Genomic DNA, 72,089 nt, shown 5'->3' with positions numbered 1-72,089 from the left:
CAGTTCTTTAGAGACTTCTTGAACTACATGGGTTTTGTTTAGAGCTGAGTGAACCTGGAGCATGCTCGAGTCGATCCGAACCCGAACGTTCATTATTTGATTAGCGGTGGCTGCTGAACTTGGATAAAGCTCTAAGGCTATGTGGAAAACATGGATATAGTCATTGGCTGTATCCATGTTTTCCAGACAACCTTAGAGCTTTTTCCAAGTTCAGCAGCCACCGCTAATCAAATACTGAACGTTCGGGTTCGGATCGACTCGAACCCGGTTCGCTAATCTCTAGTTTTGTTACATCCTGAATATTGGACATGTTTAAGTGGTTTTTGGACTGAAGAGCTATTCACAGGGTAGCTTATCAGCAGATAGCTCATCAGGCCATTTTACTCAGAAAACACCTTTAAATGCATGCACGAGTTCAAAAGGTTAGCTATGTTGTGTATTCCATTGAAAACAATAGGATTCATAATATACATAGCTTTCACACATAGGGTGGGTTCACATTGAGGAATTCTCGCAGATAAACTCCCTGGAATTTCGCCGCCTGTACGCGCTCACGGACGTGCCTTTCCGCCGGCTCCATAGACACCATTCTTTGGGCTGGCTGATTCCGCATTCCGCAATCAGCCGACCCATAGAATGGTGTCTATGGAGCCAGCGTAAAGGCGCGCGTCCGTGAGCGCGTACAGCCGACGGAATTCTGCGGTGTTTATCTGCGAATTCCTCAGTGTAAACCCACCCATGTTCAGAAATACACTTGAAAAATACACTGTGTGAACCTCAACTAAGGCTGATTGCACACAGGAGTAAGATGGCTGCAGCCCAACCCCAGTTCTGATTACCCAAACTAACAGCTGTCAGGTCAGGGCTGGTGGTCATGACACAGATGCAAAAATTAAGCCTTTATACTCCTGTGTGACTATATATTTATTTCCTTTTTTTTTTCTGATCAGGGCCAGGTACTGTAACATGTTTCTCCTTTTTAGTCTGTTTCTATTCTCTGCTTGTAATTTTTTAAAATTATATTTGTACATTATTATGGGGGCTTCCATTTTGCCTGAGCTGTTTAACAGCATTGAGCGAGATCCTTTACAACAAGCCCCATGAACCATTGGCAACAATAGACAGGCGGAAAATTTCACAAAAGAGGACAATTCCGAGACTTTTTACTGGAGTGTTTGAGTTTTGACGGAAATTTCTTTAAAGGGCACTTCCCTCAGTCATGATGCATTCATACAGTAAGACGCATGTGATCTGCAAGCCACGTGGATCAGCAGTAATTGCCTGTCTTTCTAGTTACAGGACATAAACTAGCCCCAGGTATGATAATCTGGCTTCAAACAAACCTTCATTTAGACTTGCAAATTGTTGAGATTTTCTTTCATATTCAGATGCAGCCCCATTCATTCATCATATTACAGTATAATTAAACATTTACATGGCATAGCCCACTTACATAAATTCATGGTATAAAAATGCATCTTTCAGGCTCCCATTTATACATTTTCTTTTATGTCGGATTCATCCCAAATCCGTCTTATGATAAACTAACAAGATATCCAGCGAGTGGAAATTTTAATTATATGCAACTCAATCAGTCAGCAGAATCAGATGGTGTCACACAGCTGCACTCTGAAAGGCAGATTCATTAGATCCACTGTTGACACATTAAGAAAATGCTCGTAGTCATTGGCGAGGCTGGAACACAATGGCCTCTATTTTTGTCCCTCATCCAGCTGTGTAAATCTGTTAAATATGGTGCCGGCATTTTTATTGGCTTTGGCACAAATAATTTAGCAGATGAAAAAAAAAACATGGCGGAGGTCCAAATATAGATCGGCTTTTATTTTTGAAAGTTTACTTTTCTTGAAAATGGGCCAGCATCTAAAAATGTAAGCGTATGCTGAAACGTTAACAGTTAGGATAATAGTTAGGATAAAGCATCAATATAGGATTGTAGGGGGACAACCTATGGCACCCCACTGATCAGCTTTTTGAAAGGGTGAGCTGCCTGTCCAATTTACCTAAATAGAACAAAGATGTAGTAAACTGCGATAACGGGAAGGCATCTATAGTAGTGTTGAGCAAGCATGCCCAGGTAAAGGCGGCCATACACCTTGAAAAACTGACGGCCGAAAGATTGTTCGGCCGTCAGTTATATCTCTCGCTCGCTGCAGTAAACTATTGCATTTTTTTGCTCTAATTTTTGTATATTTTATCCTTTGAAGTGATGTTTAACCCCTTCATGACAAAGCCCAATATGCCCTTTATTTTTGCATTTTAATTTTTTCCTCCTCGCCTTCTTAGAGCCATAACTCTTTTATTTCTCCATTTACAGGGCCATGTAATGGCTTGTTTTTCTTTTTTTCAGGAATAAGTGTACTATGTAATGGTGTCTTTCAATCTGCAATAAAATGTATAACGGAACCCCCAAAATATTCTTTATAGGGTGATATTGGAAAAAATGCAGCTTTCTAACTTTTGGGGGGTTCCGGTGTCTACGTAATGCACTTTACGGTAAAACTGAGATCATATATTTATTCTATAGGTTATTCTGAATATGATAGTCATGTTTTCATAGCTTTTCTAATGTTTTGCAATTTTTTCTAAAGTAAAACTTTTTTTTTTTTGCAAATAATTAAAATTGCCCTACAGTTATTTTTTTCACCTATGGTGCTGTATAGGGTGTCATTTTTTTGCACTATGATCATTTTTCTTATGTCCTATTTCTGTAGTTTGGATGTTTTGGTCACTTTTTATAATTTAACAAAAAAATCAGCAATACTGGCATTTTTTTCCCTCTATTTTTTTACGCTGTTCACTGTGCGGGAACAATACTTTAATAGATTGGACAATTGCGCACACTACAATATATAATATGTTTATTTATTTATTTTTATTTGTTTTATTTGTATAATGGTAAAGCAGGGTGACTTCAACTTTTATTGTGGGAGGGGCTGGGTCAAATTTTAAAAAAAAACTTTTTGTTTTATACTTTTTAAGTCCTACTATTACATGCAATCATTGGATTGCATATACTGTTCATTGCTATGCCATTGCATAGCATTGAACAGTATTATCGGCGCTCTTTTCATAGAGCCTGCTTAAGGCAGACTCTATCAGAGGATCAACGATTGGACTGGGTGGAGCTAAGTGTTACTCCTCCAGTGGTCAGGCAAAACGTCCAGGACCCCCACAATCTTACTGTGGGGGTCCCAATCAGTAAGTGACAGGAGCTGCTCCTGTCACTTACACTTGAACACTGCGATCATGTTTAAGGGTTTAATGACAGGCAGTTAGATCGCTTGAGATCGTCTGTCATTAATGGTGAGGGCCCGGCGGCTGACCAGACGGTCCTCACCGCTATGAGCTCTCTGTATAGCTTCCTAGCACATAATGGCATATGGGTACGGCATGGGTCACACACACATAGGTCATCTAAGGGTAAAACAAAATTTTCAAAAATTAGACTGGAAAAAATGCAATAGATTAATCAGGCACCTTCTGCACTGCTGAGCAGGGGGAACCTTGCTAAAGGCTCACGTCCTCCATTAATTTCAAGGATGTTTGTTACTCTAATAATGAGCACTCAAGCATTTTAGTGTTCCTTCAACACTAATCAGTTAATGGTCCTTTTACACAGAGTGAATATTGTTTGAATTTTCACAATAACGATCTCATTTGAGCGATAATCGGCTTGTGTAAACACAGCAAACGATCAAGCAAAGAGCAAGAAATCGTTCATCTTGATCTTTCAACATGTTCTCAAATCATCTTTGGTCGTTCGCTGAAAATTCTCAGATCGCTTTGTGTAAACAGTCTTTCACAGATTCACCCTATGTGTGAGATGGACTTAAGCGATCTTAAAACGATAGCAATAACAATTTCAAAAAGTATGCCGGCCTTATATTAAGCCCCTTTTTGCGGCTTACGCCTCTTAGTGAATCCGGCCAGCCGGGCGCCCGAATCTGCACACGGCGTAGCAAATCTACACCTGCTTCCTGCAGGTGTAGATTTGCGTCATGATCACGATTTGCGTCATGATCACGCCCCCACAAGCTGCGGCCAGCCTGCCATCGGGCAAGCCGGGCAAACGGGAGGCGTACGCCAGGGAGAAGGGGCGAATCTGCACCTTCTCCCTGGCGTACGCCTCTGGCGTATCCTTTGTAAATTCACCCCCTTTGTGTTTTTGGGACAACTTCTGCTTTTAGGCTTCTATCTCCCGAAATATGGCACCAAAATTGTCTACATGAGCATGGCTTTATATTGAAGTCTGGTTAAAATGGTCTGAAATGTACAAGCTCTCAGCTTACAGGAGTAAAGTAACAACCACCACAGACAGTCAAACTATAAAAATTGTAACTTCTTAACCATCAGCCCTGCACTCTGATCTCTATATACTATATACAGCTTGTGGTGCCATTTACACAATGTTAAATAACAATTGTTAAGAAAGTTGTTTTTAAACCTTTTTTAAATTCTTCAAAATTTATCTCCCTCTCAGACTTGAAATCCCAGCTTAACCTCCCCACTATGCTCTTCTTTTAATATTTGCAAGTGCGACAAGTGGTGTGGGCTGAACTTGGTTCCTCCCCAATTACGGTTTCTTCTTCTTCCCTTGAAACCTTGTTTCATACTGAGGACCTAGATAAACCTCTCACTAATACTTATGCCCTCCTTTAGTTGGCCTCTCAGAGTGCCTTTGACAAAGCTCAAACCAAGTGGCTGACTGACACCCCTGAATTGTCATCAGATGATTGGGATTGGATTATTTCTTCTCAACAGTAGTTAGTGCATGTGATCTACTCATTTAATACAAATTCCTCCCTAGGGTATATTTTACCCCCACCTGTTTGAGGGTGTCATACGGATGAGGGCACCTTCTTACACGCGGTCTTCTCCTGCTGTAAGGTCTTGCCCTTTTGGTCTTAAGTCCTCCTCTTCCTAAATCAATACTTTGACTTTCCCAGAGTACTGTCCCCTCAGGTGTGCCTCTTGGGGATCATTGGCACCTTGGTCTTTGGCACATATAGAAGGCTCTTTTTCCGCATCTTTTGTGCCAGGAAAATGCTAATAATGGCATGGAAATCCACTGAGGTGACCTCACTCTCAAAGTAAAAAATCTAGTTAATAGTTATATCCTTGCCTATAAAGCCCTATATTTGCAAAGAAATTGCCCAAAAAATTTGATAAGCCTGCTTCAGCTTCTGCAGGGACTAATTGAGTACAGCATATCTCATGTCTCCGGGAGAGAGGCCTGGGGTCTGTAAGTAAATGGATGTTCGGCCAGAAGATTTTGCTATTAAACTTTTTATGATTTTGTGTAGGTTGGTTGCCAGAGTTGTCCCCTTTGCTATGTAATATCCACAGTACGATTGTACCTGTATCATGCCTCCAGATCAATAATGCCCTTTTTTTTTGTCTTTTCTTTTTTTGCCTTGTTATTACTTTGACGCTCTATGTTTGAGCTATGGCCTTATTGTGTATTGTTTAAATGTTTTTGTAAAATAATAAAAACAACCTTTAAAAAAAAAACTATAATGCTTTCCTTCTGCTTCTGGTGTAAACTGCCGGCCTTGTTGCCTTTATTTCCAGACTTCCTTTCTATTAGTATACATCCTGTAATGGACTTCCTGTTCCGGCTGTACACTCTAGCTAGGAATCTAACTCCATCTTCTTCCCTTTATACCTTTTTGCATATAACCCCAACCACTGCAGCCACAAGGGCCTCCTACAAAAAACTTTTAATTTTCATTTTCTTAGACACTGGAAAATACTTTTATCGATAGATGTCAATATAATTTTGCTATAGTAAATAATAAAAGTTGTGTGTATATGCCTAAAAGATGACTAAATAAATAGCATATGCTAAGACTTTGCTGGATGCTTTCTACGTGTTCATTCATATGTACGGCACGTATATTCCTTTCAACAGCATCCACTTTCAAATAAAGACATCAATAATTTGACTTGATTACAGTATAATTATTCAAATGGCTTTAATTGTACGCTCTGAACTCATTTCCATACTTGTTGTTATCATTAAAAGAAATTGTTACAGATAATGTACCCAAAAAAAACAATCCTTAATTGAAAAATGCAATTCTCCAACAATAACAGATAACGTAATAACAATAACCCAGTATAAAGGCTGTGTTCATGGCATGACTATAATTATCTTGTGTCTCCAACACATGAGCTAGAAGCGGCAGCTGTCATTAAAGCTGGAGGAGCGGGACGTCCACACTGATAAGTCTTATAGTTCTAAATTATAGGATTTTATGTTTTGACCATATTTCTTATTTATGGATGGTAAAAAGTGTATGTTCATTTATGATTATCATGTTACAGCTTATATAATATTATTATGCTATTATATACTACTATTAATAAATAAAAATGTATTAGTTACATCAGGTGAAAGCTTGAAGGGCTTATCCAGCGTTAAAAAAACACGGCCGCTTTTTTCCAGAGACAACAGGACTCTTGTCTCCAGTTCAGGTGTGGTGTGCAATTAAGCTCCATTCACTTCAATGGAACCGAGTTGCAAAACCTGCACCCAAACTGGAGACATGTGGTGTTATCTCTGAAAGAAAGTGCCCATTGGCTGGATAACCCCTTTAAAGGGCTATTTTCTCTCTGACTTGTTTATGGCTGACAGAGGTGGATGAAAATAGATGTAGTTTGATTCATTTTCCTTAAAGGGGTTGGCCACTTTATAGTAAAATTGCTCAGTGTACAGTATTAGTAAGTGTACTCACTGCACTTACTGACAGTAGTTCCCCATGTACCTCATAGAGCTAAAATTACACTCCCCTCCTCCAGGCTGTGCTGCCCTGCTCTATGGTGTTTTGGTCCATAAGATTGCTAACATGGAGGAGCATGTGACCATGCCCCGCCCCCCAGTGTCCACCACTGAGCCTGTATATGTCTATGGAGAACACAGTGGACAGGGCCTGGTCACATGCTCCTCCATGTCAGCCATTTTGTGGACAGAAACAAAACAGAGCAGGGCACCACAGCCTGGTGAAGGGGAGTCTGATTTTGGCGCTATGAGGTACAGAGCGAGCTGCTGTCAGTATATACAGTGAGTACACTTACTAATACTTTGTACTGACCTATTTTACTATAAAATAGCCAACCCCTTTAAATTTAAAAGGGTTATCCAGGATTAGAAAAACATGGCTGCTCTTGTGTGTAGTAGTACACCTTGGCTCCAACCACTTCAATGAAGTCAAGCTGCAATACCACACACAAACTGAGGACTTGAGTGGTTCTGTTTCTGGAAGTCAGCAGCCATGTTTTTCTGGTTCTAGAGAATCTCTTTAATGGGAGTTGTGTATGTAGTGTATCACTATGAGATATATTATTTACTTAGCTAAGCACATAGCATAGCTTGGGGTGCTACACTGTGTATGCAGCTCCCACTGGAGTCAACGGGAGTTATGTAAACTTCATAAAACAGCTTCCTACCACCTCCGACTGCAGCAAACTGGACAGAGGGGGCAAGGAAAATGTCTCAATGAGATGGGAACACCCCTTTAAGAGATGAAATCTCCTGGCTGATAACTTGTTAGATTAATGTTTCTGTAGAGCGTGTGAACTACGGTAAGGCCACAGGGGCCCCTGTGAGAAGGGCCCCCACTTCTCGTTTAAATAAATAATGTTTAAGTCTATAATGTGGTATGGCACATGGTATTATATAGGTACTATTATATAGGTATTATTAGAGCACTATAAGGCTATGTTCACACATTGTAAGTTTCGCAGTAATCACAGCCGTTGCCGCATGCTCCATTGTGTGCAGTGGAGAGTTCTGATGCGGGCGCGCACAGATGTGCCCGCATCAGAAGTCAGCGGCGCTAAGTACTGCAGTAACGGCCAGGATAATCTTTTCTGAGACTGGCCATTCTGTGACCCCGCCAGGCCACAGAACGGACGGTCTCTTACAAGGTATGAACATAGCCTAAGGTTGTATTAGTTAAAGGAGAAGTCCGTTGGGGGACTTCTCCTTTAAGAACTCTGTTGGCAGGACCATTAAATATTATGGAAAGAATAGCTTAGCCTCTCTATCTGGAAAGACCAACACAATGGGTCCTATTATCAGTCAGTGGGGTCACCTGAGCACTGTTGGTGTCCAGGTATTACAGATACGGCACTGCCATCATGGTGTGAACCCAGCCTTTGGGTATTAGCTGTGAACGGCTTGAAATCTTCCAGTGAAATTTCATATTTGAAATAGTTACAAGTCTATTTTAGAACCAGCACTTAACAGATGACATGGTCCGATTTAGTGGAAACAGTGGTGAAGCAGATTTTCAATTATTCGCTCATCTCTAATCACTATAATTATTTACTTATGTCAACGGGAAGCCTGCAGACTTTTTAAACTTGCTTCACTGTTATGTTTTTTTCTTTTTTCTTTTTTTTTTTTAAATATGAATTCTGTGCAGATAAAACTGCAAACAAAGTATTGTGCTCATCACTGCCTAAATGTGGAGAAAAAAATGTGAGTGCCTTTGCATTTTTATATTTGGTGGCTTTCTATTTATTCCCACTTGTCTTGTATAATTGCTTGCTCTGGGGGTTTAGGTCAGCTGAAGGTTTGCTTAATCCCCTTCTTTTGATTTTAGCTTGACTGCGATTTCTTAGTCCTCATTTGTGGTTTGTTAGTATGCAAACACATGCACTCTTATACAGTTCAGAGGAGCGCGGGGAAGCTCGACTCTGTGCTGGAATGGCATTCACTATCCTTTTACAATGAAGCCGTCACATTTTTGGAGTTATTTTCTGATAACTGGATAGGATCTGGTCTTGAAAGGCATTAGTATGGCTGAATGGCTGAGGCTGTTCATCGATGATGTCATAGGTGCACTCTATTTGTGGTAGGCAAGGTAGGGAAATTCCAATCTACATCTGGGATGTGCACATCCATACAGCACTATATTTAGGATATAGGATAGACCCTGACTCCCAAAATAAAAAAGAAAGTACAAAAACATAAAAGAACATATGCATTTATATAACTATTAAATGTTATGACACCGGCCGTTCTATGACACGGGCGTGTCACAGAATGGCTGGTGCCAGTTAAGTTCATCCAGTACTGGCGGGATGAACCTTATTTCATTTTAATTGGGATTCAGGCCCATTCGGATGTGCCCGCGTTCCAATTTACCATAGCTGACAATGTAAAGTGCGGCCGGAGCAGCACTTTACATTGTGTGCTTTGTCAGTCTTGTGCGGCCACTATTCAATGAATAGCGGTCACACAAAACTGACATGTCAGTTTTCAGTGCGTCCGCAAGGAATCCGGGCAGGAGTGTATACAGAGTGTATACACTCCAGTCGGAATTCCAAGTAAATGCAATGTATTTATTCAATTAATAATGGGCGTTTTTTTCAATCTGTCTTCCTCCCCGGGTCCCGCACGCTCTAGCTTCAGAGTGGCCTGTCAGCTGACTGAGCGCTCAGCCAATCACAGGCCGGGACTGCCGCGGCCTGTGATTAACTGAGTGGCTTGTCAGCTGACAGGCCATTCTGAAGCTAGAGAGCGCGGGACCCGGGGGTGGAAGACAGAGCGGAGGAGAAGCCCTGCAGGTAATGTATGCTGCAAGGGCTGCAAGGACATCGGTAACGATGTCCCTGCAGCCCTCGCTCAACGATCATCGGGCCGTGGAATAGGCCCAGTAAACGAGCGTCGATCTAGCAGATCGGCGCTCGTTTACATCGTTGATCGGGCCCTGATCGGCCCGTGGAATAGGGCCCTAAACCACTGCCAATCATAATGATATGGGGTATCCCCATGATATGCCATAACATGCTGCTTGCTTTCTAGCCAGTACACCTAATAACATGAATACTGAAGATCCCTACAATAAAAGGAAACTTGTCACTACCTTTTGGGAAGTAGTCATGCACAATGAAGCTGAGGACCAGGGTCGGCTACAGGTTTTTGCAGGTGACAGAGCATCAGTGGGCCCTTTATCCATCCACTATGCAGAATCACTTAAGACACCACTAACACTTGCCTGAGTAAGCCCTGTGCTGACGCCTGCCCTGCTGAGAACATTAATACCCACCTAACCAATCATGTGCAATAAAGCAGAGGACAGTAATACTCCACCACACCAATCATTTAAAGAATACAGGAATACTGTCCTTCATTGGTAAAACGACTCAAGCCATTGCAGGTAAGTCCTGGATCCATTTTCAGTAAAGTTAATGAGGCCAAGGTAAGGCTATAGCAAACGCAGAGTTAATGTAGACAATGAGATAATAAACTCACAGCTGCAGAAAGACATGCTGGTGGTTTACTGCCCGGAGACCTGTTCTGAGTAAGTTAATTATATCTATCACTACATCCTTCAGGTTATACTGGTTTCACACCACAATTTGCCGACACATTGCACATATAGGTTGACATCCTATCAAAATGTGATACGAATGTATAAGTGCACAGACACGTACAGGCCTCATTGACTTCAATAGCCTGAATGTAGTCAGCTAGTAATTTTTTGAGTATAGATGCATTACTGTTCGGATACTAAAGTTTAGCGAACCATGCTATAGAGTCATGTATGTGTTCAGAAAATGATCCAAACGTAGTCACTAGCTGACTACTTTCAGGCCATTGAATTCAATAGGGCCCATGCATGTATATGTCAGTATCCCATGTTGACAGCATGCCGACATGTATATGCAACGTAACGACGAATTGTGTTGCAAAAACAGCCATACCAATTGCAAAGCTCACCCTTTAACCCCCATACAGTTCAATAGCCTATGTTGTTCAAGCCTTTATATCTTTCACAATCCAATGCAGTGCATGCAAAAAGGACACAAAGAAGAACATACAAAGAAGCCACTACTTGAACAGTGCAGCCTAGGAAGGTACATCCAGATTCAGCCCAATCTGTACAGCACATAAAGTAAAGTATCTATGAAGGATGAGCATGAGTCAGACCATACAACCCAATATTTGAATTGATCCAAACCATTACAGTAAAAAACTGATTTTTCTAGACGGACATTATTTTGAAGCTTTTTTGGGTGTTATCCAGTCATTTAGTCTTTTTTTTTTCCTGATGAGCTCAGCATACTTTATTTGAATTGTGTCCTGCTGGACCCTGCCAGAACGAATATTTCACATGAGAGCAGAGCAGAGTCAGCATTATAGCAAGATAAATGGGGTCTGTGGAGTAAGCGTGCTTCTTATTTAGCTGGAATTAATTTTAAGGGTTTTTTTTACAAGGGAGTTAATTGTGTTATGTAATATGCATTTTTAAATTACACCATGAGCAGGAAATGATGTCTCTTATATTTGCATTAAAGACCAAGCCACCCTTTAAGAAAAGTTAAGCTGTCACCCACACTGTGATACTAATATCTTTCCTTTGTCCAACCTGCACTGGTAAAAAAAAATTACCTCCATTGTCTTTAACAATTAACTCTGCAGCGTTAATTGCCGAGCTGTATTTTTCAAATACGTTTTATGTGCTAATAACTTTGTTAAACTTAAAGGGGATATCCAGTTAGGTAAAATATACTCATCCCCCCTCCTGGAGACTAATAATTCATTCCATACATGTCATTACCTTTTGGTCTCCCTACCGCAATTTTGAACCTGCTTTCTGCTGAAGACATAGAAAACTGTATCTGAGTTGTTCAGTCACCCCTGCTCTTAACCCCCTCCTTTCCCCTCCCTTCTGAGACGGCTGTAAACAAGTCCCTATCTGCAACTTAGTAATGCCGGAGGGATAATCCCATTTCATCAGCAACTTGACCTCAGATTAACTATCCCAGCAATACAAAGAAGCTACAAAGTTGGAGATAGAGACTTATTTACATGAGCTGTCTTGGAAAGGAGGGAGGAGGAGGAGGAGAACTGAGTGGATGAGACTGAAAATATATTGACATGTATGGCATGAATTGTTAGTCTCCAGGGTAGATGATTCAAAAAGTAACATAGTAACATAGTAAATAAGGTTGAAAGAAGACAAGAGTCCATCAGGTTCAACCTAGGGAAACCCTACTGTGTTGATCCATGGAAGGCAAAAACCCCTGTGAGGCAGACGACAATTGCCCCATCAGAGGGAGAAAACTCCTCCCCGACTCCAATGGCAACCAGAACAATCCCTGGATCAACGTATCACCGGAAATCTAATGCCCATAACTTGTAGTATTATATTGTTCAAGAAAAGCATCCAGGCCTCCCTTAAACTTATTTAATGAATCGGCCATGACAACCTTATGTGGCAAAGAGTTCCACAGTCTTACCGCTCGTACAGTAAAGAACCCGCGTCGATGCTGATGGTGAAATCTTCTTTCCTCTAGACGTAGAGGATGCCTCCTTGTCATCGTTACAGACCTAGGAGTAAAAAGACCACTTCAAAGATCTCTGTACTGTCCATTCATATATTTGTACATTGTGATCAGATCGCCCCTAAGACGTCTTTTTTCTAGCTTGATAACCTGTTTTGGTACTGTACCCCACCCATTCCCTTAATGACCTTTGTTGCCCTCCTCTGCACCCGCTCCAGTTCACCTATGTCCTTCTTATATACCGGTGCCCAAAACTGTACACAGTATTCCCTGTGTGGTCTGATCAGTGATTTATAAAGAGGCAAAACTATGTTCTCATCTTTAGCATCTATACCTCTTTTGATGCATCCCATTATTTTATTAGCCTTGGCAGCTGCTGCCTGGCACTGATCACTAAAGTTGAGTTTACTGTCCACCAATACCCCCAGGCCCTTTTCGGAAGTAGTGTTACCCAGTGTTTTATTATTTAGCACATAACTGTATTTATTATTTCTATGGCCCAAGTGCATAACCTTACATTTATCCACATTAAACTTCATTTGCCAAACTTCATTTGCCAAGTATTTTCCCTGACCGTATAACTCCTTTAAACTGATCCAAGTGATTTTCCAAATCTCATGTACAGTAACAGCGCAACAACTGGGTACAGTAACAGGAGCAATGATCACATACACTAACAGCAGCAACAGTCATGTTCCCTAACAGGTGCAATGATTAGGTACAGCAACAAGGGACAGGGTAGAATATCAGGAACAGCAAACGGGGAGACTATTAGGTACAGCAACAGGGGAGACTATTAGGTACAGCAACAGGGGTCAGGGGTGACTATTAGATACAGCAACAGTGGACAAGGCAATCATCAGGGTAGGAGGGAGTTAATGTGTGTCATACATTACTGCATTATATCAGCTCTACTGCTATCTCTTTTCTCTGAACTCGTTCCTGTCTGAAGCTGGCCCATATGTAAAGACGAACCAATCCCAGCTCTCCCGGCCGAGACGAGTGATGTTAGGTCCCTGGTTGGATGCTGGGACCTTTCACCATTCAAAATTAAACTGTGACTGCACAATTTTGTGCAACAACCCCAGACATACATGTATGTAAAAATGTATTATAGAGATGTATGAACCTGGAAAATGGTACAAAAACATTGCTAAAACCCTGGATGATAAACCTGTGGTTAGAAAATTGTCAACAAATGGAGAAAATTCAGGACTTCTGCAACTCACCCTAGGACTGAGTGTTTTGCTAAAGCGGTATTCCAGTATCTGAAAACTATAATAAAACTGTGCACACGTAGACAAGAAGCGACAATCACCATCTTGCTGATATAAAAATACTTGCTTTATTCCATGCAAAGTGGGGCATAGACACTGGCAAGTCAAGGCTACAGCCGTTCCGCGCGCTAGCGCAGCATGCTTCCTCTGGCCCTCAGACAGGCTGAAAACGCCAACAATCAGCCTTTTAACAATCTGCTGTTGTCGCACCCTGTAAGAGGAGCAGAGGCAGCAGACCGCCACTATCTCCTATAGGCTGCCCGGACGATCTGACGATCGCCCCTGCGCAACCCCTGGCTCTTACCCACTCCTCCTCGCACATGTAATAACGCTGGCAGTAGACGGGGGACCAAAGAGCAAGCAAGTGCTGACCTGAAAGGTGGGCGCTCGCTTGCTCTCCATATCGCCCCATGTAATAGGGGCTTTACTGTAGTTCTTTACTTCCTCCCTGCTGACAGAATTAGCTAAAATAACTTGAATGTCCTACACAACCATACACAGCCTAAAATTGTCCCATAAGAAGACCCTTACAAGCATTGGGAAGGGGAGGCACTACAGAAGTCTAATAATAGTAAAGGAGTAGAAAATAAAATATTAGCTAACAGGCTTATAAAGACTAAGTATACTGACACTGTAACGGAATCTATCATTTGGCAGAAAATGAGGAAAACTTCACAAAAGGTGCAGAACAGCGGATCAGAGATCACTATGGCTCACATTAATCTTCTCTTTTCCGTAAATAATTTAGCATTTTGACTTCACTGAGATCTCTTCTAACCTCTAATTAAAACGATTGAACCTTCTGTCATCAGGAAATTATCAGACTTGGCATCTTTAGTGATTTTATTTTATTATTTGTAGTTTTTCTTAAAATTAAAATAATAATCAGATAATCAAAACTGTCTGCACCAAAATTTGTGCCAAAAATACAAGCGTACATTCCTTGCACCACATTTTCAATGTGTTCTTGACACGTATGCACCTTGCTCGACGAGGAAGCATAGCTTAGGGAAATATGGGGGTGACTTAGTTAAAGGGGTGTGGCTTAAAGGGGCTATCCAGCGATAGAAAAACATGGCAACATTCTTACAGAGACAATAACATGACTCCAGTTCAGGTGTGGTTTGCAATTGAGCTCCATTGACTTCAATGGAACTGAGAAGCAAAACCTACACACAAACTGGAGACAAGGGTGGTGCTGTCTCTGGAAGAAAGTGTCCATGTTTTTCTAATGCTGGAAAACCCCTTTAAACACATCACATAAGGTTCTACCTTTTGGTGCCCAATTTTTGGATAAAACTAAACCAATTCATAGGGTAAACATGGACTAGACAGTATAATGTCAGATACCAAGAGTCACTGCAAAAGTCATGAAGCCGATTTATTGGCTGAAGGAGAGTTCCCAATAATTGACCTGTGCATTGACTATGTTCACACATTGCTGTTTCTGTGGAGTACTGTTGTAGCACTGCATCAGTTCAATGAAAATGATGCAGTACCATGGCAGTACTGCAATGAAGCTGCAATGTTTGTGAACACAGCCAAAGGATCCAGCGATCACCTCGTAGTAGAGATAACACTCATTTGTCGCTGGTCCCATCTCTTGAGCTCCTATTTAAAGGGGTACTTCAGCAAAAAATGTTCTTTCAAATCAACTGGTTCCAGAAAGTGCCAGAGATTTGTAACTTACTTCTATTAAAACAATCTCAAATCTTCTAGTACTTATCAGTTGCTGTATGTCCTGCAGGAAGTGGTGTATGGATTTTCTATGGGTACTGGCTACTGCTCTGGACAGTTCCTGTCATGGACAGAGGTGGCAGCAAAGAGCACTGTGTCAGATTGGAAAGAATACGCCACTTTCTTACACCAGTTGATTTGAAAGAATTTTTTTGTTGATGTTGGAGTACCCCTTTAAATCATGGTTTTGGCCCTGTACAAAACGGGAGATGTACACATAACAATAATGAAATTAAAGGGCTGCACAAACCATCCAGAAACCACTTGTACAGCCCGGCCTTCAATTGATTAAGCTGTGTAAAAGCTCATTAAACAATCTCATTGATTGGCGTTCATCCCCGCGCAGCCCTCGGCCCACGTAAAAGGACCTTGAGTTTGCACTAAGAATTACCCAGTTCTTTATTACCTCCAGCAATGTCCTTTACGTTATCAATGTTCAGCCCATTCCAGCTACACGAGCCATAGAAACACTTGGTCTAACCTCTGATTTATAGACTTGTGTTCCTTGCTATCTCACTATATAAAGACTATTGAACCTGCACTAAATGAATATAATCTTTACTCCATTCTCTTAATCTATATAATAAAGAATAAAGTGACATCATTGTTTTAAATCAAAGAAATAAAAATGGACAAGTTATCAGGTTATTGATCCCGGTAACATGTCACCATGTCATGTGGCCTAGAATGATACCCATAGGTCTTACAATGGAATTTAGCCGGAATAAACAACTTCTTATTGTATTTCATCTGAAAATCTCATTACTGATGTTGGGAAGTATGTACAGCATACATATTATTGTGCTGGGAAGATAATGACTTCCACTTCTCTTTGGATTGTCCTCCCCCCCCCCCCCATCTATATAACCCCTAGTGCAAACCATTGGATCAGTCCTGACAGGGGCTTCTGAATGTAACGCTGGGGCAGCCCAGGTATTCCTGCTATGGTAGACTTTCAAAGCCGCTCTTTTTTTCCATAGTGACTTTATGATGTTAGAAGCTGACAGTATTGTTTATTTCATCTGCTATGCTAGAAATACAATTTGTCAAGAAAATTGTGGAGACAAAATGATGTCTTTATTACTTACGACATCTTGCCTTTTGAAGTTCCATTTTCTCGACAAATGTATCACCTACAGTTTGTCAGATTTTGTTCTCAGGCTGAGGTAGCAACCTTATATGCTGTCTGGAAAACATTCAGGAGATGCTGCATTCGGTACGTCAGGAGAATCTTCACACAGTCAGCAGTGATAAACAACCCGCTGCATGCTCATTTGTAAATCAGAGAATTAAAATTACTCAATTTATTCTGCTTAGCACTTAAAAGAGAAACTGTCGGCTGTATTTGCTGCATACAACAATGGATAGCTATTAAGGGAAGAAAAAACTAAACAGTACCTCTTGTGGAGAAATCCTGCCTGGGACTTTCTTAATGTTGATAGGGTGGGGAGGAGGGACGGAGGGGCAGTGCAAGCCTAGGGCACAGACACTCTAGGCCAGTGATTTTCAACCTTTTTTGAGCTGCGGCACACTTTTTATACTTAAAAAATATCGGGGCACGCCACCAACCAAAATGGCACAAAATGACACTAAAACAGTACATATTATACATATAGTTAATAATATAGATTCTAAATGTATTTATACTCAGTGTGAAACCTGGGCCTGTTTTCTTCTCCCCCCTGTGCTTCTCTCCTGTGCTTCTCTCCACCATACTTCTCCCCCCTACTTCTCTCCTGTGCTTCTCTCCACCATACTTCTCCCCCCTGCTTCTCTCCACCATACTTCTCCCCCCTGCTTCTCTCCTGTGCTTCTCTCCCCCCTGCTTCTCTCCTGTGCTTCTCTCCCCCATGCTTCTCTCCTGTGCTTCTCTCCACCATACTTCTCTCCCCCCTGCTTCTCTCCACCATACTTCTCCCCCCTGCTTCTCTCCACCATACTTCCCCCCCCCTGCTTCTCTCCTGTGCTTCTCTCCCCCATGCTTCTCTCCTGTGCTTCTCTCCACCATACTTCTCTCCCCCCTGCTTCTCTCCACCATACTTCTCCCCCCTGCTTCTCTCCACCATACTTCCCCCCCCTGCTTCTCTCCTGTGCTTCTCTCCCCCATGCTTCTCTCCTGTGCTTCTCTCCACCATACTTCTCTCCCCCCTGCTTCTCTCCACCATACTTCTCCCCCCTGCTTCTCTCCACCATACTTCTCCCCCCTGCCTCTCTCCTGTGCTTCTCTTCACCATACTTCTCTCCCCCCTGCTTCTCTCCACCAAACTTCTCTCCCCCCTGCTTCTCTCTGCTGTTTCTCTCCCCATCCCCATGTTTCTCTCCCCCCTGCTTCTCTCCCCTGTTTCTCCCCCATCCCCAGGTTTCCCCATTGTTTTCTCCTGTTTTACAGGGGCACCATAGTTTGGGGAACTTTCCCCGCGGCACACCCGACCATGTGTCGCGGCACTCTAGTGTGTCGCGGCACTCTAGTGTGCCACGGCACACTGGTTGAAAATCACTGCTCTAGGCCACAACAATTTGGCACAGGGCTGCAAGTTTAAAACTGTTTTTTAGGACAATAACTGCATCACCTGCCGAACGGACCGCAGGACAGATCTTGGATTAAAAGCAGCTATCTGAAGGTACAAGCAGTTGGGGAGGGAGGCAGATTGTGGGTACAGAGTCGCTTTACGGAAGTCTTAGGCCGCATTCACATGTTCTAAGTTCTACGCAGAACACAGACTTGGAATGCCTGTAACGAACTCCCCCTCCGCTGCTGCCCGGGCAGAGGGGGAGTCTGTTACATGCATTCCACATCCGTGTGAATACGGCCTTACAGAGATCCTGACAGCAAAATAATGATAGAAGGTGAGAGAGAAGAGCAATTGCTCTAATTGGCAATATTACAGATGTAATAGTTTCATACATTGCATTCACATGGAAAAAACAATTGGGCCTCATTTACTAACAATGTGTAAATTTTAGGCCGTAATGCTGTCAATTATGTCTGTTTTGTGTGTGCCAAATTCATTAAGCGACTCTGTACCCACAATCTGACCCCCCCAAACAACTTGTACCAACGGATAGCTGCTTTTAATACAAGATCTGTCCTGGGGTCCGTTCAGCAGGTGATGCAGTTATTGTCCTAAAAAATTACTTTTAAACTTGCAGCCCCGTGCCCAACGGCCGGGGCTTGGAGTATATGTGCCCTAACTTTGCACCACCCCTCCGCCCCTCCTCCCCACCCTCTTCATGATTAGGAATGCCCCTAGAACATTTTCTCCTGTCTGAACATTGCACAGGTGCCTTGACGATCCAGCCCATGTTCAGTATTCACACAGCTGAGGAATAGGAGTTAATCTGCCTGGAGCATTCCTAATGATGAGGAGGGTGGCGAGGAGGGACAGAGAGGTTGTGCCAGCCTAATGCATACACAATCTAAGCCCCAGCCATTGGTCACAGGGCTGCCAGTTTAAAAGTTGTTTTTTAGGACAATAACTGTATCGCCTGCTGAACGGACCCCAGGACAGATCTTGGATTAAAAGCAGCTATCCAAAGGTACAAGCGATTTGGGGCGGTCAGATTGTGGGTACAGAGTCACTTATTATATAGTAAAAATAGTTATACATAAAAAAAGCTGGAAGGTTTTTTTTACAGGTCAAAACTAAAACCTGACCATCCCGCCGCACTAGAAATGGCTGTGTTTTTTTTAGAGTAGAAAACCTGTCAAAAAACGACTGTTTGCTTAGTAGATCTGTCAGTTGTGGCGGATGTTAGAGGACACACACACTTTGAACAAAAATGAAGGGTTTGTCGGGTTTTTAGTAAATGTGTTGGAACGCTAAACTGATAGGGAAAATTGACAAAAAACTGACAATTTTGCTGCTGGTAAGTAAATCAGCCCCAATAGGTTTACACTTAAATCCTTAATGACCCATGAAGTTTATTTTCAGCATGGGGCCATTAATTGTCTATGGACAAGGCTTAGGAGCCGAGCCCACCCCATGCCCAGAGGGTGCCAGTTGCTTTCAGCAGTGTCTTTCTGTCTAGTCCAGGATAAAATACTCATAAACACATTAAAAGCATAAACCATACAAATACATAAGCCCCGGGGCCATTATAGTACAATAGATGAACACAGATACACTTGCTATACTGTGAATTATTTATTATACCATATAGCCATCCTCTGTCAGTGTGACCCCGGAGAAGAGGCAGATCCTGTATGGGTGAGCGGTGCACATGCACCAAACTATGTGAATGTGTATAAATCCTCCCCTATGACAACAAACAGTGATAGAGCCAGAGAGATCCAGTGCTTGCAGTACATCACAGACAGAACACCAGGGATCAGTGATATCTATTATACTGGTCTAATAACTATACACTCCACACAAGGAGTTCATTTACTTTGGATCGTAATCTACAAACAAACTGACTTTTGAATTTTAACAACAAAGTGGGATCAGTCCAGTGAGCCAGGACTACTACCCCCATCTGCCTGCTTTCACTGTGTGATTCTACTGCAAGTCAGTGAGAGGATGATGGGAGTCCCCCTCTTGGTCTGAACCAAAAGACCAGTTCTACCACTTTTTGTGCTGATTATATATTTGAAGCATTGCAGTACAACGACTATATGGCTATTTATATACGTTTCTAGTTGTTTTATACACTTTTACACCTTTATGTTTTGTTGTGTTTTCTTTTTTCTTCCATTTGTTTTCATATGCTTTTGTACCGCATTCCCTAACCCTCCAGCTGTTGCAAAACTACAATTCCCATCATGCATGAACAGCCAAAGAGCCAATGCTAAAGTTTTAGCTGTCTATGCATGATAGCAATTGTAGTTTTGCAACAGCTGAAGGGCCGTGAGTTTGACCCCTTGGCCTTAGATGCAATTGCTAATCACCTTCAACCAATAGCTTTAATAAACAAAGGCACATGAAAGCTGAATATTAAAAATTATCTAAACAGATGATTGACAGGTAAAGCCTACGTGATACGACAATGAAAGATAAGGGCCCATACATAACAATAAAATGAGTAACAATACAGAAAAGTTCTTGCATCGCCGCAGGCCGATGCACCAACTTTTCAAAACGATCGGAAAAGATTAACATGGATTCGCATTGTTAAAATTAGCATAATCATCGCTGCGCCTTTTGTCTAACACGCGCAAGTCGTAGACAATTGGATCATAATTTTATATTCTTTACAACTGGTCTGACAAATGGAATTTTTGCCTATTGTCTGCTCCTGAAGGTGCGGCTCTATTTCAAATGCTGCAATTAGCTTTTGTTTCACTGTCTCTAAAAGTTCTCTTCTGTTTTAATAGATTTAATTCATGAATCACAGTATATATTTTACCAACTTTTATAATGTTATTCAAATTGCCGAAATGAAAAAGTTACAAAAAAAAAAAGTGTTCTTTAAAAGCTCCTGTGAGAACAACAAGTAAAATGGTTAGAGAGAAAATTAGAGGTAAAATATAGGCTACGCTAATGTAAAAGCACATTTTGTAATGTTCGCAAATATATATAAAGGTTGGCATAGCGTGATCCGCTGTAAAGTTTTTAATCTGCATGGGGCTGGTCGCAGGGTGGCTATTTTGTAGTGCTTTTCTTCTACGACCTGCTGGGGTTTCTATTACTACAGCTGCATAACTACAGGGTGTAAATGGGTCCAGTTACTAAAGGCATTGATTGCCAAGGCTTTTGTCCGCAATTTTTGTGTGTGTGTTTTTTGTGTATTAAACACTTGAAAGGCACTTTTCCAATGCTTTTTTTTTTTTTTATATATTTGCCTTTTTTCAGCGTTTTTCCTATATCTGTCTTGAAGAGGCAAAAAGCTATGAGGTCATAAAAATGGTCAATGATTGTTTCTGCCATACATTGGAACACAATAGATTCCCTTAGTCCTAATAGTAGCACAATGAAGGGTGGTAATTCTGTCTCTGTGAACAAAGGGGACAGATGGAATTTTAGATTAAAGGGAATCTGTCACCATGAAAACGCTTCCTAAGCTATCTCCATCATGTTATAGAGCAGAAGGAGCTGATCGGATTGATATATATCTTTATGGGAAAAGATTCAGTATAACTTGTAATTTATTGATTGAAATCTGAGTCTCAAAACACAGGACTAGCCAGATATCCCTCTGAAAAGGACCCAGCCAAGGGGTGGCTCCTGTAAGGAAACCACCATATTAAGTGGCCCTATAAGTCAATGTAATGACAAGGGAAAAAACCAAGGCCAGGTAACCTTCCACATACAGCTGTTTCAGGGTGTTGCCCCTCATCAGTGTGGAGCAGGATTCTGGATAGGTGGGAGCAAAGAGGAACACATCGCTGATCTCAGGGAGACCAGCCAAACGGCAGCACAGCCGGCTGCTAATAAAAGCGCTCAAAGCAGTGAAGTCCTAGGTGCATTGCCCCCTGGGAAACATGAATGTGCAAAAGAGGAGCCCGTGGAGCCTCATCAAAGGGTCTCAAAACATAGGACTAGCCAGATAATCCTCCGGCATATCTTTGATGAGGCTCCACGGGCTCCTCTTTTGCATATTCATGTTTCCTAGGGGGCAATCCACCTAGGACTTCACTGCTTTGAGTGATTTCACTAGCAGCCGGCGGTGTTGTCGTTTGGCTGAGCTCCCTGAGATAACCTGTGTCAGGTTAAAGAGGATGTACCTGGTGGTACATCCTCTTTAATATGGTGGTTTCCTTACAGGAGCCACCCCTTGGCTGGGTCCTTCTCGGAGGGATATCTGGCTAGTCCTATGTTTTGAGACTCTTTGATGAGGCTCCACAGGCTCCTCTTTTGCATATTCATGTTTCCCAGGGGGCAATGCACCTAGGACTTCACCGTTTTGAGCGCTTTAACTAGCAGCCGGCGGTGTTGTCGTTTGGCTGGTCTCCCTGAGATTATCGATGTGTTTCTTTTATGGCTCTACTAGGCATTGCTCCCACCTAGCCAGAAACCTGCTCAACACTGATGAGGGGCAACACCCCAAAACAGCTGTATGTGGATGGTTACCTGGCCTTGGTTTTTCCCTTGTCATTACATTGACTTATAGGGCCACTTAATACAGTGATTTTGGTTGGTTTCCTTACAGGAGCCACCCCTTGGCTTGGTCCTTCCAGAAAGGACATCTGGCTAGTCCTGTGTTTTGAGACTCTTTGATGAGGCTCCACGGGCTCCTCTTTTGCACATTCATGTTTCCTCAGGGGCACTGCACCTAAGACTTCACTGCTTTGAGCACTTTCACTAGCAGCCGGCAGTGTTGTCGTTTGGCTGGTCTCCCTGAGATCAGCGACGTGTTTCTCTTACAGTCCATTGAGAGACACCGCCCACTGGACTCTGTATCACAGAATGAGCAGGGATTTCAATCAACATGTTACAAGTTATACTGAATCCTTTTCCATAAAGATATATATAAATTTGCTCATTTTTTCCTGCTCTATAACATGATAGCAATAGATTAGATAGCATTGTCTTGCTGACAGATTCCCTTTAAATTAGCTTCATCCTTCCCCTGTTCTCCCTATACAGAGAAACATTTGGCATGGCTGAGCGTTCCTTTGTTTTTTTTATGGGGAGGGTTAAGCCTCAGCCAGACTGCTCTGGCTGCGGCTGATCTCTTCAAGAACCAAAGGGTTCAGGGAGTGAAATTCCATCACACCTGACCCCCATCTCCATTGATGTCATCAGTCAGTGGACGGTCCATACACCTTATACTGCAAGCGGCAGGTACAGATCAATAACCACAGGCCACCCAGCTGTATAGCGTAGACTTGTTCACTCCAGTGGTATCAGCTAGACGTCTAAGAGCATCATTGAAGAGAGGAAACAACACCAAATCAGCAGAGCCCCCCCTTCTTTCTCTAGATTGGAGGAGGTCTCAGAGGTCAGATACCCACTAATCATACAGCCATAGGTGGTAGCATCACCTAGCATCATCAGGTGGTAGCTAGCAATATGCCATCATTTTATAAAATAGGATTACCAGAGAAATGCTAACGCGATAATGTTGTCATGCTTTATATGTGAGTGTCTAATAAGAGCTGCTTCACCCTATTAGTAATGTAAGAAATATACACTCACCGGCCACTTTATTAGGTACACCTGTCCAACTGCACGTTATCACTTAATTTCTAATCAGCCAATCACATGGCGGCAACTCAGTGCATTTAGGCATGTAGACATGGTCAAGACAATCTCCTGCAGTTCAAACCGAGCATCAGTATGGGGAAGAAAGGTGATTTGAGTGCCTTTGAACGTGGCATGGTTGTTGGTGCCAGAAGGGCTGGTCTGAGTATTTCAGAAACTGCTGATCTGCTGGGATTTTCACGCACAACCATCTCTAGGGTTTACAGAGAATAGTCCGAAAAAGAAAAAACATCCAGTGAGCGGCAGTTCTGTGGGCGGAAATGCCTTGTTGATGCCAGAGGTCAGAGGAGAATGGGCAGACTGGTTCAAGCTGATAGAAAGGCAACAGTGACTCAAATAGCCAACCGTTACAACCAAGGTAGGCAGAAGAGCATCTCTGAACGCACAGTACGTCCAACTTTGAGGCAGATGGGCTACAGCAGCAGAAGACCACCCGTTACTAGCATGGTGTACCTAATAAAGTGGCCGGTGAGTGTATATGTATTTTACATTTAGATGCATTGAATGGCTGTATATAGATCTAAATAGATTTTCTCTCATGTCCCTATTTCTAGGAGTTTTTTCTTACGTCAAGTGAAAATTGACACAGACAACGACATGAGATAATTCTTCTGGTATCATTAATAATAGGCTGCCAGAGTCAAGAGGTGTTAATTGCGGTGCTAGCGGATGAGTATGTGTCAGTAACATGCTGACATCCTGGGCACCGCTTGAAGTATAGGTGAAAAATATACCTTCACCCCTCCAGGCAGAATATGGTGACAAGCAGCAATGAGAAATCTAAAAAAGGATTTCTGAAGGATGCAAAGAGGATACAGCCCGGCAATATGATGGACTCATCTAACTAAATGTACAAATCACAGTGAAGAGCACTTTATATCCAATAACAGATGTATTCTGAAACAAGATCAAGCTGGTGCATAGTGCTGGTGATTTCCGTGGCACAGGGAGGCCTGAAATGGTCCGCCAGTCTGACATTGGCTTCTGCCTATTAAGCCTTGCCAGAGGTATATCCTAATAGGCTGCCAGTCTATCTATGTATTCCGAAGAATAAAAAAAAAAAAAAAAAAAAAAAAAATATATATATATATATATATATACACACATATACACTGTATATATATATATATATATATATATATATATATATATATATAAAATCACGTTTTATATTTTATTTAATTAAAAATGGACAGAAAAAAATTCTATTTTATTAAAGCCTTATCACAATATAGATAGATAAATAGATAGATAGATATACACATGTTTTGGTTCAGACTCAACATAGTGCATCATGTTAAAGAAAAATTACACTGCCCCCCCCACCCTACACACACACACAAATTAGCCAATGAACTATTCTAGAAGCAAATGCCACAGTGTGATTAAACAGTGGCATCTAGGGTTCAGTAAATTTACAGTAATGGCAAAGGTAAGCGCTTCATTAGCTCGGCAGTCAGCTTAACAGCCTGCTGCCTTTGAAGTCCATAGTGCTATGTGCCTCTCCTCCCCTCGAAATATGGAGAAGTTTCCCAGGACTGGATCCAGCTTTTCTAGAACAACCAAGGCTAAAGCTTTGACTGCCCAGGCATGTTGGGAATTGCAGTTTTGGAACAGTTGGGGGGCCTGAGTTTAACACTACTATAGTAATACATGGTCACACTACATCCTCCAAAGTGAGAGCTGCAGAGTCTAGCTAATAGAGGGAGAGAAGACCGTATGCCCCAAATACTGTGCCTACAGTGCTGGTTAAAAACACAAATACTTTGGATATAATAGTGTATGAGAACAGAGATAAACATCACAGCAGTGGCAAAACTATAAAGTAATGAGCTCCAGATCACACCTCTAAATTAATTCAGATTCCAGATCAGAGACTGTCACACATGGCTCCTTCTCTGACCCAGACTTCTGCCTATGGCCCCCTGTCTCCCACAGACTGTTGGTCGTAGCCCCCTCTCTCATACAGACTGCTGCCCGTAGTCCCTTCTTTCATACAGACTGCTGCTCATGGCCACCTCTCTCAAACAGACTGCTACTCATTGCCCCCTCTCTCACACAGACTGCTGCTCATGGCCCCCTCTCTCACACAGACTTTTGCTCAAGACCCCCCCTCTCACACAGACTTCTGCTCATGGCCCCCTCTCTCACAGTTTTCTGCTCATGGCCCCCTCTCTCACACAGACTGCTGCTCATGCTCCCCTCTCTCACACAGACTGCTGCTCATGGCCCCCTCTCTCACACAGACTTCTGCTCATGCCCCCCTCTCTCACACAGACTGCTGCTTATGGCCCCCTCTCTCACACAGACTGCTGCCTATGCCCCCCTCTCTCACACAGACTGCTGCTCATGGCCCCCTCTCTCACAGACTGCTGCCTATGCCCCCCTCTCTCACACAGACTGATGCTCATGGCACCCTCTCTCAAACAGACTGTTGCTCACAGCCCCTCTCTCACATATTCTTCTGTTCTTTCCTGCTTTCTAACAGAGACTGATGCTCAGCCTCTCTTAGATGTACCACACGCCCCCTTTCTCACAAACTCCCTATGTTACCCTCATTACTTCCTCCTCTTCAGTGGTGCTGTAGCTAGAGGGATCTATGATAACATCATCAATGGTCCTTGAAGAAATCACAGAAATGTACAAATAGATATTTCACTCATTTCTGGCCTAAGTCTGGGGGCATACTGTATAGCTTCCTTGTCCCCCCCGCAGATCTTAGGCAGCCACTTTGCCTATATGTTAGTAGTTCCACTCTACCTCCATGTGGCAGTCCTCTCAGCCACCAAGCTATGCCTGACTATTCATGTCCTATTCAGAACCCTTTAGACAGATTGTATGACGCATATCAGTAGAAAACAAAACTGTAGAAGCAAGCTCACATTCGCCCTTTAGTATATGTGAAGCCTTGTGTTGAGTCCCTGAGAACTGGAATTACATTATAGTTCTGCGTTAACTCAATGTTCCCGGCTCATCAACGTTCTTTCTTAGTTTAATGTTATAACCATTTAATTAAGTCTAGTGCAGCAAATAAATGTGATCTTCAGGATGACATGACGAATACGCGAGAACACTCCGCAAATACGGGACATAAAACAAGTATACACATAGCGCTATTGTAATAACTGCAGAATTGTCCAATGCAATTTATTGGTATTCTTCAAAGGAAGATCTGATTAAAAAAGGGAGAATTGAAATGGCTTCATGTGCAATCCAACGGACTGGAGATTTTTTGTTTTTGAGAGCTTATTTATGCAAGACTATCCGCTATTTCCACTCATATAAATATGCGTCTAATAGACTTGTCATGAAAAGTATCATCAGCCACATAAACAACAGGCCAGAAACTAATACAATGAGAACAAATGTGCTTAGTATTCCATACATTTCCTTAATAAGTCCTTTCCTGAGAGACAGTTTGTTAAGTGCTTGGCTGTTAAACAAAATGGTGTTTTATTTGAGAATATTCTAGAAATAAAGCGGATTTGTTTCTGGCAAACATCCCAGGGAACATTTATGCACAAATCTGCTTCTTTCAAGACTCATTGCTCATAGTATCTATAAAACACTCGGCTTAAAATGAAAATAAAGTTCTAAGGCTTAAACAAAATGATTGGTAATACAAAGGCCGCATTTTACATGTATCGGGAAAAACTTTTATGAAATCATAAATTATAGCTAAGTGGATACCACTTGACTGTTTAGATTTGGTGTGTGGATGATCCTATTAATGCTAGTTGTATGGAAGCTCTGAGAATAGAGTGTGCAGGACTGACAAAAGCTCCAAGTCATTGGCCATTAATGTGATCACATCTAGATATAATAAGGTTTTAAGTGGATTGGCCGTTGTGGCCCAGTGGAATGGCCGCCAAGGTCTCCAGATCTCACTACCTTGGACTTCTATCTCTGGGGCCATTTAAAGGCTATGGTGTATTCTGTGAAGATCCAGGATGTGGGGCACCTGAAACAACAGATACAACGGATTTTCTTGGCTCGTTTTCGTGATCATTTGGGGTCTGAAAATCTCTACATTATAGAAAAAGTCTTTTGTCATGATAGTGTCAAAATTGGAAGTTGGATATGGATAGTGTGAGTAGCCCAATACTAATCAATGGGTCCTAAATGTGTCCGTATTTGCAGACCTGTGTAAATAAGGCCTATGTCCTGCACAGAATAGTCATCTCTCCTGGATGTCACACATCTCTAATGACATGTGCTATTCATGGACTCTCATAGACACAAGGCAGGAATCTTGCAGAAATATATCAATTCCCCAACCACTATTCCTGTCTCATACTGTGTATTTAATAAGAACAATCAGGGACAAAAACTGCTTAACATGTAGTTTATTAGTCAAGATATCATAAATTACATCAACTCATTGAATCATATTGTAACAATAGTAAAACAAAGAAAATACATGATGTAACACCTCTATCGAGCCTCACTCCTTCAGCTGAATCACCCAATACATTTATTCTTTAGGTATGGAGAATATGAATGTTTAGCTTTGATCATTTATTATAATGATTTAGCTGCTACATTTTGCAACCTGTGTTACCCAAGTGTGCAAAGTTACTCCTGAGTGCCTTCATGTTGACATGATTGTAGGCTTTGCAATGCATATAATTTTATGGTATAAGTGCATTAAAAAGAATGGAATCGGTTCAAAAAGCTGAAATGTTTTTAACCTTCAGTTCCCTCTGTGTAATGAGGGGTGGGGGGGGCAGGTAAGGACACTCCTAGTGCTATAGAATACTTACATGGAAACTCTTTCTCCTAAAATAAAATAAAATAAAATAAAATAAAAAAATACAAGATACAGGGCATAGATTTAAAAAAAAAAGAGAGAGAGAAAAGATAGATACTGGGCGTATAAGACGACCCCAACTTTCAAGAAGATTTTCAGGGGTTCAAATGTTGTTTTATAGGCCAGAAAATGTTAACCCCGCATAAGACGACATGCGGTAAACACATAAATAATGTAAGTGTATACAGCAGATAGCACTTACAGTAAGTTCAAGTATGCTCCAACCTGAAATTTCAGCATTTGGCTCACGGTGGCTGGAGAAGATGGATGAAGCCTTAGGATTTCCTGTGAAAAATGGACACAGCCATAGTCTGTATCCATGTTTTACAAGCAGCCCTCTGGCTGCATTCATCTTCTCCAGGCTGCAGGAGTCAATTGCTGATAGTACATGTTCGAGTGAACCCGACTTAATGTAAGTTTGCAGGCTAATGGTGATGTAGGCTGTAGAGGTTGGTCAGAGGTGGTGACATCACTCACTGATTGGGGCTAAAGCTCAGAGACAAAATCCAGCAAATTCTCATGAGACAGTACAAGATGATGTGTTGTCTTAGGATGGAGGACGGGTCCAGGGAGCTGGAGACAATACTGATAAAGCAGTGATAAACAGAAAGGCCAAACTGGCTTCCAGGACTCGTTCGGAGAACAGTTCTGACTCTCTCCGCTCAACATCAGTAATAAACCAAGCGAAAAATATTTTGAGAATTTTAAATTATATTTTTCATTTCAAAACTTTTTTCTAACAAAATAGCTCTTTAACCATGACTTGAATTCATCTTTGCCCAGCTGTAGATGGAGAAGAAGAGAGTTTTCTTTTTAAAACTAACGTGGTTTTGTACTTCATACATGATTTAGGCATTATCCCTAAATTAAAGCTTTTTTTCATGAATGCCAGCCTTGTTCTATCATCCGCCTCCTAATGATCCTTTACATAAATGTGCCGCACTTGACATTTGTTGCAATATTTCATCCCTAACACAAAATTTCGGAATTTATATCTGCAGCGCTCTTGCACTTTGGGCACTGACTTATGCTTCTTTGACCTGCCGTCCCCCTTGGGAACCCTCTGAGCGTTAGGTCCAGATTCTCTTCCAAAATCTAAAAAAAAATGATTTAATGGCGGAGGTTTTGATGTTCCGTTCTAGAAAATCTGGCATTCAAAGTTCACTTTCTCCTGAGTGACAAGATAAAACGCTGTACCTTGGGATATGTCATTTCTTAATCTGAAAAAGATTTGCAATTATCAAAAGACTTCAACAGGCTCAAATAAAATGTGAACATGAATTTATGAATAACATAGACCTAACCTTGTGAACAGAATTTTAAAGAGCTATAGAGCTAAGCCCTCTCCCTATTTGCAAAGAGGGAGAAGAAGCTAGATTGCCATTGCCTACTATTTACAGACAAGGCCTATATAATGAGAGGCTCAACGTAATGGGCAAAATTTTTGTGATCTTTCTAAAATTCCTGCTGGTAACATTCATATATCTTGTCCCCTCATAAATAAAAATGGCCCTGTGTTTCCAGTCACAATTCAATTACTGTGGAAGACAATATGCAGCCTTAGATCAATAGACTATTACACTAGAAATGTGCAGGGTAATTTCAATTTAGGCCCATTCTCTGAAATATGTGATTGGATTTGTTGGCCTGACAAAATTATTTGAGCTACAATATAAAAGCGTGTACATCACCATTCCATTCGAAGAGCTTGTTTTTATAGTTACTGATTTACTTAGTGTTTCATCGGGCACATGGGAGTATCGACTAATAAAAACAAACTTTGGAAACCACTGTTTTTATATGTAGTATTAAAAAGAATCTATGTTCCCATTACGCTACTCTGTAACAAGTTAAAATGTAGCCAGGTAAAGATGATTTTTATTTTTTTGTAGCACCAATTCAATAAAGAATGTACAACTTCATATCAAAAGTGCTGACAAGTCATTATTTAAGGATAAAGAGGATTTGCAGTCAGAGAGCAAAAGTTCATCTATACAATTCAATCAGAAAGAATGAAAAACTTATGATTTAGTGTTTCACATGAAGATGAAGTAGAAATATTGGATAACTAGTTACACTGTGCCTCTGGATCTCTTTCAATTTACGGAATTACCATGAGGTGTTTTTCTAGGTCAGTGATGGGGAACCTTCGGCCCTCCAGCTCTTGAAGTGGCCCACTCCTGCAATACACTGGCCCCCCTGGGCTGTCATCATTTGCAGCATCCGGTGGCCAAGTGGGCCTCCTGGGTGCTGCAAAAACTGCAGGCACTCCTGATGAGCACTTGCCATTATGAAGTTAAGATTACACTTGACGGTTTAGTGGTCAGTTGGGGAGGGGCAATCAAAAGCTTGCTTTGGGGTCCGGACATTTCTAGTTATGCCCCTAATGTCCAGGCATAATGGTAATTGTAGTCGTGCAACAGCTGGAGGGCCAAAGGTTCCCTATCCCTGCTCTAGGTGTTGTTCAATAGTCAAAAGCTCCCCTATGACCTTGAGTCCTATAAGGATGCCTTGAGGTTGGAGTAACCTTGAAGCAATTCTGTACCCACAATCTGCACCCCCTTGTTTTTAATCCAAGATCTGTCCTGGGGTACAATTTTTAAACTTGCAGGCCGGTGTCAAATTGGCGTCTTTATGCCCTAGGCCTTTTTTCAGACAAGTGATGAACAGGAGAAATCCTAATGATGAAGACGGCAGGCAGGAGGCACGGAGAGGCGGTGAAAGCCTAGGGCACAGACACTCCAGCGCACGCCAATTTGACACAGGGCTGCAAGTTTAAAAGTTGTTTTGAAGGACAATAACTGCATCAACTGCTGAACGGACCCCAGGACAGATCTTGGATTAAAAGCAGCTATCCAAAGGTACAAGCGGTTTGGTGGGGAGGCAGATTGTGGGTACAGAGTCACTTTAACTTGGAAGCCACCATAAGTACACATGTAGTGCTAATGTAAAAGTATACTCATCCATGAGCAAAGCTCTGTGGTTAATCTTTGGTTAGTTGATTTAAATTAAACATAAGATCACTGACAAATCATTGACGGTGCAAAAGGTTTAGGCAGGTGCCGCAGAGGAAGATTTCAACTCTGTCATTAAAGTGTCTGATTGGCACCAAAATTTTAATCTGCAGCAGGTCAGTGACCTCAAACATCCAGCCAATGTCATTAAAAACTATCTTCAGCATTAAGGTTTGGTTCACATTCCAATGCTGCTATCTGACTCACTGTATCCGTTTTTGAATGTTTCATTTAAACGTGCACGTCAAATGACCATTCGTTTTTTTCTTCATAAAACAGAAACATTAAACAGAAAGCAAAATCATGATGTGAACTAGGTCTAGGAAGAAAGTGATGATATGGCCCACCCAGAGCCCTGATCTTAGCATGGTCCAGTCTGTCTGGGATTACAAGAAAATAAAGTTCTGAGCAGCGTTGTCAACAGGAGATTCAGGCTTAGTTCTCCAAGATGTTTAGAACAACCTCCTTGCCCAGTTCCTTCAATGACTGTGTGTAAGGCAAATGGCGGCCACAACAAATATTGATGTGATTTAGATTTCTTATCTGTTCATTCACTTTGCATTATGTTAATTGGCTATTATCACAATTATTGAAAATTTTGCTTTGCAGCATCTTCCCATACCTGGCAAGAATATCTGCACAGGATTGTATATTCAGTATTTAAACTTATTTACAAAGCACATATATTTGTCATAGAAACATCCCCCTTAGTTCACACTTAAGTTAAAAAAAGAAGGCGTCTGCTTTTTCTTTTTAAAATGATGCCCGTTATTCATTACTGCATTTTAACTGACCTCAATGGAATGCATTGAAGTCAACAAAATGATGGCCGTCCAATGCACACAGTTTATTAAATAATGGACGTTGTTAGAACGGATGTCAAAATAATGATAATGACAATTATCTGCGGACATCTTTTGCAAACAGCGGACATTATTTTTTAGTTTACACACAGTTTTTCTTTTTTAACCATCCTTTCCAATAAATTCAATGGACTTTTCATGTAAAGACACACCCAAAGGGCAATCAGTCCACCTGAACTAGAATAATTTATCAGCCGTTGTTGTAATGACAGTATCCAAAAGGCAAAATGACAAATGAAAAGGAAAGATCATCATGTGAGCAAAGCTCTAGTATGTACTATGTTAATACCGTGTTTCCCTGAAAATAAGGGGATGTCTTATTTTTCCTTGAAGAAGAATTCACACCTATTGTTGAACAAGAAAAAATTAACATTTATTATATTCGGATATTTATACAATATTTTCCGGCATATAAGACGACTTTTTGACCTAGAAAAATCCTCTTAGAAGTCGGGGGTCGTCTTATATGCCAGGTATGGTCACCCCATACTGTGGGGGAGCTCAAAAATGGCCGCATTCCTACTGTATGGGGCGACCAGTATAAAAAAAAAAAAAACAATTCTACTCACCTGTGCCCTGTTCTCGGCAGCTGCGCATTTCCTGTCCTGGTTCCAGCGCAGGCAGTGTGACGTACACTGCCTGCAACGGAGATCCCTGAAGCTCTCCTGGGCAGCCGAGCGTCAGATCGGAGAAGCTCAGAGACGCTCGGCTGCCCGGAGATCTTTGGGAGAATGACAGAGGCTCCGGAAGTCCCCGAAGCGGCTGCCAGGAACGGGTCACAGGTGAGTTGATGGGATGCAAAATATAAAGGGAGAACTTCCCTTTCCTGTTGGATTCCCTTTTGGTTTTGGCAGTGGCAGATTTCTAAAAAATTGGCATGTGTGCAACCAGCATTACATTGCAGCAAGCTCTCCTTCAGCTTCCTTGACTCTCCTCCTCGTCTGCTCACATTGTTCTTCACCCTCATTCTTATAGCAAGATCCAGTCCTTTGCTACCCTGCCGTGTCACACCTCATCCTCCACTCCACCATTCCTCTTTCCACTCCAGGCAGTCACTTGGTCTCTTGCATTCGTCTCTAGAGGGAGTATTACTAGCTGGGCAGATCCGTATATTACCCTGCAAGAGAAATGGCACAGATCTATGCAGGACACCAAAACTTTAAACAAACCGGCACTTTACTCACAGTGTTCTTCTTGTTAAAAGGCACATCACAAGGCTTTGATGTGGTCAACTGATTCTGACTAGTTTTTCTCGACAGAGCTTCCTAAGAGAATCAATATGATGTATGAGATATATTAGACAGCAAGTGAACAGTCAGTTCTTGAAATAGATTTATACATTCAGAATGATATGGGGGGAAATTTATCAAACTGGTGTAAATTAGAATTCTTTTAGTTGCCCCTAGCAACCAATCAGATTTCACCTTCCATTTTTGAAAGAGTCTGTGAGAAATGCAAAGTGGAATCTAATTGGTTGCTAGGGGCAACTAAGCCAGTTTCACTTTACACCATGTGGGTAAAAATCTACTCTAACAAGCAGGGATCAGACAGGGCTTCTGGAAGAGCTGGCCGTAGATCCTGGCTCTATTACACCAAGCGATTATTGCCCACTACGGACGATAATCGCTTGGTGTAATAGCTAATGTTGAAAGACAACGACCAGTCAACATGCACAATGTTGGCTGATCCCTGTCTTTCAACATGTTGAAAAAAAATTACGATAAGATTGCTCTGCTGGCTGTCACTCTATGTAACAGGAGCGCAGCAGCAGACCGCCTCTTTCTCCTAAGGGTTTTCCCACTCTTACAAGGTCGGCCCTTGCTTGTTCCTCCAGATCAGCCCATGTAATAGAGCCTTAAGGCTGCATCCTCATGTAACCCCCTGGGGGCCAGACTGATCTCACACTGCACCCATACCAGCAAGGAAGTCGGTTAACTGACCCTGCTGGGACACACACAGTGCAACTTAAAAAGTCTGTTCAGCCAATCAGCGGCTGCGCTGGGGTCCCAGCCACTGATTGGCTGATTCAGTACAGAGCGTGAGAAGACCAGAAGGGTAAGTTTAATCCCCCCTCCCCCAACGGAGTCTGGCCTACAGGAGGCTAATTTAATCTCCTGGGGACCAGACTCTCACCACTTGCTCCTACCCTAACTTATTCCCCTGGGAGCCAGATTGTCATCCTTTGGGCCCACCCCTCTACCGAGCACAGTCTAGCCCATGGTGGGTTAATCTAACCCCCGGGAGCCAGACCATGACTTTTGTAGCCCTAAAACGCCACACACATAAGCTATGGTATTTTTTTACCATTCTGCAGCTGCCTGTCATTAACCCCTTAAATGCCACGATGCACAGCGATCACTGCGTTTAAGGAAGTCAGTGACAGGTTAAACACCTGTCAATGACTGATCGGGACCCCTGCAGCCATGCAGGGGTCCCGATCAATTGTACCAACATGCAGGGGTCGTAATCAAAAATTTTCTTTTACACCAATATGATACTAATAAAAACTAGAGATCATGGTGCAAAAAATTACACCCCAACCAGCCCTGTAGGTGAAAAAAATAAAAGCACTATGGTTTTTAGAAGGCGAGGAGGAACATTGCATTATTTTGACCCGGACATCCGTGCATCAATGGGCTCGATCATAAAGGGGTTAATAAACTTCCACATACTTCCAGCTAACATCCGGCTGCTGGCGCCATGGTGTTTTTGTTGACATTTTTTGTTGAGATTTTAAGGCAGTGTGAAGGCAGCCTTAGAAGTCTTAGATGCCTTTATAGGTCTGAGTTGTTTTGGTCCCATGAGGTGGAGCTACACAATAATAAGCGAGCGGTGTTAATGTTCTGACTGATCGGTGTAGCTGTAAGCATAGTAAACATGATAGACTAGGTTTAATTTACAAACATGGTGTACCTAGTCATATATATTAGCTTGTGAATCTATTATTTGGGGATTATATCTGCTATGTGCATAAATGCATGATTTTTCATTTGCTTTTATGTTCCCATAGCAAACAGGTCTGTGAGATATTAGAAGCTAAACAATGAAGTCAGCAGGGAGAGGGAAAAAGAAATGAACTAAGCACTGTATATGTATTGTACATTGGAAAGACTGGAGAGACACACCAGCAATGCAATCATTCAGCTCCAGACAGCTGATCCGTCTGGAGACAGATCTGCACAGTTTATGCAGAGTGCAGGGGGGAGCAGTAAATTAGCTTGAAAAGTGGAAGTAGAGGTATTTTTCTCTGATAAAGTTTGTTCCAAAGTTTCTTACATTCGCTTATACTAGTTCTTTATGCAGAATTTGTTGCAAGTGTAGTGTATGATCACCTAAAACACCAGGGGGAGATTTATTAAACTGGTATAAAGTAGAATTGCCTTAGTTGCCCCTAGCAACCAATCAGATTCAATCTTTCATTTTTCAAAGAATCTGTGAGGAATGAGAAATGGAATCTGATTGGTTGCTAGGGGCGACTAAGACAATTCTACTTTACAGCACTTTAATAAATCTTCCCCCAGGTTCCTAGAACAAGCTCAAGCCTTCGGGTCCTATTACACGGCCTGACTATAAAGTGTAAAAGAGCACTGATCTGCTAGATCGGCACTCGTTTACTGAGCAAATGTACAGGTCGACTATCAGACAGCAAGGTCTGCATGGACATTGTTAGCGATGTCCGTGCAGCCCTTGCCTTAAGTGTAAAATAACAAAGTATTAACTTACCACATTCCCGTGTCCTTGGGCCTTCCCCAGTGTCTGCAGCTCTGCCTTCTGTTCCGGTCTCTACATTGATAGGCCAATCACTGGCCTGTCAGTGCAGAGACTGGAAAAGAAGGGAGCAGCATGCAGGGCTGCAAACAACGACCAGGGCCTGAGGACTCTAGGGAACATGGTAATGTAAGTTAATACTTTATTATTTCATACTACAATCATCAGCCCTCGGCCGCACATCACTATGACACGCGAACACACTTTTATTAATGTTTGATCATTGCCTGCATGCACATGGAAAGAATATCGCTTAAATTTGAACAATATATCGATTTATCACACAATAATCTTTCCGTGTAAAGGGCTCTTACAACTAGTTGTGCCACACCCAAACATGATTTTAAAAGCCCCCGTCTGCAAATTCTGGACAAAAGTAGCTATTTAAATGGTTAGCGAGCACCTTAACCCTCAATCATCAAAGCTAAAATTTTTGTCATTTGGGGTTTCTTTCATTCTGTTCCTAATATAACTATAAAAAAAAAAAAGTTTATTCTCTTACTTCTTGCCATTCCCCTAGTGTCCTATCTTATTGAAGAGTTGTAGTTACTTAAAAACTACTTTTAATACATCACGCACACAGTCAAACGTTTCAGTCGTTCAGGTCTGAGTGTGTACAGCTGTGTATGTTAAGTCCCTATTATGCTGCGTTTACACAGGCAGATTTATCTGACAGATTTTTGAAGCTAAAGCCAGGAACAGACCATAAACAGGGAACGGGTCATAAAGGAAAGGCTGAGATTTCTGCTCTTTTCAAATCCATTCCTGGCTTTGGCTTCCAAAATCTGTCAGATAAATCTGCCTGTGTAAACACACCATAACTCAGGACAATTACGAGGAGCACTCGCTTGCTGCTCGTTCCCCCAACCGCTCCCCGCACTATTACGCGCACCGGTAGCGAGCGGGTAAAAACATGGGGGCTGCGGGAGCTGCCCGAGTGACTAGATCGTCTGGGCAGCCCATAGAAGATATTCTATTCCACGGTGCTACGGGAGCATACCGCGGCTATCTAGATCGTTGATGTTTCAACATGTTAAAAGATAATGATTAGCCGACATGGTGCATGTTGGCTGATTATTGTCTTCTATTACACAAAGTGATTATTGCCCGCAACAGTCGATAATCACTTTGTGTAATAGGGTCTCTAGTCCCAGGCTTGTTACCTCTGCTGATATCAAATAGCTGCCAGATTATTGAAGCTAAAGCCAGGAATGGATTTGAAAAGGAGAACAATCTCAGTCTTTCCTTCTGTTCTCTGCTTATAGTCTGTTCCTTGGCTTCAATAATCTGTCTGTGAAAACACACCGGAAATCTATAGAGACTCTCTCCTGCAGGGAAATAAAGATTGTAGCTAGCCAGGCCTCTCCTGGCTCTCTCTACAGGTCAGACCGTGAAAATCCAGACCAACCATAACTTTGCATGTATAAAAAGCTTTTTTTAAAGTGACAGTGACACTTTAATCATATGCTTTGCATCCCTCTATCTTATTTTATATACCTCTCTGTCAGCTATACTTCCGGTTCCTCTTTATCTTTTTCAATGTTACCTCTTCCATTTACTTTTTTAAATTTGTTCAGTATATACCTGTAATTCCCTTTCAGTTACGATGACCACTTTAATAATGTTCACTGGGGGCTCATTCCTGATTTTATATTACACACTTTCATTATTTAATCCTCCTCCAAACAGTGACTGCTCAACAATTGCAAAATGGTTAATTTTTTGTATATTACTGAGAACAGAAGATTTTTATCCATGTTGATCATTAAATTGTTGCACAATATAGAAAACTATAAAGAGCTACTCTCACTGCAAGAGAGAATTTATCAAGCAATAAATCTATTATTTGACTTGCCGCTTCGGAATATTGGGAAAATCGTGTGTTCCCTTACGTCCGACAGCAGCACAATACTGGGGTTATTCTGTGTACTAGTAGAACAGATGGAATTTTTAATTAATCAAATTAAACACTAATTAACTCGAGCCCCCTGACCCTATAAAAGGACACATCGCCCCTCCCACCCTGTGTTTTTCCTGTCCTGTGTGGACTAGGACAGATGGTTCGCTTAGCTTGTTTGCCTATTGCTATGTTTCTGTTTTAATTTATTTTCTGAACCTGCTAAATTAAACTGTGAGGTTTTACAGGGGTGTTGTCTTAACCATTTGCTAGATTCTCAATCTGTGAAACTGCTGTTTTCCAGTCTGATATTATGTGCAGCTTGTTATTGCACCAATGCAAACTTCCCCTTTCACGTCTCGATTCTTTAGAATGTTAATAGACCTATAAGTCTCTATAGGTGGGTGTTCTGTAGGTGAAGCTTCTCCTTTCTTTGCTCCAGTTCCTATTATCTAAACCGGAACACTGCTGTTCTGTGTTTTATCTATATTGGAGTCAATTAAAGGTATTGTACTCCTATGAAACATAATATATGTATTTTAGAATATAATTTATTCATTTTCTTACATTGTTTATAAGACTCTGGCATCAGAGGAAGGCAACCTATATATATATATATATATATATATATATATATATATATATATATATAGGCACTGTGTATATATAGGCATTGTGATTACTCAATAAGGCAGAAGAGGGGACCCTTCTCCTCTGTAATTCTATAGAACACCCTCGGTAACAGCAGCAGCATGGAGATCATCATAGAGTAGTACTAAGCAATATGTGTCATTTATCAAGACCTTGCATAAGAACACTCACTACCAGCTTCTGTAACATCTCCCTGTGTCATCAGCCACTACCTGCCTGCTTTGACATCTATAGGCAACATGTAAACTGATCACTCAGCAAGTTAACACTCAACCTTGTCTCTCAACCTTGACAAACCTAAAGCAGCTTTATTTAGAGTAAATAATACATTTAGGGGGCTGACAAATGAAGATTGAGGCAATCATCTTAAATAAGATATATTACATAGGTTCAGGGCCGTATTTACCACTAGGCACCCGTGGTCCGGTGCCTAGGGCAGCACCAGGGGGAAAGAAACAACTTTTTTTTTATTTTTTTAGTTTGCCACCTCCCACTCAGACTTGCCATTAAAGTTGTTGTCTTTTTGAGGGGGAGGGGGGGAGGTATGATGGAATTGTTCAGGTCTGGAGCTATTACCTACCAATCCTGTGGTGAGAATTCCTTCACACAATATACAGACTGCTCTAATCATTGATTCAATTTAGGTTTTAAGCAGTTAAAAACCAGGAAAAACACGTTTCAGACAATGTTTCTACATGTATAGAAATGCATGTGACCGAAACCTCTCTCCTTCACGCTCCCCAAGATGGGGCGTCTTCAGGTTTATTGCCTAGGGCAGCAGCAGCTGTTAATAAGGCCCTGCATAGGTTAATAGCCTTGATTTATAAAAGTTTATTGAAAAGTTAGGGTTCATTTTAACTTGACTTTAGACAAAGTCTTTAGTGTAGTATTACCCCACTCCCCCAATGTCGTCCTGTGGTGTCTCTGGGCCCCCTCACTGACCACTGCAGCCGCCACTTCTGAGACGACAGAAAAAAAAAAAACACCTACATACAGTATATAGATCAGGTGTGACTTGAGACAAAAGTTTTTATTGGTCAGGGTCTGATTGTGCAGGGAGACGACCCCGCTGCTTTGTGCTCCTCTCCCCGCTCTGGGACCTGGACTGACTCCATAGACTTACAATGAAAGTGCATCTAGGTCATAAGACGCTGAGTGAATGCGTTGCGCTCAGACCCCCTGGTTCGTTGTCCTGATTGCTCATGGTCTGAACACTCAGACCCTGACCGATCAAAACTTTTTTTTTTTAAACTTTAGGAAATATGTTTCATGAAAAAATTCACACATACTGTTTTAAGTCAAAAAGGTATTTTTTAATTGTAACTACATCTTTAAAGCGACTCTGTACTCACAATCTGACCCCCCCAAACCGCTTGTACCTTCGGATAGCTGCTTTTAATCCAAGAGCTGTCCTGCGGTCCGTTCGGCAGGTGATGCAGTTATTGTTAAGGCACCTGTGCAATGTTCAGCATGGAGAAAATGTTCTAGGGGCATTCCTAATGATTAAGAGGGCGGGGAGGAGGGATAGAGGGGTGGTGCAAAATTAGGGCACAGACACTCTAAGCCCCGGCCGTTGGGCACGGGGCTGCAAGTTTAAAAGTTGTTTGTTTGTTTTTTAGGACAATAACTGCATCACCTGCTGAACGGACCCCAGGACAGATCTTGGATTAAAAGTGCAAGTGGTTTGGGGGGGAGGGGAGGTGTCAGATTGTGGGTACAGAGTCGCTTTAAAGATTTTCCCCTCCCAGTCTACATAAAAAAGATTGAACCCCACAGGCAAATATATACTTTTTCCACCCACTATGTAAATCCATTCTTACCTTTAATGGATAAGCAACAGAGCAACCCTGCAAACATCTTATATTATCTGCCTGTCTCTGTGCAGAATGTATATAAATACATATGTAAAACTTTGAAAGAACATAATGTTGCTATGCTACTAAATAAAATGTTTAGAATTAACTCTTTGAACCCAGGCCTCACCATCTATTATGGTAATTGCAGATAGTCATTAATCAAAATTCCTCAGACAAGGGTGCAAGTCCTCCATAGGGACGGGCTGCTGTTCTTATAGTCAGTAATTAACCAGGAAAATGCCTAAGCAAAGTAAAAATAAATGCCATTGTCACTTTGTGATACTTGCTACTCAGAAAACAGCAAAAAAATGGACAATCTGTAATACGAACAATATATTATAAAGAATGACACAACATGCAGGTGCAGGTCTCCTGGTTCACACGGGTCCCTACGCTAACTCCACACTGTGTCAGTTGGTGGCCGCCAACCCCGCAAAGCATGCACCTGCAGGGAAGGGACCAGGACCAAACCCAAAATGCCCCACCAATACCCAGCCAGCACCACCGGCGGAGAAGACTGCCCCCAAACGGTATGGTTTGATCAAATTATATGCCAACATCCTGACGTTGGTTTTTAAAATAAGCTTAGCAGCACTGGTGTCAGCCATAGGTGTCATGTGCAGCCGCTCCTCTCTCTCCATGTCGTGTTTTACATTTCTCCCTATGTTGTGTTTTACATTTCTCCCTTTTCTGGGCAGCTGGCACTCCCCTTTATAAGACCCACGTGACCCAAATCAGCAGAATATACCTGTGCCCACATGTTTTTCCCTTTCTGTTTGCAGCAGTGGTAGTGAGTGCAATACCATATTCATACTTGTGTTGTTTGGGGGCAGCCTTCTCCACGGGTGGTGTTGGCTGGGCATTGGTGGGGCATTTTGGGTTTGGTCCTGTGACATTGGGGTTGCAGGGCCATTCCATGGCCTCCCTTCCCTGCAGGTGCACGCTTTGCAGGGTTGGCAGCCACCGACCGACACAATGTGGAGTTAGCGTAAAGACCCGTGTGAACCAGGAGACCTGCACGTGGTACACGGGGCGGTATGGTTTGATCAAATTATATGCCAACATCCTGATGTTGGTTTTTAAAATAAGCTTAGCAGCACTGGTGTCAGCCATAGGTGTGATGTGCAGCCGCTCCTCTCTCTCCATGTCATATTATAAAGAATGAAGGCATAGAAGGTTAAAATAGTGGTGCTACAGTAAATAGGGGAGACCTGAGGATACAGGAGTGGCTACAGTAGATAAATGAGACCTGGGGATAGGGGGTGGCTACAGTAGATTGGGTAGACCTGGTTTTTAAAGTGAACAAATCACCTTGCTAAGGGAGAGAAACATGGCCACACTGGTGATTGACAGTCTCAGTGCTAAGCTTTGCATTAAAGCAACTCTGTACCCACAATCTGCCCACCACAAACCGCTTGTACCTTCGGATAGCTACTTTTAATCCAAGATCTGTCCTGGGGTCTGTTCGGCAGGTGATGCAGTTATTGTCCTAAAAAACGTTTAAACTCGCAGCCCTGTGCCAAACTGGCGTGGCCCAGAGTGTCTGTGCATTAGGCTGGCACAACCTCTGTCCCTCCTCCCCGCCCTCATCATTAGGAAAGCCCCAGGCAGATATTCTCCTATTCATCAGCTGTGAGAACACGGCACATGGACTGGATCGTTAAGGCACTTGTACAGTGTTCACTGCAGAGGAATAGGAAAAATCCTGCCAGTGGCATTCCTAATGATGAGGAGGGTGGGGAGGAGGGACAGAGGGGTGGTGCAAGGTTAGGGCACGGATACTCTAGGCCACGGCCGTTTGGCACAGGGCTGCAAGTTTAAAAGTTGGTCTTTTAGGACAATAACTGCATCACCTGCCGAACGGACCGCAGGACAGATGTTGGATTAAAAGCAGCTATCCAAAAGGTACAAGTGGTTTAGGAGGGGTCAGATTGTGGGTACAGAGTCAGTTTAAGTTCCCAGCACTTAAAATCAAATCAAGCGTGAGTGGCTGGAAAAAGAGAGGGGGCAGACAGACTACATACCACTGTGGCTCCACCCTTATGCCTAGTTACTGGATGCCAGGACAAAAGACTACAGATGGATATTTTGAATTTGTTTTCCCACTGGAGTATGCCGGGGACAGTATCAGAGAGCTGTACCACTGGGCCTGCGGCTGCATCAATGTTTTCCTGGATTCCTTAGGGCTGCATCCAACTTCTTCAGCCACCAGTATTCAAATCCCAAACAACTGGACTTAAGCATGCTCAAGTTACACTCATTTCTAGTGCTCATCTAAGCCTCCGAAAACAAGGCCGCTGATTTCACCAATATCCCTTCCCCTGGTTGGCCCAATCACAGAGAGGAGGAGATATTGGTGAACTGGGGATGTTGGCCCCACCTTCAGTGCAACAAGTGGCCCTAATTGCATATCGAGAAACCAGGTTTGAAAAATGGACATTGCCACCAGGATCTACATCCCAGCACCAACCAGGTTATATAAAAGTTACATTCACTTTAATGTGAAATGGGAATCTGTCAGTTGCACTAAACGTTACAAACTGGACAAGGAGACACATGGTACCCTTCATATATCTGTGCCAATATATAAAAGGTACCATGAAATAAAAAATTTTTAAAGCTTTTTTTAATTCTTCAGTGCAGTGTCAGAGAGGCTTTCCCAAGCTCCTGATATGCTAAAAGCTTAAATAGAACCTTGTTTCCCCTCCTAGCCCATGATCCCTGTGGGCCCAATTTCCAGCTATCTGTCAAGTAGGGTCAGGTATGGGAGGGGAAGTGAGGAGGTATTTCAGCTCGCAGAAGATCAGAAACTTAAGGCCCTATTCCACGGGCCGACTTGAGGAGCAAACGAGCGCTCTCTTCATTCCCCGCTCACTGCCACCGCTATTCCACGCGGCAGCAGCGAGCAGGTAAGTCCGGGGAGCTGCCCGGGTGATTGCTAGATCGTCCGGGCAGCCCATAGCATACATCAGCGGCTGCTGCCGATGCTCCTATTCCACGGAGCAACGGCAGCAGATTGTTGCTGTATCAGTCGTTTGTTTTTCAACATGTTGAAAAACAAACGACTGCAACGATCAGCCGACATGAACCATGTTGGCTGATCATTGCCTTCTATTCCACGGGACGATTATAGGCCGTAACGGCTGATAATTGTTCCGTGGAATAAGGCCTTTAGGAAAGCCTCAGACAATTTGAACTGGAGAATAAAAACCATTTTGCCATGTTCTGAAAGCACAGACAGATATGAAAAGGTAACATGTTTGGTGATCAGGAAATTAAATTAAACACTTGTTCTGTACAGTTAATTTCCTAGCAGTATCCTCCCTATCAACACAGGATTACAGTGACAAGTGACCCCAGTATATAGGTAACAGAGGTGCACACAATAGCTGCTGTTCACAACTTGGCCCCCACCTCTCCTGTGGAAAGAGCCCATAAAACATGCCCACAAATGTTCACTGTGTTTATGTCCATGAGGCTTGCCAAAAAGCATGTGACTAAATGCTGTTAAAAGCCAAACCTCCATAATAATGTACTACGAATAAAATGTAAACAAAAAAAAAAAATATTACCGATCAGACAATAGAAACTAAATAGAACAGGTTCCAAAATCTAAACAGAATCAGTAAAAACAAATCTAAGCGATAAAGTCGATCTTTCCCTTGTTTGGGATAAATACATTCCCATATATAAATTTCCGCTACATAAAGCTCTATGCTGCTGGAGGTTTTGGTCCTACTAACCTGTGCTGGTTTCATTTTTATTTTCTTTAAGCCATATATAATAGCTGCGTGAAACCATGCCATGTTTGACCAGATTGCTTTGGCTGTCCACATTCAACATTTGGTGCTTTTTTTTGAGACTAGATTGCATGACAAAAGAATATTTTGTACATTTATTAGAAAAGAATAAAAACGTAAAATGTGTTCAAGCAAAAGACTCACATTTTTGGAAAATCATGAAATCTTACATTCAGTTAGGACATAAAACAATAAGACGGACAAAAATTACAACAGCTTGCATTGAGGAAGCTGAGTAGTGCATTATTGATAGGTATGACGGAGAGAGGGTTAAACTGCAGCAGTTGAGGTTTCATATGGTTTTGTAATGTTTTCGTGTTCAGATGATTTATTACATTCATCATTGAGCACAGGTCCAAGCAGCAACATCCTAACACAGTCATACACAGCAGATAAGACAACCAACCCGGTACTCAATGAATGGGAAGTCTCTGCACGGCTGTACAAGTGACATAAAAAGGCAAGTCTGGTGCATTCTTGTCAGTGATGAACAGCCAAGAGTGGTTATAGAACTAACCAAGAAATGTGGCAGTGAGTAGAATAGTCTAAAGTTTAATTTTCTAAGTATCCAGCTACCATCCAAACATAAATTCCATGGCTTTAGATACGAGGCCCTCGTCTTTCTTTGGCGTTTGTTTGTCTGACAAAACCTGCAAGACAAAAAGAACAAAAATTGGACACATAAATGAATAGAAAAAAAAAAAAAAAAAAAAACACAACTCAACTCACATAGACCACTTAAAAAGGCAGGTTCAGGCCAGTGAACCTGCTGATATTAGCCAGCCGCTATTTTCCTCCGGATACCAGGGCTGTAAGTCATATTTCCTTGGGGTCCGGTATGGTGCCATTTTCCGCTAATTGCTAATATGGTAATTAGCGGTCCCGGAGCATTTGGGGCGTTCCCCATGCTCCTGGAGCACCCGCTCGGCCTCCCTAGCCTGCCTCCTCCCGACCTGCCCACTATGCATATTCACATATGCATAGCTAGGCTGCTTGTAACGGGCTGCTCCCTGCACATATGCCATAACAAGCGGTCTGTCTAGTGGGGCGGGCCGGGACGAGGCAGGCTAGGGCGGCCGAGCGGGTGCTCCAGGAGCATGGGAAACGCCCCAAATGCTCTGGGACCGCTAATTAGCATATTAGTGGAAAACTGCACCATACCGGACCCAAAGGAAATAGGACTTACAGCCCTGGAATCCGAAGGTAAATAGCGGCTGACACATCAGCGGGTTCACTGGCCCAAAACACGAAAACTCTGCATTCAACTCTTGGCATCTGGAGAAAATGGATGTCGCCTGGAAAACTTGTATACAGCCATAGCCTATGTTTACATTTGGTTTGAGACTGGCCGTTCTGTGACCCGGCCAGATTACGAAAAGGCTGCAGTATCGGCCAGATGATCTTTTGCGCCACTGAGTTCTGATGCGGGTGCATCCGTGTGCTCCTGCAACAGAACTCATCACTGCACACTAGGGAGTGTACGGCCGGATCCGCTCGCTCCATTGTGTGCACTGACAGGGTTTTCTGCGGCCGCTATACAATGAATAGCGGCCGCAGAAAATAGACATGTCAGTTTTTTGTGGCGCCACAAGAGATCCAGGCCGGGCAACAACGGCCATACTTTTACGAAAATATACTTTGTGTGAAAATAGCCATAGGCTGTATTAATGTTTTCCTGGCAGCTGTAACTGCCTCAGAAGCCAGGAGTTGAATGCATGTGTTAGTGTTCAGCCACGTGACTGAACACAGACATTTTTCTGATGTTCGCTCATCACTAGTCCTCATCAGTGCACCCCAGCAAACAGCTGATCCAGCCTGGGAGGAGCTGCACTTAGCTAGGCATTTGACTTACAACTGCTGAAGAGGGGAAATACATTATTACTACCTCTGGCATAAACTATGAAAGCACCTTCCATCTATGACAAGGGCACATCATGTCCGACAGAAAGGAATACATTGGACTTGAGTGAACTTGAAGCACACTGGTTTGTCTGAACCAAAGCGTGCGGTATTTGATTGGCAGTGGCTGATGAAGTTGGATGCAGCCCTAGGGAGGCCTGGAATACATTCTAGCCTCCAGGATATTTACATCCCCAATAAAGTATAGGGGGGGGGGGCATCTTCATGAACACCAATTTCAAGAGAATATGGTCAGTATTTTAAAGGGGTTGTCCGGCGATAAAAAATTATTCACAGAATAACACACATTACAAAGTTATACAACTTTGTAATGTATGTTATGTCTGAATGGCCCCCTTCCCCGTGTCCCACCACCCCCACCCGTGTACCCGAAAGTGTGGTGCGCTATACATTACCTGTCACGTGCCGACCACGGTCTCCGATCCTCAGCAGTGACGTCTTCTTCGGGAGGCCGGCGGATTTTCCCGAGTGCCGGCCGCCCTCTGCATCGTCATCCGAAGCTCAGCCGCGATTGGCTGAGCATAACTGTGCTCAGCCAATCGCGGCTGAGCAGCTGATGACGTGGCCGCGTCATCAGCCGCTCAGCCGCGATTGGCTGAGCACAGTTATGCTCAGCCAATCGCGGCTGAGCTTCGGATGACGCTGCAGAGGGCGGCCGGCACTTGGGAAGATCCGCCGGCCTCCCGAAGAAGACGTCACTGCTGACGATCGGAGACCGTGGACGACACGAGATGCGGTGAGTATAATGCACCACACTTCCGGGTCTAGCGTGGGTGGGGGGAAACACGGGGAAGGGGGCCATTCACAGACATAACATACATTACAAAGTTGTATAACTTTGTAATGTGTGTTATTCTGTGAATAATTTTTTATCGCCGGACAACCCCTTTAAAGGAAAATTATATATAATATACATACACAAACTTTTTTGAAATATAGATTCTCTATTTCTAAAATCAAACATATGGCTGCTGCTAAAAGTAAGAAAGGGTGGGGGGTTGTGAATGGGTATGTGTGAACAAATGCTAAAGCAGTGGACATCAATATATCCAGATAATTGTAGCAAAAAAATAAATAAAATAAAAATAGTAATTCCTTAGGGCTTTGAGCAATTCTCTGAAGAGTAAGGGTGGGTTCACACTACATTTTTGCTATCCGTTTGAAAAACTGATGAAACTTTTTTTTTTTTTTTTTAAACGTACACAAAAACATGGTCAACCTCATTTTTAGGGGGGGGGGGGAGGATCTTTTTTATAATAGAATTAATTTATAGAATTTACAATAGAATGGTTTTTTTCCATCAGTTTTTTTGCAAAAAACGGATTGCAAAAACATAGTGTGAACCCAGCCTAACTTTTTCCTTTCAGCCGGGTCTCCCATAATACTGAATAGTGTGCAACGGCCACACTGTCCCAGAGAAGAAGCATGGATCATTTTGTGGAAGGGCTAGAATACACATACTATAACTTTACTGTGATACAGAAAATATTAAAATTTGTCACTGGAATATAGCGATTATAGCAAATGGAAAACACACAATACCTGGTAGTCACTAGTGGAAACTCTGTATGCTGCAGCGAGTGGTCTCATTCCTGTCCTTGGGGTACCAGTCTGCTGAGTAGGAGTACCGAAAGATGTAACTGGAGGCGAGAAGACTGAAGAGATTGAGGACACTGACGTCTTTTCACCACCGTCCATGACACCCTATAAAAGATTCAGTAACACAAAATTAATGCCATCAAAGCCTTCCCAGACAAGCCAGGTATTAGGCTCTGTACACAGCCTTCCTCTCCTGTTCTATGGGCCCTGCTGAGTGGCACCAGACATATGGGCCAGGTAGCTGTGTGCAGTATATACCACTGTGGAGAGAGCTGTCAGATGAACCAGATTATTATATATATTTTTTTTTTTTACAGTCTGCATCATTGTGAGATGCTAATAGGCAGCAGCTGGACACTAGAGAGCCCCTTGTAGTGACTGTCACTGAAGTCACAGCAGTAAGGACTCCAACAATCTAGCATTCCTCACTCATGTTATTGACAGGTGAGAAATATTATTGTCTGGATTATCCATTCAAAATGTGCTCCGCAGAGATACGTGCTGTAAGTCTTGCATAATATATCAGATTAAGAGAATGTTCCAGCGTACTTAATGCGCTGAGGATTTCCGCTACTTATTGATATTGATTAAATCTTTAGCTGATTAACGCGGGACCAAATGTAACTAGCACATGGGCCTGCTGTATGGAGCTATAGGGCAAATTACAGTAGTCACATTGTTACCACTTTCAGCCATGTTCATTGCCCTGTTTTTGTAGATACAGTATATAAGTTATAGAAAAAAAACCTAGAAAGTGTAGCTATGTAGGTGGGTTGGTTGGAGAACACTCCCAGAGCACTAAACCAGCTAATACATATTTATATGACTTCTCTATAAGGCTGGGTTCACACCACTTTTTGCAATCATTTTTTTTTGCAAAAAACGGATGAAAAATGGATGCATGTGTGCATCCCTTTTCCTATTGAATTCCATTATATATAAAAAAAAAAAAGATAAAAAAATGATCCGTTTTTTTTAACGGACACAAGTTTGTTTGTTTTTTTTTTGCAAAAAAAAAGAAACAGATGAAAAAAGTGCATTGCAAAAACAGAGTGTGAACCCAGCCTTATGATGTGAGATCCATCTACACAAGCACAGCATCAGTTGTATGTGCAAAACCTGCTGTTTGTTTCCCCTTTATGTGCTTGTAAATGTTTGTTAAATTATAGGGTTAAGTAGTAAATATTGCTAGGAATAAGGGCCGATCATGACTTTCAGGACTATTACTTTACACAGACATTTAAATAAAATGTAACTGTATTAAAAAGGGTAAAAAAAATTGTAACTGACCTCCATGCCCTGCATACGCCCGGTATGGTCGGCGCATATGGTGGGGAAACCCAAAAGACAGGCGCATCCCCACTGTATGCAGCGACCGCTATAAAAAAAAAAATAAACACACAATTCAACTCACCTGTGACCCTTTCCTGGCAGCCGCGCGTCTCCAGTCATGTTTCCTGCGCCAGAAACATGACATGAGGCGCAGCTGCCGGCAACAGGTCACAGGTGAGTTGATTGTTGTTTTTTTTTCAACTTCAGTCAACCTCTGCCTGACCGCAGCAGGGCTCCAGCTTGTAAACCCTGCTGTGGTCAGGCAGGGGTTAACATTCGGCGCACAAGACGAACCCCTGAAAATCTTCTTAAAAGTCAGGGGTCGTCTGATACACTGGAAAAGACGGTAAAGAAATAGTTATACTCAAACTCAGAAACCTTTATTTGACCAATGCCTGACGGCCAGATTTGCTAGATTTTTTTTTTTTTTTTTTTACAAGCAGATAGTTTACTCTGCTGGATGATCACTTAGCAAGGGCTGCAAGGACAGCAAGGGCTGCAAGGACTGCAAGGACATCAGTGATGTCCGTGCAGCCCTTGCCCTAAACTGTTAAACATTACCTCTCCATGCTCCGGGTCTTCTCCTGCCTTTTGCTTTCACTCTTGGGGCTTTGGATGCATATTCCGATCAGCTTGTCTGAGCTGACAGACCGCTCATCTAATCATTGGACAGGACCGCCGCAGCCAGGGGTTGGCTGAGCAGCCTATAAGCCTGGCCGCTCTGAAGCTGCAGCGCCAGGAGTGAAAGCAGAAGGCAGGAGAAGACCCGGAGCGTGGAGAGGTAATGTAGATCAGTTTATTCAATCATTAGCCATTGGTAGTGCATCCCTATTACATGCATCAATGCGCAGTCAGTGGCTGATGATTTTAGATCTGGACCCAAAGACACGATCAGCTGATTGTCGTCATCGGCTGATCATTGTCTCTATTACATAGAGTGATAATCGAACAAATTGGCCTGATTAGGCCATTTATTCACTGTGTAATAGGGCCCCAAGATTCGCCGGGTCTTAAAAATTAGTTTGCTATAATATTCTGGAGTCTCCTAGAACAGTCTCACTTCAGTTCTTTCCCGGTGAATCTGAACATTTAAATGATGAGGCTGGCTGCATCATTAGACTGAGGGAATCTTACTGTAATGTCACTACCCCAGTTGGTATCCGTTCTATACTTCACCCTTACCTTATCAATGCAAGGTTTCACGCCAATCATAATGCAATCCCCAAATATCTTGCCGTCTTTACTTAGTGCTTTCCTGGCCTGTAGTTTGGACTGGTATTGTATGTGCATCCAGTTTCCTGCATTTGACATCTGGCAATAAAAGTATAGAGTTAAAAACAGCTAAATTTATCACATTTACTGAATCACTGTCATACTACAGAAAATACTCCTTACCACGTGTTTTACTATGTTTCCATACTGAGCAAACTGCAGTAAAATGTAAGAGGCTGAGGCTTGAGGAAACCTACACACAGATGGGACATGGATTAGTTTCTAACCAACAAAAAAATTTTTTTTTATGTATTTTACTAATATAGGCATAAAAACTGCTGCTAAATTCTCTGTGATCCGCCTATCCCCATAATGTCACTAACTTATTTACACAAGATGCAAGAACCGCACAGGACTTACCCGAATACTGTAACCCAAGTATCATCTAGCTGGTCGTCTGATGTCAAAGCATCGCCCTGTGTGTAAAATGGATCTAGCTGTGCAGGAGATAGGGTTCCTTTCCTGGTCTGTACAATGGTGGCTGGGCTAAACACACTTGCAGCTATTTGAAGTGAAAAAAAAAAAAAAAAAAGGATCCATTAATGTCAGTAATTTTTCCTACTTTTGGCATATACACAGTATAGGATGACAGAAACAGCAACGAACACATTTTTAGTTATACACTGTGACTCGTATACTTTTAAAAGGATTCGGGTGAAATCCACACAAAATGGTGCTTTAACTGTGGAATCACAGCAGATCAACAATGGAACTATTTTACTATATCTGAGTGAATCCCAAGTCCTGCCATTATAATTTCAGCCTGGAGGAGGCCACATGTGTAATGATTATGCAACAACACCTACAATTATTTACATTATTAAAAGGCCCAGTTTGTGCCCCTTTAAATGACCAAAATGTACACACAAAATGCATATAAACCTAAGGATATGTTCACACACTTTTGAATTCAATGGGAATACACAGAGGCACGAAAAAAAAACTTTTGACACGTCAAGTGTTTTGACCAGTCAGTGTTCAGACCTCAAGTGTTTTTGAGAACAAGCCAGGAAAAGTTGTGCTCAGCGTATTGTGTCACATGAGGAGACGGGCGCATAATGTAAGTCTATGCCGCACGTTTCTTATCACGGACACAGTGGGGAAAGGTCCGCACAGCAACATGGCCCTGCTCATTTTACCGATTAATCCATCTGAACATGCAGACCCTGACCGATAAAAACTTGACATGTCTCTCAGACATATAAAAAGAAAAAATCATAATGATCATAATGGGATCATAATGAACCCATTAGCTGTTGTCCCTGTGTCTGCCCCCTCTCCTCTGTCCCCTTCCGCTGTTACAATCTTGTAACAGTGGCAGGGGAGGGAGCAGACGTCACGGGCGCGCGCCCCACCTTCACCAGTAGCCAGGAAACCGGAAGCCTGATCACTTCGCAGAGCCAGGATTAACAGCAGATAGAGAATTATCCCTCTATAGGGGGGAGAATTCTGTCTGGAGCCCTATAGATGCTGCGTTCGTACTGACCGCAGTATCTATAGATTTAACTCAGCACCAGAGCGCTTTAAAAGGAGAAGTATTGTATTGCCCCCAAAAAATTACAAATCACCAATATACAGTTATTACGGGAAATGCTTATAAAGTGCTTTTTTTTTCCTGCACTTACTACTGCATCAAGGCTTCATGTCCTGGATAAAATGGTGATGTCACGACCCGACTCCCAGAGCTGTGCGGGCTGTGGCTGCTGGAGAGGATGATGGCAGGAGGACACTGATGGACACAGGGCACTGGAGGGACACTGAGCATCCCTCTGCCATCATCCTCTTCAGCAGCCACAGCCCGCACAGCTCTGGGAGTCGGGTCCTGACATCACCATGTTACCCAGGAAGTGACATCACCATGTTATCCAGGAAGTGAAGCCTTGATGCAGTAGTAAGTGCAGGGAAAAAAGCACTTTAAAAGCATTTCCCGTAATAAGTGTATATTGGTGATTTGTATATCTTTTGGGGGGCAATACAATACTTTAACAAAAAAATTTTGCCAGACTTTCCCTTTAAAATTGTCCTATTGATAGAATGACACTGGCGCAGGGAATCCGGTGCTGACATCCTTTTATTGAACCACGGCCATCGGCTAAGGGTGAAGTCATGGAGAGAGGACAGCCCGCCCCCAGTGGGAGGAAACCACCGACTCTCTATGATGCGGCTCCATTGATTAACCCCCGGTCGGCACCCGGAAATAGAGCAGCGTCATACGCAGGAACCAGGCCGCGGTTCGAAAAAAAGGACAATGGCACCACCTAACCCGCGCTGGTGCCATTCTTTCCATGTAAAAATCTTAGAGCAAATGTACATTCGCTTTAAGCCACACAGTAAATAGAGCATTACTCAAGCAGGCGCATTACTGCTCTATTTACTGTGACAATGAACCCCTGTTCTCCTGAGTGATAGGGATAACTAATTAAAGGAATATTAAAGGATATTAAAAGGAACTAGCTTAAGTGTTTTAAAGAAAGTTTCTTTTCATATAATGCAGGCTGGGTATTCTATGAATGATAAAATGCACTTACACTCCAAGGAGGCCACCTAGTGACAGTATATAAAAAGTGAAGAGAAAACTCATAGCTTTTACCCTCTCTGTATATGTAAATATTTGTAATTCAAATGCACTCTAGACAGAAACAAGAATTAGCTTTGGTTGCATTGTCCTAAACTTTAGTCACACTTACATGCACATGGAGTGGACGGCATTCCCCCAGTGTGAGACGTCTGCATTGTAGAATAGTTTGTCTGTGTGAGAAGGGAATAAATAAACAAAAATATATCCAGAAATAAGATGTTATAGCAACACTTAAAGAGGACCTGTAACCCCCGCCCGCCCCCCCCCAATGCCGGGGTGACAGGCTCCCGACCCCGTTAGATCCCCCTATACTTACCTCATCGTGCGGGGTCCCGCTTCCTGATGCGGTCGGGTGACTGAGATTTCAGCGCCCGAAGCCCGGCGCGCGCTCACAGGAGAGTCCGATGCTCATAGAGAATGAATGGGGAGTCCAATGCTCCGTCATTCTCTATGAGCATCTGACTCGCGCGCACGCCGGGCTTCGGGCGCTGAAATCTCAGTCACCCAACCGGCTCAGGAAGGGAGACCCGGCGCGATGAGGTAAGTATAGGGGGATCTAACAGGGGGTCGGGAGCCTGTCACCCCGGCACGAGGGGTGACAGGATTCCTGTCAAAATATAAATTTATAGTAGATGCCATATTTGCAATTTACAGTTATTCTTTTTAGTTATGAAAAACACAGGTGACTGGTTGACGTTTCTTTAGGGTAGCTACACACACACAGTATTGCAGCGATTTTCTGCTGCGGATCCCCAGCATCAAAACTGCTGCAGATCTTCTGCGGATCCCTACGTGTGAATGTAACCTCAGGTACAGACCTAAAAATCATTGACTGCCAACTGTGCAATAGCGATGAAAGAACAGTTAATACATCATCTCTCCACTTTCCCGGTGTTCTCCTGCACTCTGTGTGTTTCTCAGCAACCTGTCTGAGCTGACAGGCTGCTGCACATGGTGTCGTGGACACAGGCAGATTGCAGGTGAACACCGGGAAAGTGGACAGAATGTATTAACTGTTTGGGCAAGGGCTGCACAGACATAGCTAACGATGTCCATGCAACCCTGGCTAAACGATTATTGGGACATTTAATAGGTCCAGTAAACAAGAGTCGATCTAGCAGATTGGCGCTCATTTACAATATTGATAAGACCTTTATTGGCCGTGTAATAGGACCCTAAACAACATAAAATAAATTTAAAAAAAAATTATGACTGTAAATTGCAAATTGCTTTAGGGTACAAACACACAGGGAGGATCCGCAGCGGATCCACCCATTGCGTGTAATTTCTATGAGTGGACATCCCATTAACATCCCAATGCAAGTAAGTAAGGAGACCGCCCCATTAACAACAAATTTTTAACGGCAAAGCCAGGATTGGATTTAAAAAGAGGAGAAATTTCAGTCTTTCCTTTATGACCTGTTCTCTGTTCAAAGTCTGTTCCTGGCATTGGCTTCTAAAATCTGTCAGATAAGTCTGTGTAAACACACCCTAATGGTCCATTTACACGAATCGATAAGTCGCCCGATCGATCGTTTAATGGTCGATCAATAAGCAACAATATGGTTTCTATGACGATCAGAATTAGACAAATAAATAGTTAGAAAATAGTTATTGCGATCGTTTTTAAGATCGCTTAAGCCCATCTCACACACAGGGTAAATCTTTGAAAGACTGTTTACATGAAGCGATCTGCAAATTTTTAGCGAACAACCAACAACGATTTGAGAACATGTTGAAAGATCACAATGAACGATTTTTTGCTCGTCCCTTGATCGTTCACTGTGTTTACACGAGCCGATTATGGCTCAAATTCATTCATTATTGCGAAAATTCGAACAATAATCGTTCCGTGTAAACGCAGCATAATTTTTGCTAATTTTATTATCGACTCTGCATCTGCTACTAAATGCTGACTGGCAGCAGCTGTACACATGTGCAGTAAAGGGAGACCACTAACAGCCATGTGTATTACGTTAATTTAAACATAGCAAACTTAAAATAGAGTATATTGCAAAACGGCTTGCAATAACCCGTTGATTTCTTTAAAAAAGAAACATAGCCTAAGGGTGGGTTCACACAACAGTTTTTCCACTGCAGAGTCTGCTGTAAATCTTTCTGAAACGTGTCACCTGGAAATTTTGCAGATTTTATCCTTTGAGATGCAGAAGTGAAACCTACTGAGAAAAATCCACACAGTCAATAACCAACATTTTTTCATGTGTGGATTTTTAAATCAGTGTTGGAAACGTATGCACTGTTCAAACTACAGTTTGCAGATTCCTAGTGAAAATAACAGGACTCCGTTTGTGGAGCGGATTTCTCCACACATCAGTATGAAATTATATTGCATTAAAAAGGGCCAAATTTTATTTGATTCGTTACACCAATCCATAAAAGAAATATTGATGCATTAGAGGGATTGTCCCGGCGTGTTGTCCGTGGCTGTGTCAGTACACTAGTGCAAACTTTTAATCTGTTTGGGAGCTCCAGACATCAGAGATCATGATGCCGAGAGATCCCAGGTCCAGTCCGCAGACCACGGTGTATGGAGGGAATTCTGCAGATGTGCGAATGGCTCCTTACACCACCTCCCTCCCACACTGGATCCTACTTGGGACTGAGTTTCCAGATGTGAATCAAGCAGGGAGGGGGAGAGAGGAGACATTACAGCTTGCAGCAGATCAGGAGATTGAAACACTGACTCCTTGTACCACAGAATAAAAGCATTTTTCTACACCATAGAAGCACAGCTGGACATATGAAAGGTACCCTGTGTCTCCTCGTCCTAACATCTATCTAACAGTGTTAACAGGTGCAACATGAATTACAGCTGACAGATTCAAGTTTAACCATGCTCACATGCAGTGGCTAATGGCTGTATGATGATGTGCAAGCGAATACTCCCTGATCCCTATGCCACTGATCCCCTGCTGCTGAGTGTTCCATGCCTTTCCCTTAACATCCAGGAAGCACCTGCTCAGGTAATCTTTAGCTGAAATATTTTTAGAATTTTTGGTGATTTTCTTTTCCTTTTCTTTTAGTATTTATCTCATAAAACAATGCTGAAATCTTGCAGTTTTTATCTTGGTCACTACTAGACTAAAAACAAAGCTGGGGCTTCCTATTGTGTACAGACCATTTCCCAGCTGTGCCTTTCTTCTTATCACACACAGGAGTACAGTGGCAGGTGACACCAGTATATAGGTAACAGAACTACACAACAGCTGCTCAGCCTCCCGCCTGCAGAATAAGCCCACAGAGCATGCTCACAAATGTGTCCAATGGACATGCATAGAGAACAAACAGGAAGTGCTCAGCAGCAGGGATTGGTTGCAGCCAACCCCTTTTTTTTAATAAAAGGAATATATCTTACCAGCTTTCTGGAACCTAAAGGTGTAGAGCCAAGACCCGGGCTTAGAATATCATCATAGATACTTGCTACAGGGGGTGCACCGCTCTTGTCTTTGTGAGCTGGAACCACAGAATGAGGAGGAGAACCCCCTAAAATGAAATGGTGACCAGACAAGGAGACAAATTGTGTTATTAAACCGAAAACACACAGCTCCACATTTTAGATTAGACCAACTACCAAAGAATACAGGATAAGGTGATGTTCACACACAGTATTTTTGCACCAAAACCAGAAGTGGATTGAAAACACAGAAAGGGTGCCTTCACACCTACCGTATCGCAGCAGAAAATCCGCAGCAGATTTAACTAAATGAATGAACACAGCATCAAATCCGCACTTACAAATCTACTGCGGATCTGCAGCAGATTTGTAAGTGCGGATTTGATGCTGTGTTCATTCATTTAGTTAAATCTGCTGCGGATTTTCTGCTGCGATACGGTAGGTGTGAAGGCACCCAAAGGCTATGTTCACACACTGTTGAAATTTAGTGGATGGCCGCCATTTAATGGCAAATAAATACCATTACTTAGAACAACGGCTATGGTTTTAAAATAATGTCTGTGATTTTCAGTTAAATGACGGCCATCCACTAAATTTCAACATTGTGTGAGCATAGCCTATCTGTGGTTTCAATCCACTCGTGGTTTTGGCTGCTAAATACTGAGCAAAAATACTGTGTGGGAACATAGCCTAAATGTATGATCATAAGGATCTGGCTGCTGGGACCCCTGCAGTGTTGAGAACCTGAGTGGCACCTTGGACTGGAGCAGCCATGCATGTGTGCTGCCGCCCCGCCACCTATTGTCTATAGTCCTGATGAAGATACCAGAGTAGGCAATGAATAGAGGAGCAGTGTGCAAGTGTGACCTGCCGCTCCAGGTGCATTCTCAAGATTACTTTGGATAGGGGATATTATTAGTTGGAATATCCCTTTAAAGCTTTGTGGGAGTTGACATTAAAAAAACAGCAGAGATACCATTAAAGAAACGAACCCCTAAATATAGCCAATCCCTGCACAGTATTAGGTCCTTTCAGTGCGTATTCAGCCAGTCAGGGATGAGGTTATTCCCCTGAGGGATGTAGATGGATTCTTCTGAGGGAAATCAGTGGAGAGGAGTTGGTTATTATTTCCTGTGAGAGAGGACTACACCACACAGAGACTGTGCAGTATTCTAAGAAAAGGATTATACAGTGGTACCTCGGTTCTCGAACTTAATTGGTTTCGGAAGGCAGTTTGAGAACCGAGCAGTTTGAAAACCAAGCAGTGTCTTCCCATAGGAAATAATGTAAATGTGATTAATTGGTTCCAGCAGCCACCAATAATTACCTACAATACTCATTTATTACACTGATAAGTGCTCAGTATAATCCCTACAGTACAGTACAGTACAGCACTATACTGTACAGGACATTAAACATAAGAAATGTTCATCAGAACCAGCAATTATAGTACAGTAGTCACCAACTCCTCACCCATCCTTTACTGTATATAGTCTCCCCCCATCCAAGCACTGTAATGTATGGGAGATGGTGGTGCACTGCCTGTACTACTACTGCACTGTAGTGATGCACGATGCACCGAAATATCGATACTACTATCGATATTTCGGGCAGAAAAACAGTTCGGTACCAGGATTTTCTGGTATCGATACTTTATGTTAAACTGCCTAATAACGCAGCTTAACATAAGGTATAGCGCAGAGAACACGGCCGGCGGCTATCTGAGTGCCGGCCATGTTCTCTGTGTGCCGCCCCCTGCCCCCACCTGTCACTTCCTCGGCCCGTTCGTACTCCGCTCCCGGCGGCGCCAAATTTAAATAGCCGGCACATAGCGATCGCTTGTGTCGGCTATTTTACAGGGTAGATGCCGCTGTCACACCTGACGGCGGCATTTAACCCCTCCTGAGCCGCTCCATATGCAGCAGGAGTCTTCTGCATATGGAGCGGCCGCCACTGCTAATGACTGCTGGCCGCGACCTCGCGGGCGGCAGTCATTTAACTATTCCCCCCCCCCACACTCAGGACCCGCTGCTGCAGCCGGGTCCCCCGTACACGCCAGTTCCCGCTGTTGCGGTCCCTCGCAGTGTCACACCCTCCAGTGTCCACAATACTGCGCCCCCCCTCTTTCCTTTGGGCCGTCCGGTACAGTGGCACAGCAACTCCCAGCATACCTTCTTGTGGGGAGTTGTTTAACACAAGGAGGTATGCTGGGAGTTGTTGTGTCAGGAGGCTGCTAATGCACTACAACTTCCAGAAACACACCTTCTTGTGCACTACAACTCCCAGCATACCTCCTTGGGCACAAAGAGGTATGCTGGGGGTTGTAGTGCACAAGGAGGTATGCTGCTGGGAGTTGTAGTGCATTAGCAGCCTCCTGAGACAACAACTCCCAGTATACCTTCTTGTGGGGAGTTGCAGTGCACAAGCAGGTATGCTGGGAGTTGTTGTGCACAAGCAGGTATGCTGCTGGGAGTTGTTGTGCACAAGCAGGTATGCTGCTGGGAGTTGTTGTGCACAAGCAGGTATGCTGCTGGGAGTTGTTGTGCACAAGGAGGTATGCTGCTGGGAGTTGTTGTGTCAGGAGGCTGCTAATGCACTACAACTCCCAGAAGCATATCTCCTTGTGCACAAGAAGTAGTGCTGCTGGGGGTTGTAGTGCACAAGAAGTAGTGCTGCTGGGGGTTGTAGTGCACAAGAAGTAGTGCTGCTGGGGGTTGTAGTGCACAAGAAGTAGTGCTGCTGGGGGTTGTAGTGCACAAGAAGTAGTGCTGCTGGGGGTTGTAGTGCACAAGAAGTAGTGCTGCTGGGGGTTGTAGTGCACAAGAAGTAGTGCTGCTGGGGGTTGTAGTGCACAAGAAGTAGTGCTGCTGGGGGTTGTAGTGCACAAGAAGTAGTGCTGCTGGGGGTTGTAGTGCACAAGAAGTAGTGCTGCTGGGGGTTGTAGTGCACAAGAAGTAGTGCTGCTGGGGGTTGTAGTGCACAAGAAGTAGTGCTGCTGGGGGTTGTAGTGCACAAGAAGTAGTGCTGCTGGGGGTTGTAGTGCACAAGAAGTAGTGCTGCTGGGGGTTGTAGTGCACAAGAAGTAGTGCTGCTGGGGGTTGTAGTGCACAAGAAGTAGTGCTGCTGGGGGTTGTAGTGCACAAGAAGTAGTGCTGCTGGGGGTTGTAGTGCACAAGAAGTAGTGCTGCTGGGGGTTGTAGTGCACAAGAAGTAGTGCTGCTGGGGGTTGTAGTGCACAAGAAGTAGTGCTGCTGGGGGTTGTAGTGCACAAGAAGTAGTGCTGCTGGGGGTTGTAGTGCACAAGAAGTAGTGCTGCTGGGGGTTGTAGTGCACAAGAAGTAGTGCTGCTGGGGGTTGTAGTGCACAAGAAGTAGTGCTGCTGGGGGTTGTAGTGCACAAGAAGTAGTGCTGCTGGGGGTTGTAGTGCACAAGAAGTAGTGCTGCTGGGGGTTGTAGTGCACAAGAAGTAGTGCTGCTGGGGGTTGTAGTGCACAAGAAGTAGTGCTGCTGGGGGTTGTAGTGCACAAGAAGTAGTGCTGCTGGGGGTTGTAGTGCACAAGAAGTAGTGCTGCTGGGGGTTGTAGTGCACAAGAAGTAGTGCTGCTGGGGGTTGTAGTGCACAAGAAGTAGTGCTGCTGGGGGTTGTAGTGCACAAGAAGTAGTGCTGCTGGGGGTTGTAGTGCACAAGAAGTAGTGCTGCTGGGGGTTGTAGTGCACAAGAAGTAGTGCTGCTGGGGGTTGTAGTGCACAAGAAGTAGTGCTGCTGGGGGTTGTAGTGCACAAGAAGTAGTGCTGCTGGGGGTTGTAGTGCACAAGAAGTAGTGCTGCTGGGGGTTGTAGTGCACAAGAAGTAGTGCTGCTGGGGGTTGTAGTGCACAAGAAGTAGTGCTGCTGGGGGTTGTAGTGCACAAGAAGTAGTGCTGCTGGGGGTTGTAGTGCACAAGAAGTAGTGCTGCTGGGGGTTGTAGTGCACAAGAAGTAGTGCTGCTGGGGGTTGTAGTGCACAAGAAGTAGTGCTGCTGGGGGTTGTAGTGCACAAGAAGTAGTGCTGCTGGGGGTTGTAGTGCACAAGAAGTAGTGCTGCTGGGGGTTGTAGTGCACAAGAAGTAGTGCTGCTGGGGGTTGTAGTGCACAAGAAGTAGTGCTGCTGGGGGTTGTAGTGCACAAGAAGTAGTGCTGCTGGGGGTTGTAGTGCACAAGAAGTAGTGCTGCTGGGGGTTGTAGTGCACAAGAAGTAGTGCTGCTGGGGGTTGTAGTGCACAAGAAGTAGTGCTGCTGGGGGTTGTAGTGCACAAGAAGTAGTGCTGCTGGGGGTTGTAGTGCACAAGAAGTAGTGCTGCTGGGGGTTGTAGTGCACAAGAAGTAGTGCTGCTGGGGGTTGTAGTGCACAAGAAGTAGTGCTGCTGGGGGTTGTAGTGCACAAGAAGTAGTGCTGCTGGGGGTTGTAGTGCACAAGAAGTAGTGCTGCTGGGGGTTGTAGTGCACAAGAAGTAGTGCTGCTGGGGGTTGTAGTGCACAAGAAGTAGTGCTGCTGGGGGTTGTAGTGCACAAGAAGTAGTGCTGCTGGGGGTTGTAGTGCACAAGAAGTAGTGCTGCTGGGGGTTGTAGTGCACAAGAAGTAGTGCTGCTGGGGGTTGTAGTGCACAAGAAGTAGTGCTGCTGGAAGTTGTGTCAGGAGGTTGCTGCTGTACAACTGCCACTCCCAACACACCTTCTTGTACAACTGCCACTCCCAGCACACCTTCTTGTGCACTGCCACTCCCAGCACACCTTCTTGTGCACTGCCACTCCCAGCACACCTTCTTGTGCACTGCCACTCCCAGCACACCTTCTTGTGCACTGCCACTCCCAGCACACCTTCTTGTGCACTGCCACTCCCAGCACACCTTCTTGTGCACTGCCACTCCCAGCACACCTTCTTGTGCACTGCCACTCCCAGCACACCTTCTTGTGCACTGCAACTCCCAGCACACCTTCTTATGCACCACAACTCCCAGCATCGCCGCTTGTGCACTACAAATCGGCACAAGAAGGTATGCTGGGAGTTGTAGTGCATAAGAAGGTATACTGGGAGTTGTTGTGCACAGGAAGGTATGCTGCGTGGTAGAGGGGAATTAAAAAGTGTTAAAAAAAAGTTTAAATGTAAAAAAAAAAATCATTATAAAAAGGTTCTAATAATCCCTGTTCCCTTTTTTCAAAAAAAAAAATATTATATTTGTATTTTTACATATTTTTTTCAAACTTTATTTAGTAATGAATTAGTATCGAAATAAGAAAGCTGGTATTGGTATTGAACTCAAAATTCTGGTATCGTGACATCCCTACTGCACTGTATATGCCCTCCAGCAGTCTTATACAGCACTGTACTGTATGTGAAGCCTCACCACTGCTTAACTCGCCAGGTACAACCCACCATCCACGCTCGCAAAAACGTTCGAAAACCGAGCGAAGGTCGAATTCCAAACACCACTACTGGGTAAATTTTTGTTTGAATACCAAGCAGTTCGAGTTCCAAAGCATTTGAAAACCGAGGTATTACTGTATTTTACATTTTCTACCACCCACAGAGGAGGATGAGGTGAAACGTGGTGGGGTAGTTTACACCATTTTCAAATGGTAACCAAGAGTCTCATTATTTTTGTGGACTTTTTTTAGGCAGTGGGGGGGCTGCTTTTAACTATTTTCATGTCTGTAGTGGGTCTGTATCTTGCCATTGCGGTGAGCTGTTGCATCTTTTTGTGTTTTTGTGTGTTTGCAACTTCAGCCAAAGCAACGTGCTCCTGCCTAGTGTGAATAGTGTTCTAGGAGAGCTGACCAAATTTGTCTTGTTTTTCTGTGTTCCCGATGGGGGGGTGTCTGCCTCTACTTGGTCGTGCACTCCACCCATCCCACCCAGGTGGTGTAATTACTTGTGCTAGTATAGGACTGATTTTGCATGCCCAGAGCATAGGCGTATTTCATGCCATGGAGAGGCCATAGTACAGTGTAGGACTGCCCCATGTATGAGGCCACCGTAACGTGGTCGGGTAGTTTACACCATTTTCAAATGGTAACAAGAGCCTCTTCTCAGTATGTTACCTCCAATCATCGGTGATCGCAACTCCATTACTCCTAATGATGGACGGGGCTGTGGGGTCACAGGTGTTGGTATATCACCCATGAGAAAACCAGGCAGGAACTGGGCACCGACGCCAGGCTTTGGAGATGTTGGTGAACCCAGTGTCATTGGTTCGCCACCTATGGAAAAAGGGGAGAATGTTACAATAACTTAAGTAAATGAGTCCCATTTTCTGTCAGTTCACAATTACATCCGATTGCTAAAACAAAGGGCGTTGTGTCCGTCAGCTTCACTTTCTCCAGGTGGAGCTATAGACACTACTTCTGTGATGAAGATGGGGGAGTACAGTGCTCAGTCACCTTTATCAGGTTTAGAGAGATGAACATACTTGCGGCGAGTATGTATTCCTATTGAAAGTGACAGGAAAGCGATCCGCAGCATAAAAATCTGTTGCAGATCGGTTACATGTGAACCCACCCTAATGGTGTGAACTGGCACCAGTACCATATAGATGCAGGCAGTGTTCAAAAGGGTGGCAATAATAAAAAAAAAAAAGCCCTTTTAGCGTCAACTTCTAGTACCTAGGCATGAGGGTGGAGCGCAAGTAGCATGGAGCCACACTGCCTCCTAACAGCCACTTACACATGACTGCCACCTAAGGGCCCTATTACACGGGATGATTACCGAGCGAAAAATCGCTATATCGTTCGAATTTAAACGATAATCGTTCTGTGTAATTGCAGGCAACGATCAAAAAATCGTTCGTATGTCGTTGATTTAGATCTGAACCTAAAATTATCGCTAATCGTTTACTGTAATTCCACCTTTGTTCGCTCCAGTTCTCACTAACCGTTCAGTGTAATAGCACATTGCCCATTGTTTTCCTGAGATCAGAAGGAACAAACGATGGCAATAGCGATCGTATCTAACGACCATTGTTCTGTGTAATATGGTGAAGGATTTCAGGTTAGCAATAAACACTCTCGCTTGCCATCGTTTATCGTTAAAAATCGCTCCATGTAATAGGACCCTAAGTGCTGAGAACTTATGCATAGGCCTGCGCTCGGCCTTCAATCAATCGTGAGTGGCTGGGAAGAGGGCGGAAGCTCCGCCTCAATGACTATTATACTGGGGGGCCAGAACTGAGGATTGAAGATGTTTTTTTTTCCAAATTGCCACCCCGCCTGACACTGCCAGACACAGCATCAGAGAGCTGGGGGGTCGGTTCACACTCCACCAGGGAGGCAACTGGTTCCCTTTAATAAGAACAGGATTCATGTACAATACTCAATGGAAGGTTGTCTCACCTAGTGTGCAACTGTGCCGCTCCATGCCCAGAGACAAATCAGTCAGCAGAGTACATCTGGACACCCCCTTTAAGCCCAGGACTACATGACACCTTTGGTTGCAGGACATGACTATGTTACATTTGCCGGCATGATCACATTGGGACAACATGATAGTCCCTTATATACCTGTACTAATAACTACTCCCAGCAGTCCTGAGGATAGCAGCCCCCTCCAACTCCTGCTTACCCAGCTGTGGAAAGACTACAACCCCCATTCTAACGGGAGAACACTTCTGGCCTTATAACAGCGCCATAAGCTTCTACGTATAGGGAACATGGACCCAGGAACATAGTGCTATAGAGCCAGCACCCTGCAGCAACGACATTTTATGAAGTGTATCCCTTCTGAGCCTCCGTTGCAGACCGCCGTACTGTAATACATCTAGTCAGCGCGGCCCGTGGCAGGAGGCTGTACTCACCCAGGGACTCCAGAGAGAAGGCAGACATGATGACAGCAGCACCGCACCTCCCAACGTGGCTTTCAAAAGATTACAAGCGCTGAGCGCCGGGAAGTCCTGGGCATACGTCACTTCCCCTGCACAGTAAATATTCACTATAGCGCCACCTGGTGGCGGGCAGTGGCGTAGTAAGAGGCGGTGTAAAAGGAGGGTTGTCTCCTGCACAAGCAAGCTGCAGCCTTCACCGTCCGTTTAATATAATAGTCAGCGCTAAAGATACAATTCTACAAGGTGGTACTCCCGAAGACACTGTCCTGTGCACGCTGCCTGTTACTACCGAGACGTGAAGCTGCTCAATGCATTCGTAGCTGGTATTTCGCAGAGGTTTTAGCAGAAGTGTCTGCATAACTGTGTTGTACGCCGCCATTTTGTTGTAGACCGGACTGTAGAAAGTTTAGATTTTCTTAGGGTCCATTTACACAAAAAGATTATCTGTCAAAGATTTGAAGCCAAAGCCAGGAACGGATTTGAAATGAGAAGAAATCTTTCTTTATGACCTGATCTCTGTTTATTGTCTGTTTCTGGCTTTGGCTTCAAATCTTTGGCAGATAATCTTTCTGTGTAAATGGAGCCTTATGCTGCGTTTACACGGAACGATTGTCGCTCGAATTTTTGCAATAACAATCGCATTTGAGCGATAATCGTTCCGTGTAAACACAGCAGACGATCAAGCGATGAGCGAAAAATCGTTCATTTTGATCTTTCAACATGTTCTCAAATCGAATCACAGAATGGGAAACTAAAATATAACCTTTATTATACTAATTAAAATGACTCTTGTCAATATTCAAATGAAAATAGTGCAAAAATAACAAAACAACACAATTGAATCTATGATACACAAACAATCGCTGTTAGTAACCACCCCCAATGGGGTATAAAATAGCAATATGCCTACACTCGGTATGCCCTGTGTATAAAATAACAAAAAGATGTGTGGGCAAGGTGCAGGGACTTAACGGCAATGGCAGGTCTAGGGGTCCTATATGCCCTGTTCTCAGTCCTGAGCTAGACCTGCCCTAGGCGGCGTGTACGTCCTCAAAAGGACGCCCCCTGCTCCGGAACCTGCCCTATCTCCTATATTGGCCCTAAAGATAAAGGGAGCTAACTGTCTCACTAATCAGTGCACTATCTAGAATCAGGTGTACTAGTGACTAGGAACTATGATATTAACAATAAAAGTACACAAGACCGATAAATGGACTAGGATAACGGGAGACAAGGTATACTACGGTAGTCTGTAAGTATAGCCAGGAACTATTGCAGTATCCCATAACAGCCCTTCTTATGCTCATACTTTTATTATAACCAGTACTGTCCTGGAAAGCTATGGTCCACTGCAAACTGCGTGTATTGTGTTACCCTTCTGAGTATTCAGGTCTGCTATTCCATTCATTTATTGCATGTATAATTAGGTATCAGTGTCTAATGGTATTATGTCGCCTCCTAGTGTTCAAGTATGGTACTTCTCATGTATATTTCTCTGTATATGCCTAATGGTGTGATGATGCAATGGCTGGATGTCACGTGACTGTGCCCTGCTTCCATGGTAACTCCAATGGTCATCGAGCTTTTGGCTGGGGTTACCATGTGATTTCCTGTTCTACCTCAGTCTATTCCCTACCATCAAGGGAATAGGTTGTGTGTCTGTCCTCTCTCCCTGCTAAGAGAGAGGCCTGCGTGTGCTCTGCTGCTCCAGTCCACTGGCTGTGTTCCTGTCTCAAGTCTCAAGATTCTCATCTGGGTGTCGATTAGGGATGCACGATGCACCGAAATATCGATACTACTATCGATATTTCGGGCTAAAAAACGGTTCGGTACCAGGATTTCCTGGTATCGATACTTTATGTTAAAGCTGCACTATTAGGCAACTTAACATAAAGTATAACACAGAGAACACGGCCGGCGGCTAGCTGAGCGCCGGCAGTGTTCTCTATGTGCCTCTCACCGCCCCTGCAGTCTCCTCCTCTGTTCTCTCTCCTTCCGCTCCCGGCGGCGCCAATTTTAAATAGCCGGCACTTTGCGATCGCTAGTGCCGGCTATGTAACTGTGTAGATGCCGCTGTCACACTGACAGCGGCACCTGACATCTCCTAAGCCCGCTCCATATGCAGCAGGGGTCGGCTACTGTGTGTAGCAGACCGCCACTGAAATGATTTATGCAGAGGAGCCGGAGCTGCACGGAGGTCTCCGCGGCTGGAGAGGGAGAGGAGGACGGAGAGGGAGAGAGGAGGAAGGAGGAGAAGGCTGGAGAGGGAGATCGGGAGGTCCGAGATAGAGGACACATGTGAGGATCCAGCCGGCTGGCAGGTGGGGGAGGTGCAGGAGCTGTGAGGTGCCGACATCAGCATAAGTATGTGTATAGCAGAGCCGAGTGAGCAGTGTATAGCAGAGCCGAGTGAGCAGTGTATAGCAGAGCCGGCTAAGTAGTGTATAGCAAAGCCGAGTGAGCAGTGTATAGCAGAGCCAAGTGAGCAGTGTATAGCGGAGCCGAATGAGCAGTGTATAGCGGAGCCGAGTGAGCAGTGTATAGCGGAGCCAAGTGAGCAGTGTATAGCGGAGCCGAGTGAGCAGTGTATAGCGGAGCTGAATGAGCAGTGTATAGCGGAGCCGAGTGAGCAGTGTATAGCGGAGCCGGCTAAGTAGTGTATAGCGGAGCCGAGTGAGCAGTGTATAGCGGAGCCGAGTGAGCAGTGTATAGCGGAGCTGAATGAGCAGTGTATAGCGGAGCCGAGTGAGCAGTGTATAGCGGAGCCGGCTAAGTAGTGTATAGCGGAGCCGAGTGAGCAGTGTATAGCGGAGCCGAGTGAGCAGTGTATAGCGGAGCCGAGTGAGCAGTGTATAGCGGAGTTGTCTGAGTGATCGCTGTACTCTGTACACAGTTATGTAAAAAACGCAAACCTTTACTTTTAACTTAATAAAATTAAAAAAAGCTCCATAAATTGGTATCTCTGTAATAGTGCAGGCCTGAAGAGTATAGAAAACATTTCAGGTTTATTATATTCGCTGTCTAGGGAGTATTATATTTCTATTGTGTTTTTTTTAAATATTTTAGTAAGTATCGAACTGGTATTGAGTATCGAAATAAAAATGTTAGTATCGGTATCGAACTGAAAATTCTGGTATCGTGACATCACTAGTGTCGATTCTGCAGTCATTCTTCAATTCCTCTCATCATCATCTTCTCTAATCATCAACAGCAAGTATTTCTTTCAAGTCTCATTCCACCCAGCATCTCAACTTCAATTTCACTACTACTCCCATCATTCAGCACGCTACTCTCACAGCCTATTGCAGCATCACCCATTACTCTGCTTTATTCAAGGTTGCCTTATTCCCGGTTGCATCCGGAGAGACTGTTGCTACTAGTTACCACCGTTACAATAAATATACAACTACCGTTGTTTCTGAACCTTGGCATTGGTGTGATAATTGGTGCCCTGACTAAGGACAACGAAGAATCGCATGCCCAGTATTCCCGCATGGTCAGGAGCCCGGTATCCAGCTGTATCACTCTCGTGCCTACACCGTGACCACATTATCCTACAGCTGCCCCGGTTCCTGCCTGTTAGCACCATCTATACTGCGGAGTGGCCCCTAGGGGCCAGGGCATAGCACTATTACTAAACTGTGCAGTACAGATATTGTGTATTCTTTGTGATAGGTATGATGGTTTATGCAACTAACGGCGGTAGCGGTACCTTCTGCCAAAATCTCTATGAAACAGATGAGAGTATTCCTGAAGGATTACATAGTACAAGCAGACCTGCAATAGTTAATCAGTTCAAAATAAACAGACAGCCTATAGTTCCACAGCTCTAGGTAGCCAAAATTACTACCGTATAGCACTCACATAGACCTGAGCACACAGATGTGATAGCCATATGAGCTCCAAGAGCTATATACCATGGTGATATAACATGTAAATCGCATGAATGCCGCAGTATGGCCGCCCGATAAACTCCTGAGCCAGCAATCTCCGCGGCTCTTCAATATCACCACAAATTGCTACCGTATAGCACTCACATAGACCTGAGCACACAGATGTGATAGCCATATGAGCTCCAAGAGCTATATACCATGGTGATATAACATGTAAATCGCATGAATGTTCTCAAATCGTCATTCGCTAAAAATTCGCAGATCGCTTTGTGTAAACAGTCTTTCAAAGATTCACCCTATGTGAAAGATGGGCTTAAGCGATCTTAAAAACGATCGCAATAACGATTTTTCTTACAAATCTAACGATTTTTCTCCATCTAAACGCTGATCGTTATAAAAACCAAATCGTTGCTTCAAAATCGTTAATCATTCCATTGGGCGAATTATCATTCCGTGTAAACCCAGCATTACTCTTGGGTTTAACTGAAGCTAGAGGACCACAGATTGGTGAACACTGAGGGGGACATGTATCATCTGGAGGTATCTTTGATTTTCAGCGGAAAGTGCCGTTTTGCAAATATTTTATTCGCAAAACGGCCATTTCGTGAATAAAATATTCGCAAAACGGCACTTTCCGCCTGGTATGCCGGGGGGGTGTGGAGGGGGTGGAACGGGGGCGCGAACTCATAGTCGACACGATTCATTATTTTTTTCTCTTAAAGTTACGACGAAAACCTACTCCAGCCCTCAGCGGGCGTAGGTTTTCAGCCGTGCGCACTGGAGCGCACAGGATTTATGTAGAGGCAGTCCGCCTCTACTTAAATCTTGGTAGCGCCGGAGATGCGGGGACATTTTTAAGTCATTTAGTTTCCTTCATATATCAGTAATAAAGCACTGGCCCTAGTAGATAAGGATGGTCGGGGAAAAGTCTGTCACTATTTGGCAATTTGTTTCTAAGCTGGTAGAGTCCATTGTGTGGGGGGAGATTTGTGCTGTTCTCTTCCTGGATGCTGGATGATTATATATGAGCCGCAGTGTAATATGGAGAAGGAGAATCCTAAGTAATGTAGCAGTAACCTCTGTCCTCAGTGTGGTGTTTTCTATCTAGGAGAGATGATTGTGTGTGTTTTTTTCAGTGTGCTATGGCTGCAGCAGGAACTGGAGAGAATGGAACGGCTGCACATCCCATCTATGGCTGATACTAATGCCGCTAGGCCTATATTAAAAATCAACACAGGGTGTCTGTATATGAATTGATCAAGCCATATTGCCCCGTGTACCACCGTGCAGGTCCTCTGGTCCACACGGGTCCCTACGCTAACTCCACACCGTGTCGGTCAGCGACCGCCAACCCCGCAAAGCGTGCACACGCAGGGAAGGGAGGCCATGGAACGGCCCTGCAACCCCAATGTCACAGGACCAGACCCAAAAAGCCCCACCAAAACCCAGCCAGCACCACCGGCGGGGAAGGCTGCCCCCAAACGACACAAGTATGGATATGGTATTACACTTACCATTGCTGCTCTCACAGAATGGGGAAGACATAGGGTCCAGACATGTGAGCACAGACATATCCTGCTAATTTTGGTCATGTGGGTCTTATAAAGGAGTGCTAGCTGTTCAGAGAGGGAGAACTGTGAAACACGAACTGGAGAGAGTGGAACGGCTGCACATCCCATCTATGGCTGATACTAATGCCGCTAGGCCTATATTAAAAATCAACACAGGGTGTCTGTATATAAATTGATCAAGCCATATTGCTCCGTGTACCACCGTGCAGGTCCTCTGGTCCACACGGGTCCCTACGCTAACTCCACACCGTGTTGGTCAGCGACCGCCAACCCCGCAAAGCGTGCACACGCAGGGAAGGGAGCAGGCTTTGTGTGTATGCTATTGCTGCAGCAGGCTTTGTGTGTGTGCTATTGCTGGCTTTGTGTGTGTGCTATTGCTGCAGCAGACTGCGTGTGTGTTATTGCTGTAGCAGGCTGTATGTTTGCTATGGCTGCAGCAGGCTGTGTGTGTGTGTGTGTGTGTGTATGTGTGCTATGGCTGCAGCAGGCTGCATGTGAGTGTGTGCTATGGTTGCAGCAGGCTCTCTGTGTGTGTGTGTGCACTATGGTTGCCGCAGGCTGTTTGACTGCACTGTGACTGCAGCAGACTGTGTGTGTGTGTGTGTGTGTGTGTGTAATGGCTGCAGCAGGCTGTATGTTTGCTATGGCTGCAGCAGGCTGTGTGTGTGTGTGTGTGTGTGTACTATGGCTGCAGCAGGCTGCATGTGAGTGTGTGCTATGGTTGCAGCAGGCTCTGTGTGTGTGTGTGTGTGTGAGTGCGCTATGGCTGCGGCAGGCTGTTTGTCTGTGTGCGCTGTGACTGCAGCAGACTGTGTGTGTGTTATGGCTGCAGCAGGCTGTATGTTTGCTAAGGCTGCAGCAGGCTGTGTGTGTGCTATGGCTGCAGCAGGCTGCATGTGAGTGTGTGCTATGGTTGCAGCAGGCTGTGTGTGTGTGTGTGTGTGCGCGCGCGTTATGGCTGCAGCAGGCTGTGTGTGGGTGTGCTATGGCTGCGTGTGTGTGGGTGTGCCCTGTGGCTGCAGCGGGCTGTGTGTGTGTGTGTGCTAAGGCTGCAGCAGGCTGTGTGTGTGTGCGTGTGTGTGTGCGCGCGTGCGCTATGGCTGCGGCAGGCTGTGTGTGTGTGCTAAGGCTGCAGGAGGCTTTGTGTGTGTGTGCTATGGCTGCAGCAGGCTGTGTGTGTGTGTGTGTGCGCTATGGCTGCAGCAGGCTGTGTGTGTGTGTGTGTGTGTGTGTGCGTACTATGGCTGCAGCAGGCTGTGTGTGTGTGTGTTATGGCTGAAGCATGCTGTGTGTGTGTGTGTGTGCGTGCATGCTATGGCTGCAGCAGGCTGTGTGTGTGTGTGCTATGGCTGCAGCAGGCTTTGTGTGTATGCTGTGGCTGCAGCAGGCTGTGTGTGTGTGTGTGTGAGTGCTATGGCTATGTTTATGTAGTTCCTGTGGAGCTGCGACGATTTAGGAGCACAAACGCTGACAGAGAGCTAATAAATCTGGGCCTATTGCTGACCCTCATATCACTATGTGTGACCCCTCTGTATCACTAAGGCTGACCCCTCTGTATCACTATGGCTGACCCCACTTTATCACTATGGCTGACCTCTATATAACTATGGCGGACCTCTATAACACCAGGGAGATAACATGTCTCTAATATAACATGTCCTCTAGTCTGTTGTCTTGTTGCAATATAAGTATGTTTTTTTGTATTATGTTGACTGTTTGCGTGTCCCAAGACATGCTGATAGTCAACATAATACATATACAGTGGTGCCTTGGATTACAAGCATAATTCGTTCCGGGAGTGTGCTTGTAATCCAAATCCACTCTTAAACCAAAGCAAATTTTCCCATAAGAAATCATAGAAATGCAGACAATTGGTTCCATGCCCCAAAAATAATGATTTATTATTATGAATAACAAGTAAAACAGATGAAACAAACTTTCAGAAACAGCTGAATATGTGATATTATAAGTTACTGTACAGTAATGGAGCGGATGGGAAACACAAGGGCTGACAGAGACTGCAGGGAGTAGGAAGGAATGAGCAGGACAGATGTGGGCACATACATGCAGCAATCTCTGTCCAGGGAGAGAGGGGTTACAGCTATGGAGAGATTACCCCCACAGTCCTGTCCCCTGATGCAGGCCCCAGCCTGAAGTGGATCTGCTATGATTTGGAAGGTGAGGGAGACTTCCTGGGTCAGAGTACAGGGCTGTAGACCCCGCTTTGCAGACCATGCCCCTCCCCCACTTACGCTCCCACCCAGTACAAGGAACTCTTAAACCAAAGCAATGCTCTTAAACCAAGTCACAATTTTGAAAAACTGTGAACTCTTAAACCAAAACGCTCTTAAACCAAGTTACTCTTAAACCAAGGTACCACTGTAATAGTGGACTTTATGCGGGATTATACAGCAGAAGTACAGCGAGAGAGGTCAGCATAGAGGGAAACACCTTCCAGGTGGTAGATGACAGCATAGAAAATCAGAACTTATCATTATTAGCAGCTGCTGCAGAAACT

The 72,089-nt window shown here is 43.7% G+C and overlaps 1 protein-coding gene across 1 annotated transcript; it reads right to left on the bottom strand.

The window, feature by feature from the left end:
- Window positions 1–44,205: 44,205 nt before the first annotated feature.
- NUP35 (nucleoporin 35) lies at window positions 44,206–64,336 on the bottom strand. The gene is made up of 9 exons (XM_069985191.1): window positions 64,081–64,336; window positions 62,333–62,491; window positions 56,216–56,343; window positions 52,949–53,009; window positions 50,622–50,763; window positions 50,385–50,454; window positions 50,172–50,300; window positions 47,601–47,762; window positions 44,206–44,788 (listed from the first exon to the last, which is right to left on the bottom strand). Exons 1-9 carry the CDS (start codon window positions 64,106–64,108, stop codon window positions 44,711–44,713), a joined length of 957 nt encoding a protein of 318 aa, XP_069841292.1. The 5' UTR covers window positions 64,109–64,336; the 3' UTR covers window positions 44,206–44,710.
- Between the last annotated feature and the right edge of the window lie 7,753 nt (window positions 64,337–72,089).

This window comes from Dendropsophus ebraccatus, chromosome 9, assembly GCF_027789765.1.
Source record: "Dendropsophus ebraccatus isolate aDenEbr1 chromosome 9, aDenEbr1.pat, whole genome shotgun sequence".
In the NCBI taxonomy this organism is placed as follows: domain Eukaryota; kingdom Metazoa; phylum Chordata; class Amphibia; order Anura; family Hylidae; genus Dendropsophus; species Dendropsophus ebraccatus.
The sequence above is the reverse complement of the archived record's forward strand: the minus strand, read 5'-3'. Positions and strand labels throughout refer to the sequence as shown.

Excerpts from the sequence above, each read along its gene's own strand:
- NUP35 (XM_069985191.1), bottom strand. The coding sequence starts at position 64,108 with ATGTCTGCCTTCTCTCTGGAGTCCCTGG. Across the intron at positions 50,455-50,621 it reads ACTTGGGTTACAGTATTCGG|GTTTCCTCAAGCCTCAGCCT; the intron begins GTAAGTCCTGTG and ends ATCTGTGTGTAG. Across the intron at positions 50,301-50,384 it reads GAAACATAGTAAAACACGTG|ATGTCAAATGCAGGAAACTG; the intron begins GTAAGGAGTATT and ends TTTTATTGCCAG.